This window comes from Lathyrus oleraceus, chromosome 5, assembly GCF_024323335.1.
Source record: "Lathyrus oleraceus cultivar Zhongwan6 chromosome 5, CAAS_Psat_ZW6_1.0, whole genome shotgun sequence".
NCBI classification, from domain to species: domain Eukaryota; kingdom Viridiplantae; phylum Streptophyta; class Magnoliopsida; order Fabales; family Fabaceae; genus Lathyrus; species Lathyrus oleraceus.
In genome coordinates, this window is record NC_066583.1 from 335,184,400 (window position 1) to 335,256,488 (window position 72,089).

The following is a 72,089-nucleotide window of genomic DNA, read 5'->3' on the forward strand; positions in this document are numbered from 1 at the left end:
AGCTCAAGAGCAACAACAACACAAAGCAAGGGCACCAATACTAGACATAGGAAGGAGGAAAAGAAGAATTTACGCATGAAAAAAATTGAAGATCAGAGCAAGAATCACCTGAAGAGGAAGAAGACATCTGAACGTTTTTCTTAGCATTAGCAAATTTGAAGAACCGCCATAGTTTCTCTAGTAGGTAAGCTTTCCTTCTTCTCATCTTTGATTTGCGTCAAAAGTAGTCACTATGATGTAGCTTTTCTACTAAGGATCCGAATCCCCAAGGTTTGAGATCCGTTTACCTCGCTTTTGCAGTTTAATTTGAGTTTTCTTTCTTAGGGTTCTTGAATAGTTTACTTTAATTTGGAGTCTTGTGTAGGAATTAAAAGAAATCATATTTAGATTGAGAGAGGGGGAGTAAGGACGAGTGGATTGAGGTAGGTTTGAAGACATTTGGACCTCTACCACCGCCAGAGGCGATTTCCAGTGCGACGAGGTTTGGCTTCGGTGATGTCTTTGTGAGAGGAGGCTTGAAACATGAAGAATAACATAAAGTGAAATTCTCTGATGCCTTTCCTCAACTCTTAGCCACACACTGGGCTTCTGAAGCTCACAGGCCCATAGACCTTCTTTTCACACCCTACGCCAACCTTGTACCCCTATCCTGAAAGCAACAACGAACATAATGGGCTTCCTATCGAGCCCAATGGTGTCGTGCCAACACCATTACTCCCATGCACCCCTGGACAACACTGCACCCCCTTGCCTCTATTTTTTTCATTTTTAATACTTTTTGTTTTACCATATTTTTTATATGCATTTTAATACATCTTAATTAGTACATATTTTTAATACCTATTTTTTACTTTTTTACTTTGTCATAAAAAAGACACTTTGAAAAACAAACAAAAATAATAATACACTTAGGTTTTAATTAGAATTTAAGTAGGATTAGTTTTCAGAATAATTTTCAATTAGACTTCTAGGAATTGATAAACATGTTAATATTAGATGTTTATTAGTAGTTAATAATCTAGTTTTTATTTTAAAAATTAATAGGCATGTTATCATTTTAATTTCTTTGTGATGTTAGTCTTTAAAAAAATCTATGTGCTTTTATATCCTGATCATATTCCTGATTGATGAGTTGATCAAGGTTTTATTTGATTAATTAATCACTTGACATTGATCTACTTCCCCTATCCAGTCAAGTGATCATAAGTTTCTTGATCACTTGATGGGATTAGACATCTATACCTGCACCATACTGGATCTCTTAAGACAAACTCAAGCTCAAGACATCATGCAAACCTTGGAGACTCTGGACATTAAGACTGGATCACTGCTTCATCATTCAAGCATAACAAAAAGATTCTTCTTTCAACACTTGTCAGTTATGATATGAATTATGCGCCACGAGTCTTAAGTAACGGAGAAGGGACGAGAGGGAGTATTCCTATCCTCATTCTGAATATCTTTGGATACGGGACACCTAACCTAGTTGTTCAAAGTATTCACCTCCTCTCATAAACTTTAGTGCAATTCAAATTGAATAACTATCAAGTCTTCTTCCCCACAGATAACACTTTAAGAATCAACATCAACAATACACTTCCCTTTGGACCAAACACTGCATTCTTTGGACTTTCATACATTCTTTGAGTTAATCACCACATGGTTAAATACTCATCTCTAATCAAAATCATTTCTTCATGCATGTTTGTATTGTTAGTCTCATTCTTAGACAAACCATTTCATATTTGCCTTGTTAGTCTCATGTTTAAGAAAACCCCTCATGCTCATGCATATCTGCCTTGTTAGTCCCATATTTAGGCAAACCCCTTTTCCTTTTACGTTTTCCCTATAAGCTCCATGCTTGGGTGAACCCGTTCTTCATGCATTCTCGTCTTGTTAGTCTCATTCTTAGACAAACCATTTCATATTTGCCTTATTAGTCTCATGCTTAGGCAAGCCCCTTCATGCATGTTTGCCTTGTTAGTCCTATACTTAGGGAAACACCCATTCTTGTAGGTCTTGATCCATGGATCTAGGCAAAATCCTACAATTATGCATTGGCTACACCACCTATTGGTTAACTCCATACTCTTTGATTCAGACACACCTACCATATGGATCCAACTAGCACACTTTTGGTCCAAACAATAGTTTTACAACTCTTTCCTCATTTCACAACTCTTTTACACTTCAAGCAACACTTTTTCAATTGAAGCAACTCATTTTTTTCTATTCAATCAACTCTTTCTTTTTCATTTATAACACAAACCTTTTCAAAACAATTTTCTTTCTTTTTCATAAAATAACTATTATAATCCATTCCTTAGCAGTCATACTAAAAGCTTAGAGCATCTGAATAAGGATCTGAATCAGCTAACGTCTACACTCTTCTAGGATACGATTATAACTGTTCCCTAAAATCAACTAACAAAACTGTATTTTCTACCATGAACTACAGAGCTCTGATTTTCTCATTGCACTATGAGGATACGTAGGCACGAGAGTTTGAAACCTTGGCGAGTACACTAACTAATAAACTTATTTTCCCTTTTATCATTCGTAAGTAACCTTTAGATGGTAACACCCATTCGCGCAAAGAACAATCAAAATGGTTTCCGTTGAGTACAATGGATGTGAGGGATTCTAATACCTTCCCCTTATATAATTGACTTCCTTACCCTTTTTCTCTTCCCCTTGGGTTTTATCGATATTTTCCCTTTCCTTCGGGAATAAGTAAAGTCCGGTGGTGACTTTGTTCTATCTTCGAGCGTGCGATACGATCAGGTATTTTTTGCGACGCGATAGTTACCTACAAAAGAGAGATGGAAGAGGCTAGAGACATCATCCAGACTAATCTCCATCTCACCAAATAGAAGATGAAAGGAGGATGTTTCTTTATGCCGTCGCTCAACAAAAGAAGGCAATAGTGGATCGTCGAGCATGGTAAGAGAACATTCCACCAACGGAAGTAGGTTGACATCAACATCAATTCCGTTTGATCCAAAAAATATGAGACTTTCACCAAAAAAATAAATTCCGCTTTCATTTTCTAATTTAAAATTATTTTTTGGATCATTATTAGTATTTTTCATGATTTAATTATTTTTGTGAAAAATTTTAATGGTTTAAAAATACTTTTAAGTTTCCAAAAATTATGAAATTTTTTCTTCAAGGTCCTTTGACCTTGTTTGACCTATGATAAATCTCATGGCCATTTATTTGGTGTTTTGATGAGGTTTTAGGATTTGGACCAACCATAATTTAATTTAATGGATTTTTTAATTGATTTTAATTGTTTAATTGAAAAATAAATTGTGTTGAGCTTTTGATATTGACTTGTTCAGTTTGACTTGTGTTGTTGGGCCTTGGTCAAGGTTGGTTTGACTTTGTTGAGTTAAAATCATTGGATTTAGGGGATTGATGAAATGCACATTTTTCTCCCAAAATGAATGAATGATTTTAATTTGATAAAAGTTCTCCTTTGACCAATTTGTGTTGATTCCATTTCCCCTCCCTCTTCATCTCCATCCCATTCTTTTCTCATTCATTTCATGGACCTATAATATCTCTATATCTTAAGGCTAGTAGATTGCAAAATCAACATAAGTATGTATGAGATTAGGTTCACCCCTTTTGCATTTTATTTTAAGTGTGGTATGTTTTAGGAGTATGGTTCATAATACCATATCTCTAACATGCATTAACACTAAAATTTCTATTGCCCGACCTCAAATAGTTGTGACTTCTACATAAATCCAATTACGATTGCTTAACATAATGTAAAATTTTGACACAAAGGCATAACATTCTAGTAAGTGAGATTGTAAGTCTCCCCTCTTTCATGGTATTATATGGAAACTTGGCCTTTTTTCCTTCCTTTGGAAGATGTATTGGTTCAAGGATCCATGATTGTGAATAGTGGGTTGAGTGTTCTCCAAAGAATGACTTAAACAAAATAAAACAAAATCAATACTAACCTCTAATCAACTAACAATTAACATTTAATTTCAAGCCATTTACTTTTATACACTTTAATTTTAAGTCTTTATTCATTTGTCATTATTCATACTATTTAACTTGTTTACTTTAATGCCATTTTCATTTTTCTGATTTGAGGCATATCTTTTGATTACATTGTGATTGTATATACTTATTTGTGTATTTTGTTTGTGGTCTTTTGACCTTAATATACATAATAACAACAAAAACTCTAAAAAAGACATTTGCATGGACTGTTGGATTTGATCTGACACATTGGACTTAGAATTAGGCAACACTCCCTATGCAAAAGGACTTGGCCAATGCCAAATTTCATAAAACCAAGTGCTTGTGAAGTGAACTTCATCTAAAGCAAATATTGAATATCCATTTGAGTTCATCTTCTACACGGTCTTACTGAAGCTCTTACTTTGAACTTGTGCTTAATGCCTATCTCTGATTTCATCTGATACATGGGAGATTATGAAGAAGATCACGGGGTTGACAAGCTTGGATGTGGATATCTTTATTTGATTCCTTACTCTTCATCTTGCTATTTGTGTATTGATATTGCTTGATTCTAAAGTCCAAGGGAAATTTGGGTTTCTATATGACATTCTTGTCTATTGGATTGCATCCCATTGGTCAGATCTTTTCAACCCTTAACTTTTAAATTTGTGCTTAGGATAAGTCTCTCCATATCCTCCCCACTTATTTAATTTCAAATCTCTTCCTCCTTTTAAAAATCTTCTTTGTTTTTTTTTTCTAAACTTAGACCATATTGTAAATTAGAAACTTTGGCCTTATGCTATTTCATTTTTAAAACTCTTTTCTTAATCAAATTTGTAAATGAACTTAACTATACTTGACTTAAAATTTAAAAAAAGACAAAAAAAACTAATACTCATTCAAACCTTTTTGGGCCTTTTTTGCCTTTGTTAAACTTAAATTTTTGTTAAAAGCAATACATTCACTTTGAAATTGATACCACGAACGACGAGGTTTTGATCCCTCATTTTATGTTGGTACGTAGGCACAACTCCGAAGGTCTTGTCAAACACAAAAATAATTAATGAATTCTTTTCTCATCCCTCCATTCTATTTTATTGCAAACATCATTTTATACAAATACACATATGCACACAAGAAAGGGCTCCCTAGGAGTACCTATGACACTTTGGGTGCTAACACCTTCCCTCTGTGTAACCAACCCCCTTACGTGTAATCTCTAGAATTTTATTAATTTTGATTTGAAAACTTCTATCTTTTGGGTTTTGTTCATACTTTTCCCTTTTCCCTTGGAAATAATAAAAGTGCGGTGGCGACTATGGTTTAATTTACGTTTAGCTTATCCATAGCTTAATGGTCATGAATTTACCGTTACCTTTTGGTTTAATGATCCATGCTTGTGAATAGAGGGTTGAGTGTTTTCCAAAGAATGACTTAAACAATTGAAAAGCAAAAGCAATACTAACTTCTAATAAACTAACATTTGACTAACTTTTAATTTCAAGTCATTTACTTTATGCATTTCAAATTCAAGTCTTTATCATTTGCCATTATTCATACCATTTAACTTGTTTATTTTAATGCCATTTTCACTTTTCTCACTTGAGCCATAACTTGTTATTATAATTTTTTGTGTATTTTGTTTTTGTTTGTAGTCTTTTGACCTTAATGAACATAATGACAACAAAAACCATAAAGAATGTTTGTGTGGGCTGTTGGATTTGATCTGAGACTTGGACTTAGAATTAGGCAATATTTCCTATGCAAAAAGGACTTGGTCATTGCCAACTTTTCTGAAGCCAGTCATTGTGAATTGAACTTTCATCTGAAGCAAGTATTGAGATCTCTTTTGAGTTCATCTGCAACATGGTCTTGATGCAATTGTTATTATGAACCTTTGACTAATGACTTATTTTGAGTCATTCAAAGGATTATTCCATCTGATACATGGGGAATATTATGAAGAAGATCATAAAGTTGCTAAGCTTGGATGTGGCTATCTTTATTTGATGCCTTCCTCTTCTTGCTATTTGTGTAGTGATATTGCTCGATTCTAAAAGTCCAAGGGAAAATTAGGTTTCTATATGACATTCTTGTCTATTGGATTGCATCCCATTGGTCAGATCTTTTTAACTCTTAACTTTTAAATTTTTTCCTAGGCTTAGTATCTTCATCTCCTCCCACTTCTTAAATTTCAAATATCTCACCCTTTTCAAAACCTTCTTTGCTTATGATTTCTAAACTTAGACTCTTTATTGCAAATTAGAAACTTTGGCTTTATGCCATTGGATTTTCAAACTCTTTTTCTTAATCAAATTTGTAAATGAACTTAATCATACTTGACTTAAAATTTCAAAAGACAAAAAGAATTAACACTCATTCAAACTCTTTTAGGCCCTTTTGTGCCTCTTTCAAACTTAAATTTTTGTTAAAAGCAATCCACTCACTTTGAAACTGATACCACAAACTACAAGGTTTTGATCCCTCATTTGATGTTGGTACGTAGGCATAAGTCCGAAGGTCTTGTCAAACACAAAAATATAATTAATGGATTCTTTTCTCATCCCCACACTGTATTTATTGCAAACAACATTTTATACCAAAACACATGTACACACAAAAGGGCTCCCTAGGAGTACCTAGGACACTTTGGGTGCTAACACATTCCCTCCGTGTAACCAACCCTCTTACCTGTAATCTCTGGCATTTTATTAGTTTTGATTTGAAAACTTCTTATCTTTGGGTTTCGTTCGTACTTTTCCCTTTTTCCTTGGAAACAATAAAAGCACGGTGGCGATTCTGGTTTTAATGACGTTAAGTTTATCCATAACTTAATGGTCATGAATTTACCAAGGGTGGCCGTGTCAGCTCACTGCTTAGCTTGACACGCCCATGGAGGAGTAACACGGCTGGGGAATAGCCTGACACGAGCCGTGTCAGCTGACACGACCGCCCAGGTCAGGCTTCTGTTTCTTTTCATATCCTCCTTCTGCCTAACACGGCCTGTGTCAGGTGACACGGGTGGCCGTGTCAGGCCTCCTGTACTGATGATTTTTCATTCCTTCGCTTGCCGGAATTCCACATGTCTCGCTCCGAGTTCCTCGGATCTTCCACCTGGACCTGTTGGACAAAACACAGATATCCTACGCATAAAATCACAAAAATATAAAATAAACATGACAATGAATTGAAATGCTAAAATATCATATGGGAATTAAAATTGACTTCAAAAGTACCAAAATGCTTGCACAGTGTCTCAAAATCCTTGTTTTCTTGTCGGATCAGTAACGAAAACTTAATGAAAATGGTGATTGATCATAACCCCAAACTTAGCTCATTGTTTTCCCTCAAGTAATTTTTTAGATGACACTTCTTGTCACTTCCCAAGAGTTTTATTCTTATCCTGGAACTGTTGAGATCTTTCGCTAACGCCTTCACTCTTCCTTTTATAATTCCTGCTTTTGCTTGTGTGTTTTCAGTCGTACTTCCACTTTGAGGTATCGTTTCACCTGTCAGCTTATATCACATTCTCACCAAGTCTCTCGGGCATAAAGTGTTTTCACTCATAATTTAGAATATGCAATACCGACTCATAAGTTTGAATAGTTTCTCCTTTCATATCGCCTACACACAACACACACTTTTTGAGGTATATAGGGTTGTAACGAGGCTTGGGTTATGGTGTGTGTAAGACCCTAATTCTGACCCTAAGATCCCTCATGGCATCATGTTATTGCACAAGTACATTGCCTCAAGGATCATAGCATGTTTGGCTCCTTAACCCTAGGGTTAGGACTTGTTTGAGTGATTTGAGATCACCAAGAGTGCTTGTATTGTATGTTATTGTTTTTCTTATTTGATTACTAACCAAAAGCACAAAAATATGTCACTAACTTTTTTTGTTTTGAAGCTCAAGTGATCCTGTGCCCCACAATGCTCCTAGGAGGCTCCTAAGCCCAATACAATGGCTAGAGGAAGATGAGAAAAAGCATGACAATGGTCCAAAAAGTTCCTAATAATAATACATGTCTCCCAAGTATCTCAATTTTCCAATTTGATCAAGATAAGCCAAAGGGCTTGAAGATTGTTTCCCAAGGAAACCCAAATTTCACTGTGCTTTGATTGTACCTTGCCCATGAAGCAATCTCAACCTCTGATCTAATTTAATCAAGGGAAGTTATTTCATTTATCATTTCATGCATTTATGAGCCTATTTTAGGCCCCTCAATCATTTGTTCATCAAGATTGGAAATTTGACCTTGAAAAGTTGACCAGTCAAGTCATGTGACTAAGCTGAGGTTCAATGAGCTATAACTCTTGAGGTGTTTGTAAAATGAAGATGACCCCAAAATGAAAATTGTTCCTAAGAACCATATGAATAACTTTCATGTTCATAAAAAATCCATTTGAAGCTTGGAATGTCATAATTCTTTCCAAAACATTATAGGTCATTTTGACTGAAACCATAATTTTGGGTCAACTTGCCAAAGGCATAACTTCCTTAATTTTCATGATTTCTAAGTGAGACCAAAGGAATTGGAATTATTGAGATGTCTAATTCAAATGTTATGTTGGACAAAACTTCATAATCCTAAAGGAAATACATGTGATATTGCAAAACATTATAGGTCATCTTGGACCTAACTCATTGAATTTGAAAAAGTACCCAACATCAAATACCCATACCGTTGTCATAGAAAATCCAAATGATGCAAACTTTGAGTCTATATTTACCAACTTGAAAAGATTTACAACTTTGATGTTGGAGAGTTTCTTATTTGAAGCTTGTATCATGAGGACAGAGGGGTTTAACCAAGCTTACTTTTGGGTTAATTTTTCAAAATGATTTGAATATGTTTTATACTTGAACTTTCCAATCCAGTTTCGATCAATTTGCACATGCCAAATGGTTTTGTTCCCAACATGACTTTTGTTCCTTATTTCAAGAGCTTTCCAACCATTACTCACATTAGTCATTTGGGTCTACCATTTTTTAGTTTCGAATTTCTTTTCATTTATGTGCATTTTTGATATTTTATGTTATAACTTGAAATGCAAGCATTCTTCATTCCATGTGCACGACCACATGCTTCCCACATGGCCTCAGCAAGCTCTTTCAGCCATTCATGGGCCTCTCACACGTCCATAAAGGCCCAAGCACTCAAACTTTCAAATCCCATGCACATGAGCAAAGTGTGATGATCAGATGCATTCAGCTATAAATACAGGCTTCCTCTCCTTCATTTCACAACCTTTTGGAGATCCCATATGTTGCAGAACTGAAACCACACCCTCACCAAAGGAATCATTCACCATTTTTTTCAGATTTTTCGAGCTTGAAATTCAGCAACATTAATTGAGTTTCAAAGCTAGATTCCTTAGCCAATCATCCTTCTTACATTCAGAGATAAAAAAGGAGCAAGAAGTTTGAAGAATTCGTGGCCAGAAGCTCATCATTTTGAAGGTATAAACTCAAACTGTTTCGATCTGAAACTCATAATTCAATGTAGTATTCTTGTGTTTTTGTGGTTCTCTGAAGTCCTCATACTTGAGGCAAGCTTTTGGTGCATTCAATTTGCCATTTCATGAACAATCCGTGTGGACACCATGATGTTCTCCTTCATCTTTCTCTCAATATAGGAAGAGTGAAGGGGAATCTAAGGGTACATTGATGATCTACATCACACGAGCTTCATTTCCATGCCCTTGTTTTCCATTTTTGTTGGGATTTATTTTTCTGCAACTCCTGGCCGGAATCTGTTGGTTGGCCGGAGAAGACGGTGCTTTCCACCGCCACCACCATGTGTGTTGCTCATGGCCCTTGGATCTCTCTCTCTCACGATCTAATCTCACGCGTCCGTTTTAATTACTTGTTTTAATGCATTATGTTGCGTTGTTGACTTGAGCCCATCGTGCATCATCAGATCCAAGTCGTGCAGTGTGCCACGTCAATTAATGAATTGGATCTGGTGGCTCAACATTTTTCATTTATTTCATTTTCATTTTATTTTCTTTTAATTCATTCTATTTTCAATAATTCATTAAAAATTCATATGAAGTCAGAAAAATATGAGACCAATTTTGAAATTTTTCTTGAAAAATCTAGTTTCATATTATGATTTTTAATTATTTTTGTGACTTCATTTGATATTTTTCATGAATTATTTAGTTTTTAATGATTTTAATTCATTTTAAAATGCCTTCTGACTTTTAAAAAGTACAAAAATATTTTCATAGCATCTATGGATCATGATAAGTCAATGAAAAATAGTCTCAACAATTTCTTGTTTGTTTTGAGATTATTTGAGATTTTAATTCATATTATGCTATTTTTGGTTGTTTTTTAATTGATTTTAATTACTTTCTGACTTTAAAAATTTGTGAGAAAATTAGTCAAAGTTTGTTTGACTATATTGAACCTATGAAAATTTAATTGGACTTTTTGAAGTTGCTATGAATTGAATTTGAGGTTCAACTTTGTTCGTTTATTTTTTATTTGTATTTTCTTTTAATTCAAAAAATACCAAAAAAATATTACTGACTTCTTGACTTGTTATATTGATTCTTCTTCTGTTTGGTGTTGATCAAGGTTGAATTGATTCAACTTTGATCAAATTCATTGGATCTTGTGGTTTGAAAATCCTTAAGGATCATCACCTAGAAAGATGAATGAATTTGGTTAAGGATGAGTTATCCCCTGATAAATTGGGATTGGTTGTTGACTTCTTACCCCCTCCCTTTCATCTTCATCCCTTTCTTCCCCTCAATGGCCAATGAGTTAAAGTCTTAAGGTTGGTCTTGACAAATGGAAGTTTAATCTTCTTTGATCCAAACCAAATTCAACTTGATCCATGATTAAGTGAGTTATTTTGTGTCAAAGATAGGTTACTTCTTGGTCAAACAAATAACCAAAAGTCAATACAAGTCCCTTCCCCTTTTGTTTGGCATGGCATGTTTATGGAGCTTGGCTTACTAGTCATGACCTCTAACTTGTGTTCTTTGCCTATATTCTTATTAACCGGCCTCAGATAGGTGTGGCTACTATATTAGTCCACTTACGTTTGCTTAACATAGTGCTACATTGTCTTATGACAAGCTAACATAACTCTACTAACTACTGTTTAATTTGAGCTTTTAAATTCTTGTCATTTACTTTTAATATCATTTATTTCTTGCTCATTATTCACCTTGATTTTCATTTTTGCTCACTTGAGCACATATTTTATGTTTATGTCATTTTTATTTTGCTCATTTGAGCCCATTATTGTATATAAATATATTGCTATTTTGTGTTGTTTGTGTTTGTTTTGATGTGAACCAAAATACAAAAGGAGAAAGGACTTAGAATTAGGATTTACCCATGCTTAAAGGAGTTCAAGAGCAACTAGGTCTCATGCCTTTAGAATGCAAAATATGTTGAAGAGCAACTAGGTCTCATGCCTTTAGAATGCTAAAACCCAAATATGACCTCAAAGGACTTCTCCTCAAATTTATTCTTTGTCCATTCCCTTTATTATGCCGTCGCTCAACAAAAGAAGGCAATAGTGGATTGTCGAGCATGGTAAGAGAAAATTCCACCAACGGAAGTAGGTTGACATCAACATCAATCTCCACGACCTCATATGAAATCTACACATCATATAATTTCTTCAACTTCGTCCCATGAGTGGGAACCTTTAGTGGGGTGTGGTCCTATACTAATTAAAGTATAAACCATCAGTTACTTTAAATTAATTTGTAATAAAAAAACAACTTAAAATTAAATATTTATATATATCCCTGTCGTAATCTAAAATATACATGATCATGATACCCAATGACCTAGGTAGGGTCGTTTAACCTTCTAGGAAACCCTTTAGTTATGTGTATAAACTGATTCGTATCAGTCTGAGTCGCCCCCTTCGTGTCAACTACAACAGGAAGCTCTGTATCAACCGGAGGAGGAACCTCCATATTAGTTTGAGGAGGAACCTCACTATCATCCTGAGAAGGAACCTCTACATCATCAGCAACGAAAACATCATGCTCGACATCAAGATCTATGGATTGTCCAACTATACCACCTCTATGCTGCAGATAGCAGGAGCTATTGGAAAAAAAATTATTTTATCATCAAAATTACAAATTAAAATTTTTTATTGTAACTTTTATTTTATTTTTAAATAATCAATTTATATTATTATATCATAAAATTAAAAATTAAATATTAATTTTAAATATGTGTATGGAAAAATTATGTAATGTGGTGCTACAATGAAATTGTCATGTCAGTGCCAACTAATCAAATCTAAAAGCGGGCAAAAAAAAAGAGAAAATGTTAAATAGAGAGAATTAAAAGGCTGAATTTTTTATAAGGAGACTAACAAATTCAAAAAGCAATATAGGGGAATGAAAAACATTTAAGCCAAAATATGATAATATTTATTATGGATCATCATAACTATTATAGTCTAGACTCGTACAACACCATTTCACTCGATCTACTCGATTACAACCACATGAGAAGCACAAGATACTTCAAATAAGGTTCAACGAGATAAGGCACGAGTTTGACACGTGAGCGATGTTGCCACGTCCTGAGGTAACCTTGGGGGTGAGCCATCTACCATATTCTTTGATGAAGTGGGATCATATTGATCATGAACGAGGAGATATCCTCAAGAGTCTTCACGACTCACAAAAGTATAGTATGCGCGTGGGGCTCAGTAAAACATTCTTGGGCGACGCCTTTTCAATTTTATTTTCTTACCTAACCTCCGTCTCACAATGGTGGCCATACACATTACATCCAGTTTGGAAAATCATGAAGCTCTAGATAATATGCCTGCCACTATGGATAAACTACACCACCAAAACGAAAACTTGCAAGAAATTGTTCAAACATCCAAAATCAATAATGACATGAAGATGTATTCTAAGTGGAAGTAGAGGTTGAGGATCCTAAATCTGTCAAAATCCGGGACACTTCAGTTCTAGATAATTTTAAGTCTCCCCATATGATGGAAATCAATTGGAAGAATAACCCTTAGGATCATGTTATAGCGTTTAAGACGCAAATTGAGATCTTAAAAGCGTGAGACTCACTTAAATGCAAGCTCCCCTCCCAAACTTGAAAGAGGGTACCTTAAGATGGACTATGAATCTTCTCAGATTTTCTTTAACTAGCTACCAAGATCTATCATGGAGGTTATCATCAATTTTTGATTAAAAAACACCAAAAGTGTTCACCCCAAGCCTCTTCAGCATGGGTCAAGGCCACTCCTAACACTTACGTGAGTACTTATCACATTTCAACGAAGCCACAAGCAAAATGGTAAACCATAACCAAGAGATGTTTGTAAGAGCCTTCTAAGATGAGCTACAAGCTAGACATTTTAATGGGTTCCTCGCGTAAAAACATATAGACTCAATGGAAGATATAATAGAGATGGTGAAATGATACATGAAGGGAGAGAGAAGAAACATATAGGAAAGAGACATATATGTAAGTTATATAATTAAATGGGGATCAAAAGCCTTAAGTCAATGCAATAATAATGATCCATAACCAATCAGAGGCGGAGGGGCCTTCAAACCTCCCTGAATGCATGTGGAAAATTACATGTCATTAAACACCATGCAAAAGAAAATATGGCAAGAATTATTTTACACCAAAACCATTACCGAACCCATGACCCCATATATGAGAGGTTACAGAAAACGAATCCAATAAATGATGAAAATACAAAAATTTAAAGGCCATCATAAAAATTATTTCCACCAACCTAAGAAAGAGATCGATCGCCTCATTCAGGAAGGGCATATCATGAAGTATATTCAAGGTGCGTCATCTATTTCCGAAATGATAACTTAACTTGTTTGGTGTGAAAGGCCTAAAATCCTCCAACTTAGAAGATATAAGAAACCAAAATAAAGAAGTGAAAGAGAACCTACACATCACACCCTTAATACTATAGCTAGTGGATTTAATGGATGAGGCAATTCGACATAACCAAGAGATAGATATGCTCACTAGGCGTCACACCCCGATTTTGACCCTGAATCACAATTAACACATTCATCATAGGCATTGCATCTTTGCATATCATAACATGCATTTCATACCGCATAATGCCTAGAATGTCAGTCAAAATAAATTTTCGGAGCTATAGGCAAACCGTTTGAATCAATTATCAAATGTGTGTCAAAAAAACGGGCAATTTTTTTTTTCAAAATCAAGCTTGCAGATATCAATTTTATTAATCAACGTTTCACGTAGTTTAATCTGATATGCTCGATTTATTTTCTGGCTAACTTTTCGGTCACATTTTGATCCGTCTGAGCGTTTTAACCGGTCGTTTTTTGTTTCAAAATTGATCAAAACCTGTATATTTTCGAGAAATTTATTTCGTGTTGATCACTTTAATACAGTCGGTTTAATTTTTTGAGTATTTTCGCACCCTATTTTTATTTATTTTTAGCCAAAATATAAAAAATATATATATAATTTATAAAGTAGTCATTCTGATTTTATTTAATTCTATAAAAAATATTTGAATTTCATATTTTATTTTATTTCAAACTCTTTTTAATTACAAACAATTTAAAGGTGCATTTTGAACTTAATTGATAAATTTGTAACCCTACTTGTTCACTATAAATACTATCTCATTGTTTGAAAGTGAGGGAGACGAATGACCCTAGGCCACAGTCGCGCCCAATCACAACTGAGATCCTCTCTCTCCATTTGAAATGAAAGGAGAAATGAAAGGAAAAGGAAAAAAGTTCCTTAAAAAAATAAGTTTAAGTAACATTAATGCACCATTGCTTTCTTCTACCCACCATTCATTTTTGTGAATCTTCTACCATAAACACTACCCTTGCTTCACGCATTTTTTTCTTCTTCTCCCTACCTCACAAAACAACTTATTGCATCTCTTTTTTATTTATCATTCTTCAACAACACAAAAGCTCACCAACACAAGCTACAACATCACCTCACCATGACAACACCATGTAAAACTACATAATCCTTAACATCATGATAATATAATCTTCTTCTTCATGTTACCTAGAATAAAACACGTTGTCTGAAACAAAAACCGTCATCCTTACCATGCTTCATCACAACCGAACCTCTCCGCCGGTGCTGCCATCAACAACTCCTACCACCATGCACATCCTTCGTTCGCAACGACATTGCTGCCACCATCGTTGTTTCCGAATCGATATATATCCCTTTAACTCCTTTTTGTGATGCATTGTTATCTACTAAATTCGTTTCCGGATCTGAGAAGGTGTTTGATTTATGTTTGCTGCATTTTGATCTTTAAGTTGTTTACTGAATTTTGTTTGTTGTACTTTGATCTTTAAGTTGTTTTTTAGATGAAAATTGTTTGTCATGAAAATGATGAAAGAGAGAGAGGCTTTGAGAACTAGAGTTATCTTTTATGAAAGCTATTTCTTCATGTAAAACAAAATGTGTTTTGGGGTCTTGTTTTAAAAGTTAGAAAAATATTAAGTTGTCATAACTAATTTTGAAAATTCAACTAAATTCATATCTTTCTTTTTATATATTTTACAAAAAAAAAAGAATAAAAAAGAGATATTTGGGGATGGGGATGGTTCCCCTGGTATGGAAGATCCCATTCCTTTGGATTTTTTTTTTAAATGTAAGGATAATCATGTTGTTAGATTATAGTTAGTTTTAGGCCCAATCGACACTGCTTCATATATCCCTAATGTCTAATATGCACCACTGTTTTTTTTTACTTCTTCTTACTTTTTAAATAATTTTTTATTATTTTTTATTATTTAAAGTAGTAGTTAATTATTGTTTTGTTTTATTTTAATTGTTTAATTATTTTTATTAGTTAAATACATTATTTGTTTAATTTTTGCATTGATTTTATTGTGTTGCGATTTCGGAAGTTTAAATTTAATTTGACTCTCGAATATTGTTTAGATGCATAGATTTTTCTTGCCTTCTTATAGAGTGATTCATACATGAGTCTAATCTAAGTTAGCTTTAGAGTTAAATTCAATTGCTTTCAATTTCGGTTGATTTCCAGTCTCGTGGTTTACTCTTAGGCCTTCTTACAATGTGCTTTTAAGCAATACCAACTTAATTTTCAATAATTTCAAATTTTTGTACATTAATCATTTTTAATTTAATTTCAAACCCTTTTCTTAAATAAAATTGAAAGAAAAAGACTACCTGGATGAAAGGTCCAGATGTAATCCCGAATGCTAGGCCAAAGTTGTAAGAGTTGGCAAGCCATAAGCGTTTGTCTTCCCTCTAAAATGCTTGTATATATTCACACTTCCTTTATTAATAAAATTGAAAGAAAAAGATTACCTGGGTGAAAGGTCCAGTTCTAATCCCGAATGCTAGACCCAAGTTGTAAGAGCTTGCACGCCATAAGTGTTTGTCTTCTTTTTAAAACACTTGTAAATATTCAATCTCTTTTCTTAATAAAATTTAAAGAAACATATTACCTGGGTGAAAGGTCCATATGTAATCCCGAGTATTAGACTCAAGTTATAAGAGCTTGTAAGTCATAAATACTCGTCTTTCAAACCCAAAAATACATCCAACCAATCAAACTCTTTTCTTCGCCGCTGTGCGGTCGTTAAAACCTTTTCATAAATGAAAGATATCTTGTCTTAAGATGATGCAAAACACTGCTTCGTCCATAATTGTTGAGTTGAGATACATGACGTTTCTCTGATGTTGATTTGTAAATCCATTTGATGTGATATATACGTCCACTCCTCATCTATTTTGGGTAAAACGATGCTTTTTATCGACTAATACAAGATAGCTTTTGCTAAAATCGACCAACAAACAAACATTTTCTACCCAGAACTACGTAAGATTTGAGTTCACTATCGAGATATGTAGGAGCAGGATTGTGAAATCTTGTTAGGCCCATTAATAAAAACTTAGGTTTAGTCTCATTCATTGCAAAAAATCGAAAAACATCTTCTCTGTTCTTTTGATCCTATTATTCTTTCCCTCATAATAACTCGATAAAGTCTAACATTTTAAGCTAACACTAACGCGTACAACTAACCTAATGGTTCTCGTTGAGTACAACGGACGTGATGGGTGTTAATACCTTCCCCTTGCATAACTGACTCCCGAACCCTGATTTGGTTGCGACGACCAATATCATTGTCGTACTTTATTGGGTTTTATCGATATTTCCCCTTTCCTTTTTTTAGGAATAAATAAAGTTCGGTGGAAAAATTTGTTTCGTCCATCATACGAGCGTGCGATTGCGCTTCGCTAAGTTGTGTTCTCATTTTTTCAAGGTGCGACAGATGGAGAATATGTTGGGGAAAAGACATTTTCCCCCTAAGTGATTCAATCCTAGTTAGGTCGTTTGTGTGCCATTGTTTGTTTACTTGTGTGGCTTTTCTTTATTATTTTTGCTATCTTTATTATTATATTGATATAATCTGTTGTATTGGTTCCATTATGCTTTGGTACTTGGATACTCTGATTACAAACCTTGTGGGAAAACATTTTTACCCAAGTCTCGAGTAAAAACATAAGATAGGACGAGGTTGAGTAGTGCGGGTCTGCAAGATGAATTTCTCGTTGGGTCAGTGCGAGAACCTCACTTAGAGTAGATACCTGGGAAGATGTTGTCACCCGACAAGTAAGTTGTCGTAAGCTTCGATATTTTCATTAGGATCTATGACTCTAAGGACCTTTTGTAGAACCTTAATCCTTTGTCCAACTAGGAATGATGTTTGCATAGTGTGGGTCCGTGAGATGAATTACTCGTTGGATCGATGCGAGAATCTCACTTAGAGTAGATTCTTTGGATGAAGTTGACGTCCAGAAAGTAATTTTCCGCAAGCTTCAAACAATCTTGTGGACCCATGACTCTAGGAATCATTGTACCCCTAATATCATACCCAGTGAGAACCTATTCTCGGAAAGCAATCAGATTCATCAATACCTTGGACTTTTGAACCTGTGTATTGGAAAAAAAAACAAATATACATGGCTTGTATTACATTCATTCATATTCCATTGCATTTACATCTCATTAGAATGCATGTCATTTTCCATACAAAATACAAAAAAAAAACTCATTCATCCTTTGTCCATGATCAACAAAGTGATTCCCGACACACGTTTAGAATAAAGAACCATGTCTTAGGAGATGATGGACGAGCTAAGGAAAAGTCAAGAAACATTGAAGGATGAAATCAATATTTTTAAGATCCAAATGGATGGGTTGTGGAAACCCTGCCAGCCTTATTGATAAAAGAGGGCCATCCCATACCCATTGTTGCAACAGAGAGAGCTACTGCTCCATATCCATCAGGTGTTACCCCAAGTCAAGGGCAATTCTATGTGTCAACTCCTCATCTACCGACATATGGCCCTCCCTTAGGATGTCACCATCAATATCCTATGGTTATTCCTCCTCAAAATCACCGAACTCTAGTTCGGAACAAAAATCAGAATTAGAACAAAGGGAATAAAGATCTCAACAACCTGATTCCGGTGCCATATAACAAGCTCTACCCATAGCTGATCCAGAATTCTTTGGTGACTCCTCGAGTTCTCACACCTATGTCACCATACCTGCCATGGTACAATCCAAATGCAACATGTGAATTCCATAAAGGGGAAGTGGGACATGACATGGATTCTTACTTAGCGCTGAAAGCCTTGGTACGAGAATTGATTAACAAAAAGAGATTAGTCTTTGAAAAAGACCACCCGAAGGTCAAGTGCGGATACCATACTGAAATAATGGGCACTCCATCGAGGAATGCAAGAGTTTTAAACTCAAGCTACAAAGATTGGTTGACATAAGGTCACCAACACTCAAGGAGGAAGGCTCAGGTACATATATCTTGATTTCTAGGCCATGTAATGAGAAAGGAAAAGGACTCCTGAAACCCGTTATAGTTTTATACCACAAGGAAGAGGTCAAAGATGTGGCTAATGAGATATTATCGTTTCCTGGTAAGAGCATTGAGATATCACCTTGGACTTCCAATGTCACGACCCATGCCAACGGAAGCAAAGGAGAAGTGAGTAATGAATCCAAGAGGGATGCGTCCAACAATGGTATTGAAGGAAAAGAATTTGAAGATCGTCGTGACAATGTCAAAAAGCTTGTTGATCCCAACCTTCAAGTGGCTGAAAAATGAGCAGTTAACAATGCCCAAAGTGCCATACCAACAACCACTACCTTTTGGTCTTCATTACCAACAATCCTAGTTTTCTCCTCATCCAAATCAACGAGCCCAAGGCCTGAGATATCAAAATCAGCATCAAAATAAGCCTAGGCCTCAAAATAACTTGGAAAGAAGAAATGTTCCTCGTCATCCAAATTTGCATGACATATAGCCAACTTCTACAACCTCTGATTCAAACCTCGTTGGTGGTTCCCAAGTCTCTCAAGCCAGTTCCACAACCTTACCCACCTGGGTAGGACCCAAATGTGCAATGTGGATATCATGTCGGATCAGAAGAGAATTCAACTGAAGACTGCAACGCTTTCAAAGCCAAAGTAAAACAGTTGATTGACAACAGGTACATAGTCTTTCAAGAAGGAAGCTTGGTGGTGAACATCAACCTATCGCCTGGATAAGTGTGAAGACCTCAAAGGGTGTCTTCCGAAGTTAACAGATAAAGTTTGAAGAAGTCAATTCCCTAAAGCTGGCAATCATTTGGCTGTTTCAGCATTTCTTTTGAAATTTCCTTGCATGTTGATTGTTAGTTGCTTTTAAGCATTGTTGTTTTCTTTGAATTGGTAAGATTAATGAAATGTTTATGCATCTTTTGAATTAATCCATTCGTATTCACTCATTTTTCATTTACGTTAAAAACAAAAATACTTATCTCATTCACTTTTGTTTATCAAACTGTTGTGTTAACAAAGATTGGAAGGAGGATGATGAAAACGAAACACCTGAAATTGTTGTGGTATGCTTTTGAAGAAAACCTTATCGTTGATGTAAGGCATTGTTTCAAATCCCCAAACACCGAAGAGAGAAGGAGTTAGTCCCTAGTCAACCACTTTGAGCCTTGAACTTAGTATTTTCTTTCTTAACTAAACCCCTTAATCTTAACCAGGGGCAGGGTAGTTTGTTCAGTTAATCTAACTTTGCATTTAAATTTCAAGAGGAAATATCCCACTTAAAGAGATCAACCATATGTTATGCTTCGCACATAATTTGAAGTGTCGAAGAAGTTGTGAAAAACCCAATATTATAGCGGTCGTTCCTCAATAATCAATGACATGACAATCACAAAAAAAATCGTCAAAAATAAAAAGCCTGCTAGGTTGAATACAATAAAAGACGACTTAGGCAAATATCAGGGCATCCAAATGGACCAAAGGCTTCAAAGAAGCAGTCCAAGCAAAATTAGGAATAAAAAAAATCGATCAAAAGAGGTCATTAAATCCTCAACAAAAACAAAATAAGGTGACTGTCATTTCAAGAAAATCTCATCTTGAATCCTCATTTTCACCTTCACACCTTCGAAGTCGAATGCGCGTATCGAATTAACTAAATGTAGGAATTGGAGATCATCAAGAAGAAGGGGTGGGTTAAAATTAAATTTGAGTCTTATATCATTTTGTTTAAAAAACCGTGAACCAAGCCACATTATAACCCTTAAAAGACCTAATTAAGGTAAGGTTTATTCTGAAAGCATACTACAACGAGGTTATGTTAACCTGACTCCAAACAATTTTTGTTAATCATTTGATCACACCAACTTGCGTACTGTGAATGACTAGATCATCATTGTGTTCTTATCAGTGACCCATTCATTGTATTTCACATGTTTATATCAAAAATTTTGATTTCAAATTTTTGGATAAGCACTGCATTAAAATTACCATTTTTGAATGAACAATCTTATTTGTAAGTCAACATTTAGCATTAAAGAAATTCCAACAATATACAATTGAAGAACTTGATAAAGTAAAAGAAGTCCAGTCAGGGGAAAATCACTTTGAGTATCAGTCAATTTGAGCCAATGACCCTAAGGGTCATCTAGTCAAGAGTAATTTTCTTCAAGACTCATACTGGGGCAAGCCACATCATAAGCTCATCAAGTCCAACTATCCAAAGACATTCAATCCTAAGTCTACCATTCTAGGTTTTGGTTAATCAGGGTCAGATCATTGCGATATTCAAACATTAGGGCAATCCATCTCGAGATCGTCTCATGTCAAGTTGTTTCAAACTCCCTTTCAAGGTGAACATTTTCAAAGACCCAGTAGACTGGGGCAAGATGAGCCACAAAGGGCAGACCCCTTTCATGCTTCCAAACTTGTCAAACAAATTCTGCCATACGTCAAAAACTATTGAGTTTAAGACAAGTGCCCGAAAATCATGCTAGCACGGTTCATAATCCTCCCAAAGGATCCCATTGGCTAAGTTGTGGCTGTCAAAGTTGATAGAATTCTCCTTTGACAACATCTATCACAAAATATTTGGTTGAGTTCTCGGTGCTGAGGAATCATGACCTCCATAAAAAGCCTTTACGAATTCCCAGTCCACTCAAGTGTCAGCATTTTCATATCATGATCATTCATATATCATGCATAAAAACAAATTCAAATCATGCATAGCCAAAATGTTCTTCGTGCCCATTTTTCACTGACCCTCGTCTTGTTGTTGAACCTATATCCTTTGACCTCTAATTCCAGTTTGTATTTGGTACCTGTAAACCATTATCCAGTTTTTGCAGTCATTTTCAAGTCCAACTCAATTGACACCTACAAAAAAATTCGTCCATAAGGTTCAATTCCTTTTTGGATTATCCGATGAATTTCTGGATTACTCCTTCGTTTATTGATGTATTTTCATAGCTTGCCTGATGTGTTTCCAGATGTTTCCCAACCTATCTGATGTATTCTCAAATATGTTTGTCTATATTCTGATGTATTTCCATAATATCACTTGTAATTCTGATGTATTTCCAGAATTCGTTTCTTTTACTCTCCAATGAATTCCCGGATATGTCATTTTTATTTTGACACACTTCCAGAACCTCTATGCCATTCCCTGGAATTATTTCAAGACTCATTGGTGTCTCCTAAAATTCAATTGTTACTAGGCATTATTCCAAGCTCAGTGTTCACTACAACTCATTTTAAACCCAATTTTCATTGGCATCACTGTCACTCTGTTCGTAAATACAATCGTGATTAGTATCTGAAGTTTGGTTGTTGCCAGCATCATTTCAAGTCTAGTTGTTGCTGGAAAACTCTGTTGTAGCCGGAATTGTTTTACTAATGACTTCTATCAAGTCCAATTGTTGTTGGCAAAATCCCATAAAAGCTGGTTGTAATCCATTGCTTACGGTGAAAGTCCAATGGTTGTTGGGAAAATTTGTTAAAAGCTAGTTATAATCCATTGCTTACGATCAAAGTCCAATTGTTGTTGGCACGTAAAGGGAGTTTGATTACCCTTTCTTTCCTGATGGTTCCGTGAAAGTCATGTATGACTCATCATCTTGAGGAATTCCCAGAAGCTTGGAGGTTTTTCGTGTTAGAAAACTCCAATGATGTTGGTTTTGTTTAATTTCTATGTAAGGAATCATTGTAGCCTTTTACGTGGATGATCTACTTATAAGAAGACTCCTGTTTATCTTTGTTTTGCATAAATTCCTTGTTAGGAATCTCCAAAATGTTTGATCGGATGAATTTCTTGTGAGAAATCTCCAAAACTGTCAGATGTATTCTAAAGTGCAAGTTCATGTATGAACCTGTTGATGAAAGTCGCATTGTAAGTTTTCCAATATTTTTAGGTCATGTATGAACCTGTTGTTGAAGTTTTCTTTAGGTTTTCTAGTGTTGTCGGGTCACGTATGAACCTGTTGTTAGAATCTCTGTGAAACCTTCAGAATTTTCAGGTCATGCATGAACCCGTGGATATACTTTCTTTGAATTTTCCAGTGTTATCGGGTCATGTATGAACCTGTTGATAAAACTCCCTTTATTTTTCCCCAAGTATTGTCAAGTCATGTCTGAACCCGTGAGTGAACTTTATTTAAATATCCTAATGTTGAGGTCATGTATGAACCTATTGATTAGATTTTCCTTGATTTTCTAGCATTGTCAGGTCATGTTTGAACCTGTTGCTGAAACACTTTGAATTTTCCAATGCTGTCAGGCCATGTATGAGCCTGTTGATGGAACTTTCTTTGTACATTTTTCAGTATTGTCAGGTCATGGTTGAACCTGTTGATGGAACCTTTTGATATCCCACAACATTGTCAGGTCATGTTTGAACCTGTTATTGAAACTCTTTGAATATTCCCATGGTCAGGTCATGTGTGAACCTATTGATGAAATTCTTTGATTTTTTTCAGTGTTGTTAGGTCATGTATGAACCTGTTGAATAAACTTTCCTTGATATTCAAGTTGTCATTAGGTCATGTATGAACCTGTTGTTCAAACCTTCTTTGTATGTTTCCTAATGCTGCCAGGTCCTGTTTGAACCTGTTAATTGAGCACTCTTTCAATATTCAAGTGTTGTCAAGTCGTGTTTGAACCTGTTGTTGATTTTTTTTTAATATTCCAGTGTTGTCAGGTCATGTATTAACCTGTTGTTAAAATCTTTTTGCATATTCCCCAGTTGTCTTTCCTCTAGTATGATTGTTATCCCTAGTGAATTTCTACCCTCATTTTTTATTTTCTGTGAGCCACCTTTATCATATGTCTACATCATTCCCCATATATATTTGCTTCATTCTACATCCATCATAAAGCATCATGCTAGGATTTATCTTATGTCTGATCATATCCCTAGCAGATCAAAATCAAAAAAGAGAGTCACACATCCATGCATATCATATCATGTCACATCATTTGCATTTTAGGATCAAAATCTGGTGCTTCTTAGTATTTAATCATCTTCTACTATGATTATATGAAGAGTGTCCAACTTCATATTCTCTAGTTGATGATACTTAAATAGGGGCAACTGTCACACCCTGATTTTGACCCTGAATTACAATTAACACATTCATCATAGTCATTGCATCTTTGCATATCATAACATGCATTTCATATCGCATAATGCCTAGAATGTCAAACAAAATAAAATTTTGGAACTACAGGCAAACCGTTTGAATCAATTATCAAATGTGTGTTAAAACAACGGACGAAAAAAAATTCAAAATCAAGCTTGTATACATCAATTTTATTAATCTACGTTTCACGTAGTTTAATCTGATATGCTTGATTTATTTTTCGGCTAATTTTTTGGTCATATTTTTATCCGTTTGAGTGTTATAACCGATCGTTTTTTGTTTCAAAATTTGATCAAAACCTGTATATTTTCGAGAAATTTATTTCGTGTTGATCACTTTAATGCAGTCAGTTTAATTTTTCGAGTATTTTCGCACCTTATTTTTTATTTATTTTAATTATTTTTTTAGCCAAAATATCAAAAATACATATAGAATTTATAAAATCGTCATTTTGATTTTATTTAATTCTATCAAAAATATTTGAATTTCTTATTTCATTTTATTTCAAACTCTTTTTAATTACTAAACTATTTAAAGGGGAATTTTGGACTTAATTGATAAATTTGTAACCCTACTTGTTCACTATAAATACTAACTCATTATTTGACAGTGAGGGAGACGAATGACCCTAGGCCACAACCCCACCCAATCACAACTGAGATCCTCTCTCTCCATTTGAAATGAAAGTAGAAATGAAAGGAAAAGGAAAAAAGTTCCTTAAAAAAACAAGCTTCAGTAACGTTAATGCACCATTGCTTTCTTCTACCCACCATTCATTTTTGTGAATCTTCTACCATAAACACTACCCTTGTTTCACATATTTTTTTCTTCTTCTCCCTACCTCACACAACAACTTATTGCATCTCTCTTTTCATCATTCTTCAACAACACAAAAGCTCACCAACACACCATTTCCTTGAAGCTACAACATCACCTCACCATGACAACACCATGTAAAACCACATAAGCCTTAACATCATGATAATTCTTCTTCATGTTACCTAGAATAAAACATGTTTTCTGAAATGAAATCCATCATCCTTACCATGCTTCATTACAACCGAACCTCTCTGTCGGTGCTGCCATCAACAACTCCGACCACCATTCACATCTTTCGTTTGCAACGACCTTGCTGCCACCATCGTTGTTTCCGAATCGGTATATCTCCCTTTAACTCCTTTTTGTGATGCATTGTTATCTACTAAATTTGTTTTCAGATCTGAGAAGGTGTTTGATTTATATTTTGGCTATTTGATCTTTAAGTTGTTTGCTGAATTTTGTTTGTTGTACTTTGATCTTTAAGTTGTTTTTTAGATGGAAATTATTTGTCATGAAAATGATGAAAGAGAGAGAGGCTTTGAGAACTAGAGTTATCTTTTATGGAAGCTATTTCTTCATGTAAAACAAAATGTATTTTAGGGTCTTGTTTTAAAAGTTAGAAAAATATTAAGTTGTCATAACTAGTTTTGAAAATTCAACGAAATTCATATCTTTCTTTTTATATATTTTACAAAAAATAGAATAAAAAAGAGATATTTGGGGATGGGGACGGTTCCCCTGGTATGACAGGTCCCATTCCTCTGGATTTTTTTTAAATGTAAGGATAATTATGTTGTTAGATTATAGTTAGTTTTAGGTCCAATCGACACTTTTTCATGAATCCTCAATGTCTAATATGCACCACTATTTTTTTTATTTCTTCTTATTTTTTAAATCATTTTTTATTATTTTTTATTATTTAAAATAGTAGTTAATTAGTTGTTTTTCTTATTTTAATTGTTTAATTGTTTTTATTAGTTAAATACATTATTTGTTTAATTGTTGCATTGATTTTATTGTGTTGCGATTTTGGATGTTTAAATTCAATCTGGCTTTCAATATCATTTAGATGCATAGATTTTTCTTGCCTTCTTATAGAGTGATTCATACATGAGTCTAATCTAAGTTAGGTTTAGAGTTAAATTCAATTACTTTCAATTTCGGTTGATTTCCAGTCTCGTGATTTACTCTTGAGCCTTCTTACAATGAGTTTTTAAACAATACCAACTTAATTTTCAATAATTTCAAACTTTTGCAAATAAATCATTTTAAATTAAATTTCAAACCATTTTCTTAAATAAAATTGAAATAAAAGTACTACCTGGATGAAAGTTCCAGATGTAGCCCCGAATGCTAGGCCTAAGTTGTAAGAGCTTGCAAGCCATAAGTGTTTGTCTTCCCTCTAAAATACTTGTCAATATTCAAACTTTCTTTCTTAATAAAATTGAAAGAAAAAGATTACCTGGGTGAAAGGTTCAGTTGCAATCCCGAATGCTGGGCTCAAGTTGTAAGAGCTTGCAAGCTATAAGTGTTTGTCTTGTTTCTAAAACACTTGTAAATATTCAAACTCTTTTCTTAATCAAATTGAAAGAAAAATATTACCTGGGTGAAAGGTCTAGATGTAATCCCGAGTGTTAGACTCAAGTTTTAAGAGCTTGTAAGTCATAAATACTCGTCTTTCAAGCCCAAAAATACATCCAACCAATCAAACTCTTTTCTTCGCCATTGTGTGATCTTTAAAACCTTTTCATAAACGAAATACATCTTGTCTTAAGATGATGCAAAGCAATGCTTCGTTCATAGTTGTTGAGTTGAGATAAGTGACGTTTCTCTGAATGTTGATTTGTACATCCACTCGATGTGATGTATACGTCCGCTCCTCATCTGTTTTGGGACAAACAATGTTTTTTTATCGATTAATACAAGATAGCTTTCACTAAAATCGACCAACAAACAAACATTTTCTACCCAGAATTACGTAAGCCTTGAGTTCTCTATTGAGATACGTAGGAGCAGGATTGCGAAATCTTGTCAGGCCCATTAATAAAAAACTTAGGTTTAGTCCCCTTCATTGCAAAAAATCCAAAATCATCTTCTCTTTTCTTTTGATCCTATTATTCTTTCCCTCATAATAAATCGAGAAAACCTAACATTTTAAGCTAACACTAACGCGTACAACTAACCTAATGGTTCCCGCTGAGTACAACGGACATGGGGGGTGTTAATACCTTCCCCTTGCGTAACCGACTCCCAAACCATGATTTGGTTGCGAAGACCAATATCATTGTCGTTCTTTATTTGGTTTTATCGATATCCCCCCTTTCCTTTTTTAGGAATAAATAAATTTCGGTGGCGACTCTATTTAGTCCATCATACAAGCGTACGACTGCGCTTCGCTAAGTCGTGTTCTCATTTTTCGAGGTGCGACACCAGGTAACACACTTTGTTGATCTATCCTCGAAACATATGTATTCTTCTTCTGAGGTCACAATGACCCCAGGATCATTAGTGTGCAAATATTCATATGGAACATAAATCAAGTCCTTATTAACCCAATAATTCATTGACGTCCTTTATTGGGAATCCCTTAAGCACATGCAGCTAGATCCTAAATATTTTCAACCCTTTAAATGTCCCCAAGTAGATTTTTTCGAAGAACATGTACAAATCCGAGGACGGATCTTCATCAATACGACTTTTAGAGTGGGTGAGAACATAAAGAAAATCAAATACATATATCTTGTGGTAAATTCTTTTTCATAGTACAACATTATTATTGGACGCCCTACATTCAAGGTCTTAGAGGCAGTCTTGTCCATGCTTTACCTTATCATGAAATACCCAGTTGGGAAGGAGTGGTGGAAGGAGGTTATGAGGTAGCTAGGAAATGCTATCAAGATATCCTTATAATAAAGAGGGCAACAATAATTAACAACCCCCTATCCAGACTATGCGACCACATGTTAACTTTTTGGACATGGAAATCAAGGAAAGAATACTTTGAGGATATATTGGTCCCTACTGGACATCTTAAAGAGACTCAGACCCTTAAGTTTCTAAGCTACAAGGCTAGGCTAATCCTTAACAGAGGAAGACAAGGATGGGTTTATTTGATTTCTTTAGAAAAATATGGATTTATTCGCTTGGAGTCCCTCAAATATGTGAGGAATAGATACCGATATCATCAATCACCACCTTTCCGTAAACACCGCCATCAAACCTGTAATACAAAACCTACGAGCGAAAAAATAAGAGAGGTGTTGTTGACAAGGAACTAAAAAACTAAAGGAGGCGAGGTTCATAAACGAGATTAAGTATTCTAAATGACTAACCAACAATGTGATCATTTAAAATTATTCAAGTAAATGGAGGATGTGCGCAAACTTCGCTGATCTCAATATGGCATGTCCCAATGATACATTTCCTTTGCCTAAAATAGACAGGTTGATTGGCATAGTTCCATGGTTCAAAATTCTCAGTGTCATGGATGCTTACTCGAGGTATGTCGCACCTCGAAAAATGAGAACACGACTTAAGCGAAGCGCAACGCACGCTCGCATGATGGACTGAACAGAGTCGTCATCGAACTTTATTTATTCCCAAATAAGTAAAGGGGAAATATCTATAAAACCTCTAAAAGAAAGGATAAGATATGGTCATCGCAACCAATATCAGGGTTCGGGAGTCGATTACGCAAGGGAAAGGTATTATCACCCCTCACTTCCGTTGTACTCAACGGGAACCGTTTAGTTAGTTTCAATTCAAATGTTAGCTTATGTTAGTTTATAATCTTCTACTTATTTGGGATAGAAAAAGAGAGAAGAGTTTTTTTTTTTTGAATTTTTATTAATGAGAAAAGGCCTAAAAAAGGTTTTTATTATTAGGGGGCAGGAAGGAACTAAACCTAAATTTTTTTATTAATGGGTCTGACAAAATTTCGCAATCCTGCTCCTACGTATATCCGGGTGTAGTAGAGAATTCAAGGCTTACGTAGTTCTGGGTAGAAAATATTTATTTATTGGTCGATTTTAGCGAAAGCTATATTATATTAATCGATGAAAAAACATCGTTTTACCCAAAATAGATGAGGAGCGGACGTATACCACACATCGAATGGATTTACAAATCAACATTCGGAAAAACGTCATTTATCTCAACTCAACAATTATGGACGAAGCATTGTTTCACATCATCTTAAGACAATATGTCTTTTGTTTATGAAAAGGTTTTTCAGATTAATTGCACGGAGGCGAGAAAAATAGTTTGATTGGTTTAATGTATTTTAAAATGAATGAAGAATGCTCGATAAGAACGAAATCTAAATCTTGGGATTAATCAATCAGGACTCCACCAGAATGCTAGATTCCAATAGTCCTTATTCATTCAGGATTATTTAATAAAATGTTTGATGGACAACAAATGCTTGATAAGAGTCAATTGTTCAAAGAGTTGCGCCAGAATGCTTGATTCCAACGGCCCTTATTTTGTCCAAGTTAACTAAAGTGTTTTAGTGACGAAAGAATAGAATGAACAGTTAACCCAAAACGCGAGGCTCAGAACCGATCATTCGAGGGTTCCCACCAGAATGCTAGATTCCAATGATCCTCTTCTTTCGAGTTATTTGAAAAAATATTTTAATATTTTAACTTAAATAATAAAGCGTTTGAATCGGGATAATAAACAAATTAATCAGATTAAAAAGTACAACTTGGGGTAGGATCAAAGTTTATGAAATTAGTCATAAGTATTTTATTCTATTAACTAATCAACATCATTACTAGATATTTATTTAATTATTTGTTTATAATATTCTAACAATAATAAATAAAACTACAAAGAAAATAATACTATTTAAAAATAATAATTGTATAATTATTCAAACATTTAGATAAAATAGCAAGAATTAAGTTGGAGACAAATAAAATTATATTCCTTTTATGTCTAGTAAAGTGAAGTGAGAAAATAAGACTAACTTAATATTAGGCACATTCATATTATTTTACTAAAAAAAGTTTGATAATAAAACAATTAAATACTCTTTTTTTTAAAACTAGTTAAAATAAAAATAACCAAAGAAAATAAATTAAACATAATTCTTTTTTCTTTTTAAAACCTTAATTAAAAGGAAAATAACAAAAGAAAATAAATCAAACCTATCTTTCTTTTTATTTTGTCTAGTTTAAAAATAATATTAATAAAAATAACTAAATTAACTTTAAAAAAAATGTTTTTATAACATAATTTAAAAATAATAAATAAATTCAAAAAAAACTGAAATAATTTTTATTAAGTGATTTTATAACATAATCCAATAATAATAATAACTTAATTAACTTTAAAAAAATATATTTTTATAACGTAATCTAAAAATAATAATAATAATAACTTTATTAATTTTTTTAAAATATTTTTATAACATAATCTAAAAATAAAATTATTAATAACTTTATTAACTTTTTTTTTACATTTTTATAACATAATCCAGAAATAATAATAATAATAAATGAATTAACTTATTTATTTTTTATGACATAATTTAATAATAAAAGCAAATAAATAGCAAACTTAATTTTTTATTTGAATGCATTATTCAAGAGAAAAATAAAATAAAATAATAAGTAATTAAATTACAGTTTGCATAATAAAATTACTCTAAGATTTTATGACATAGGTATTAACCAAATTCAGAATATTATAAATTAGATTTATTAAAAAAAATAAAGCTTACCAACCCTTTTTTAAGTGTATCTTTACTATATTAATAGAAATGCATTAAATTTATTACTTTTATGTAAACATAACATACTAATTTAAAAACTTAAACAAACTAATATTAAGTTAGATTAAAACTTTAGCCTAAAAGTTGAATAGAAAAGTTTGCTTGAGCCCAAATCAAATAATAATGAACATAAAAATAATAAATAAATGAGTGAAACTAAATGAGATTTCAGATTAAAAAGAGAAAACATGGAGAAAGGGAGGCGGTTGCCAACCTCCTTCCAAATCAAAGGCATGACCGACAACACATTAAATGACATTCACTAATCATGACCAAGCAACTGTTATTGGAAAGGAAAAAAGAAAGGGTATTGCTAACTTATGTCCATGGGGCACAAGTTAAGGTTAATACTATTATAAACTTTGTGTGGAATGAAACAAAATTTTAAGTTTCAAGAAATCAAATACACATATTTCAAAAAAATATTTCTATAAATATATCATTAACTTGTGCCCTTGGGGCACATGTTAGCATTAACCAAAAAGAAAATACAATTGACAGAAATCTCAATGCATTTAATAAAATCAATTAATAATAAATTAGAAATAAACTATTTCCAAAAGCAATTTTTTTCTTCCCAATACATTACTTCACTCTCTTTCCACGATAATTAGAAGGAAAATATCAGAGAGATTATTCACTCCAAACCTTATCTCTCTCTTATCGTCTTTTGCTCTCTGAACTTCTCCCTCAACAATCACCCTCGTCGAAGATGGGTGGTGGACGGTGGCGGCGACGCCGCCATCCTCTTTGGAGGCCAACAACTGGAAAAAAAAAACCTAAACCCTACATACAAACCCCCACCATTCTTTTGTGTTCTTTCCTGATCTAAGCTTCATTTCAGCAAAAAACCAACCTAAACATAGATCGAACGATCCCGAAAATTAAAATTCCTAAACCTATAACATAAAACCCTTCGTAATAGCCATTAATAGGGGTGTTCGCGGTGCGGTTTGGGCGGTTTTGGCGATAAAAATCATCCGAACCGCAAGAGAAAAAAGCATGTGGTTTGGTTTGGTTCGGTTGACTTTTAGAAATAAAATAAAACCAAACCAAACCAATGCGGTTTGGGTTGGTTCGGTTGGTTCGGTTTTTTATAATATTTTTATTGTGCCATACATACACCTATAGAGAACAACATAACTTTGTATTTAGTCATTCATACATGACTAAATAACATAAAAACTCATCATATTTAGACAAAAAAGTTTCATTCAATATACAAAAAATTAGATTAGACAAAAGTGGAATAAAAAACATATATAAATAGTAGCATAAAATAATATCGAAGACATTATAATAAAACATAAAAAACATATGAGATGAGAGATTAGAGAAGATGAAAAAAAGAACATAAGAGATGCGAGATTGAGAAGAAAGGTGCGATAAAAACATAATTAAAAGAGAAAATAGTAACATAAAAGATGAAAAAGAAAGAACATAAGATATGACTTATTAGAGTAGAATAGGCGAAACCTACATGGAAAAGAAGACGAGAAAAATGTGTGATACTACTATGAGAGATTTAAGAAGGTTGAAATTGAAACCCTAAGCATGAGTAAGAGAAAATCGTTTGTAATTGTAAGGTTAAGGCATACTAGGTTTGATGTTTTGGTTGGATGTGAGATAAGTAAAATTTGGGTTGTAACATAATGCGGTTTGGTTTGGTTTAGTTCGGTTTGCAAAATACAAACCGCAAACCAAACCAAACCGTGCGGTTTTATCAAAAAATGACCCAAACGAATCCGAACCAAATGCGGTTTTTTATGGTTTCGGTTTGGTTTGGTTTGGTTTTGAACACCCCTAGCCATTAATAATAAACCAAAACACATGACAAAAAACAACGAGGGACGAGTTCGAAGAAACCACACAGTAAAGCAAGAAGAAGAAAAAAAGTTAAGATCTCACAGCTTAAATATTAAAAATTCAAAAGAAGAACTACCTAGATGTTCAGGCACAACAACAATCGCTCCCTAGCCCTCTGCTCTCGATTTTGAAGGTTCTGCTTGGATTCTTATGATGGTTTATTTGAAATTTATCTTGGTTTGTTTAAAATTTTTGTATCAGGATGTTTGGAAAAAATTGTGTTTGGTAGTTTGAAAGCCTTTGTCTCAAGTTGTTTGAAAAAAGATGGATTGCTGAGATTTTGATGCTTTTTCTTCTCTGTTCAATCTGATTAGGTTTTCTTTTGTATGATGCCCCCTGGGTTTTTGTGTTCATCCCCTCTATATATTGTGAATTTTTCAGGGTTTATGCGTTTGTTATATGACACATACGTAGTGGAGTTATTCAACTTTTTTTTTTGCCAAGAAACGTTTTAACAGTTTGCTGAAAGATCTGTTATGCTGATGTTTTGATGTAACCTGTACATTTACTTTCTTATGCTTTAATCTTGGTTTGTACTTATTTTCTAAAATTATGCTATTTTGCTGCTTTTTTTCCAGTTTGAATAAGTCAAAAGATGGAAGAAAGATTCCATTCTATGAAGACAAATGCCAAGTCACAATCTTGCAAAAACAAAAGGGCCTACACTTTTGGGAATATTTTGGTTATTATTTTACTGATTAAATGTAAAAAAATGTAATTCATAATGTGTTAAGTTCTCTTAGTTATTGAACTTAATTATAGAACTTAGTGTAACAAAATGTTATTTCTCTTAAATTAGACCATGTATTTTAACTCATGAATATTACCTGATTATTTCCAAATAACATAAAACTTATACTTCAAAAGTGTCTATGTAATTCAAATCATGATTATTTTTTTTCAATTCAAATTTGTAATAATAAAACACATTACCTTTATTTCTAAACCATAAAAGAAAACAAGAATTAAAACAAAATAAAATCCTAATTTAATTGAATTTAAAATGCAATGAAAGTATAGTTAAAGAGCACTTAATGAAATTTCAGATGGATGCATGATAGAAATAATGCATGAAGAAAAATAACTATATGACTGACATGGTATATGTGTATGCATTAATGAATGAAATACAAAGTTCAAAAATGACTATAAGTAAAGGTGTTTGAAAGTCAAGCCTTTAACCAAAAAAATGATGTCCAAAAGAATCATGAATATCCAAGTCTAATATTGTAGAGACACCTAGGGTGACTTAGTCTTTGATTATCAAACTTATGTGTGGAAAGATCTTTATGACCAAATGTAATGGTCATGAGAAATGATGCATAGTAAAATGCTAGTGAATCAGAAGTACTAATGAATGGATACTAATGAATGAATGAAGATGACTGAAATGCATATGAATGATTTTAGGTGGTTGAAAAATTGAGGGTATGACAAGGTACAACCAAATCAAGATGAACCCGTTATAATCGCCCAAAATTTCCTTCATGACAAACACTTGCAATTATATTTATAAGATGATGCCATTTGGCCTCAAGAACGCTAATTTCTCCTACCAATGACTAATGGTCACAACGTTTGTAGAGAAAATAAGAGATAATTTGGAGGTATAAATAAATGACATGGTAGTAAATAAACCAAACAAGAAGAACCATTATGAGGATTTGGAAGACATCCTACCATATGGTAGGAGTTATAGCATTCAGATAAACCTTGCCAATGGCTCTTTTGAGGTATAAGTATAGGGAATTTCTTGGGCTTCATGTTATCTATAAGAGAATTCAAAGGCAGTCAAATAAATTCCAGAGCATAACTAACACGAGAAGTACCATAATATTCAAACAAGTTCAACAATTGATGGGGTGGATAGCCTTCATATCTCACTTCCTATCACGTGTAAGCAAAAAGGCCTTCAACTTCTTTGTCACACTAAAGGAGAGTGATATGTTTTAATGGAAAGAAGGATGTAAGGAGTTTTTCTCTCAAATTTGAAAACCTTTGGGAGACACCCCTCATGACATAATCATTCATTTACATTTGCCTTTTAGATAATCACCATTGATTCAAAGGTTGTTTCTCGAGTTTCTGAAAGATTATGATTTTGACTTAGTTACCATTTGGGTAAGGCTAACATTGTGGTTGGCGCTTTGAGCAGGAAATCCTTGCATATGTCAATGTTGATGGTTTGAGAACTAGAGTTGATCGAGAAATTTAGAGACATGAGTTTAGTATGTGAGGAAACCTCTAATAGTGTAAAGTCGGATATGTTGAAGCTGACAAGTGGCATCCTTGAAGAGATCATAGAGGGTCAGAAGATCGATGTGGGATTGGTTGACCAACTCATGTTAATCAACCAGAATAAGGGTGGTGAGTTCAGGATTGATGAGAACGGTGTGATAAGGTTTAGAGACATGATTTGTGTTCAAGATGTACCCGAGATTAAGAGAAGTATTCTTGAGAAGGGTCACAGAAGTGGATTGAGTATTCATCATGGTGCCACTAATATGTATTAGGACTTGAAGAAATTATTTTGGTGGCCATGAATGAAAAGGGAAGTAGTTAAATTTATCTATGCTTGTTTGACGTGTCAGAAGTCGAAGATTGAACATTAGAGACCGTCAAGACTGATGCAACCTTTGAGTATACCATAGTGGAAGTGGGATAGAATTTCCATGGATTTTGTAACTAGTTTACCGAAGATGAAAAATGGATGTGATTCTATTTTGGTGGTTGTGGATTGGATGACAAAATCAGCCCATTTCATACCAATTAGGACCAACTACAACTTACATAAGTTAACTGAGTTGTATATTAAGACGATCATTAGTCTGCATGGTATTTCGTCAAGCATTGTGTCGGATAGAGACTTGAGGTTCACGTCAAGATATTGGCAGAGTTTTCAAGAAGCCTTGGGTACTAAGCTAAAGTTGAGTTTTGCTTATCACCTGCAGACTGATGGGAAAATTGAGAGGACTGTCCAATCCTTGGAGGATCTGTTAAGGGCTTGTGTGCTAGAACAAGGAAGTGCTTGGGATAACTACTTTCCGCTAATGGAGTTCACTTACAATAATAGTTTCCATTCGAGTATTGGGATAGCCCCATTAGAGGCGTTGTATAATAGGAGGTGTAGAACACCCCTGTGCTGGTACGAATCTGGTGAGAGTGCAATAATTGAACCAGAGATTATGCAATAGACATCTGATAAGATTAAGCTGATTCAAGAGAAGATGAAGGCTTTACACAGTCGCTAGAAAAGTTACCATGATAAGAGGAGAAAGGAATTTGAGTTCCAAGAGAGGGATCATGTGTTTTTTAGGGTTACCTTGGTAACTGGTGTTGGTCGAGCTTTGAAGTCTCGGAAGCTCACGCCACATTTTTTTGGTCCTTACCAGATCTTGTAGAGGATAGGAGAGGTGGCCAATCAGATTTCCTTCCCACCGTCGCTTGCTAATATTCACGATGTGTTTCATGTGTCTCAGTTAAGGAGATACATTTCGGATCCATCTCATGTGATCTAAGTGGATGATATACAAGTGAGAGAGAACCTGACTGTGTATACATCTCCCATGCAGATAAAGGAATGGGAAGTGAAGCAGTTGTGTGGTAAGGAAATTTCCTTGGTGAAGGTAGTGGGGGGAAGAGTGACTGGTGGGAGCATAACTTGGGAGCTGAAAAGTCATATGAGAGAGTCATATTTGACTCTATTTCCTTCAGGTAATTTTCGAGGGGAAAATTTCTTCTAAGTGGGAGAGAGTTGTAACACCCCGAGTTCAAATATTTAATTAATTCGAATTATTTAAGATTTTATTCTAATTGATTGTCCTGTTAAATTGTTTATGATGTAGATGTGGGGTAAGTTTCCTTGAAATAGAGATATAGGGAAAATATAAGTTGGGAATTGGTGTTTAGAATCATTAAGAGTTTTAATAAATTTTAGAATAATATTTATATTTATTTAGTAATTAAAATAATGAGGAAAATTAGATGTCTAGAAGAAATGAGGGCAAGGTTGGGAATAAGAAGATATGGAGGATAGAATTGGGAATATAATGGTAAGTTGGATAGTATTATATGAAGAGTCTATTTTGGAAGGAAAGAAGTCTTGGAAAAAAATAGGGAATTGAGAACCTAGATAATCATAACGTGTTTTTGGGAGATGGATCAAAAGAGGCAAAGAGGAAGAGCAAAGACTTAAGATTCAAGAACTCTAGGGAATCAAAAGGGTCTTTTGCTGGAAATTAGGTAATGGGGAGATGTGCTTCTTTAGTGGGTGTTAGAACATGTGAGGTAGATGGAAGAACCCTTAACCTCCTTACAATTGGGTATTGTAGATCTAAATTTTGATGTTGTGTTATCACTTTTGATTGAATGATGAATTAGGGTGAAATTTGTATAGTATAAGAACGTATATGTTGTTTTAATATTGTTGATCTTGATATGCCATCGATTGATGCTTTGAAGGATTTTAGCCTTTATTGTGCTCTTGATTATTTAAAGATGATAATGTGTTGTAACATGACGTTGACGCTTGAAAACCATGTGTAAAATGATGAATTAGGAAGCTATAACCATAGAAAAATGAGTTATATTAATGGGTTTTTGTGGTAGAGTTTTTGGTTCATTTGAGAGTGTTTAGATGGTTAAAAGGATGATTCTTGGAAAATTTTGCAATATGTGTTAACCTATGAAGGTCATGTGTCGACCTATAAATGTCATGTGTCGACCTATGAAGGTCATGAGTCGACACATGCAAGCGGCACACGAGTCAGAACGTATAGGCTTTAAAAACACATCACATGTTCCGACATGTAAGTCGTATGTGTCGACACATAGGAAAATATTCTTCTATGTTTCGACCTATGGATCGTATGTGTCGACACATATACTACTTTTTCGCTTAAAAACTTACCTTTTTAGTACGAAAACTTTTCTAACGTATTTCAAAGGGATTATAGAATTACTAAGGCTAAGTTACACTCATAATAGTCAATTGTCAACCGTTGATAGGTTTATGATGATTTGTTTGGTTAATTAGTGAATTGTTACAATGAATGTGATGCTATGTTATTATTCTTAGGTAGAGTGATATGATTAAATGCCATGTATTGATGGTTACATAAAGAATAATGAGATACATGAATGATGAGATGTGTGTAGGGGATCCTTTGTGGTGAACCTTGATGTGTTAATGCATGTTATTTAAGAGTCATGCATCATGGTGTACGGACTTCGGTCCAGTTTTGGTGAGCCTCGATCCTATGGTGATAGATCGGGTATGAGTAACTAATTCCTATTAGGGGGATTAGTGAAGCGTTACCTAGGGTGATGATAGTAATTTTTGTGTGCTCCGGTTCCAAGAGGGAATCGATCCTATGGTGGGGATCATAAAGTGAGATGAACCTGAGTGTTCATATTTGGTACCATGTACATGTCAAGTCGGTGTTGAGTGCATTGCATAAGTATTGCATTATGTTGATTTGTTGATGATGTGTTATTGGATGAGAATACTTGGTGTGTTCGTGTTGATTGAGCATTGTGTATGTTGATGTTATGCAATAATTTACTTCCACTTGTTTTTCACCGTTGATTATGAAAGTATATTATCACCCTTTCTGTTTGAATGTTGCATTTACATGGGCATCATGCAGATACTCAGGAGTAGTTTTGCTGCAGTAAGTGGAAGGTAACTCTCAGAGTGGCTTCCTGTAGTTGTCGTTTCTTTTAGTAGGGTCTTGCTCTAGTCAATGTAACATCGAGCTGGGAACATTTTTTTATTTCTTTTGTCATTGTGTTTTCAACGAGGTTTCAATGGTGATGACATGAACATCATGATGTTTGTTATTGCATTATGAAGTTGAAGTTATGAGATTTTATACCTTAAATTAAAATTATAAATTGCTTGATTGATTATGCTGCAATGATACCCTAAGTGAAGGTAAGAAGGCAATGATAGGTGTTGTGTGATAAGGTTTGTAACCCGTGTTATAGAGCATGATTTATTTTTGATGTGTGTGACACCATTGTAGTCGTATTTTCAATTAAATTATGCGTTAAAATTATGTGCGGGGTTTATGGTGTTACAACATCTGCACCACCTCCAGAGAAGAATAATGTTGAAGCCTTAGCTAAAGCTAAAGGTAAACAGACTGTCAACGTTGATCATGGGAAGGATCCTCCAAAAGACGTGGATGAATTTCTCTGAATCATAAGAAAAAGTGACTACAAGGAGGTTGAACAGCTCAACCAGACACCATCAAAGATATCCATTATGTCTTTATTATTGTGTTCAGAAGCACATAGGGATGCTCTCATGAAATTCCTGGGGGAAACCCATGTTCCTCAGGAGATAACAGTAGATCAATTTAAAGGTATTATGGCCAACATTACAGCGGGAAGTTGTCTAGGATTTAGTGACAACGAGTTACCACCTTAAGGGAAAGCTCATAACAAGGCATTTCACATTTCCAATGAGTGCGTGGACACTGTTTTATCCATAATTTTGGTCGACACGGGGTCATCTTTGAACGTCTTACCCAAGAATTCTCTGGAAAAGCTAACAAGAAAAGGACTGATGATGAAGCCTGTCACTCTAGTGGTGAGAGCATTTGATGGCTCTAGAAGATCGGTTATTGGAGAAGTGGACCTCCTCGTCAAGATTGGTCCCTATACTTTCTTCATCACCTTTTATGTCATGGATATATACCCTACATATAGTTGTCTCTTAGGCTGACCTTGGATCCATTTAGTCAGGGAAACGTTTCTCAACTCTTCATCAGAAAATCAAGTTCATAGTCAATGACATGATAATCATTGTAGATAGGGAATAAGACATAGTTGTGAGCTAGTTATCATCATTCAAGTATGTTGAAGTGGATGGGGAAATTCATGAGACATTTTTCTAAACCTTTGAGATAATGAACATGATAATGACTTCTCTGTCAAAGGAACCCAAAAAGTCTGAACTTTCCATAACCTCCTGGAAGGAAGCAAATACGATAGTGGAAGTTGGTCACCCTTGTCATACCCAAAAATTTACCCTATCCTATACAACTTTCATCTAGTCCATGGCCCTATTCCACATGCATGCATTCATAATTTCATCACCATATTTGCATTAACATTCATAATCAAAGGCATATTACACGGACTCAAGGTATGGTGGTTATACTTGAGGAAAACTAGGGTTTTCTTGATGGCACTTCAAAGAGAAAAAAACCATAACATAGCAAAAATTCCAAATTTTGGTTCTGGTAACCGGTTACCCAAATTATGGTAACGGATACACCCTCTCTTAAACAGACATCCCAGGAAAAAAAAAATCATGTGTAACTGGTTACCAAAATCCTGGTAATTGGTTACACTTGCTTTCAGCAAACTTCCAAGGCCATTTTCAGTATGTGTAATCGGTTACACAAATCTTGGTAACCGGTTACACCTATACGAACAATAGTAGTAACTTTATTTTTTTTACACAAAGTGAATCCCTTTTTACTCACACCAACCCACATGCTTGCCCTAAAAATAGAACATTATTTCCTCCTCATTTTCACATGCTAGCATCCCCTAGAAATTCTGTCAAAGTCACTCAAGCTCTTTCCTTAAACCTAAACCCAAACTCACACAATCATCCTCTATCAAATAACCAACCACCACTTTCTTCCCATTTCATTTTCTTCTAATCATTCCATTTTCTGCACTCATAACTCATCCCTTTCCAACAAGTTTCAACCATAAGCCACCATTTTCCAAACCTTTTGCTTTATTTTCAAACTCAACACCACAACAACTTCGTTACTACATCACAAACTTGGTAATGATTTCAACTCAAGTTCATTAACATTTTAGTTTTATTTTTATGTTGAAATGGGTGTTTATTTATGGGTTGCATTTTTTTGAAAGGGGTTTGAATCAAGAGTGTGACAAGTCAGTTTGTTTGGTTTGTATTTTTGGGGAATTTTGTTCTTTAGTTTCTTTCATGTGCATGAGAAGATGAATAATGTTGTGTTCATGAAAACATATTATGTTTTATTTCTATTCGTTTTGAATTTTGTCATTTATTCTGTTTTTTATATTATTTGTATCAATGGTTGCATAAAAATGACAACTAGTTGGACATGGTGGAGTGGTTAAGACTAAGGTCTCCTAACCACCATGTCTCAGGTTCAAACCATTGCTACCATTTTTTCAATTTCCTTTCCAATTTATTTGCAATTAAATTTTTCTCATGTGTTTATTTTATTCTTTGGATTTGTTTATGCTTTTATTTTTTTCTCATTATGTTACATATTTTAGGAGAATAACTTTATGTTATTTCTCTAACATGTTTTGAGCACACAAATTGTGGCTTGACATAATACTAAATTGTCCCGATTCGATTATTCTAATCACTAACCACTAACTCTTTATTATTTTATGTGATTACTTGGTTGATAGATCTTCCATATTTTAAATCATTGATAGATGGATATTTCGGTCGATTCAATCTTCTTTGATTCAAGCATGTCAATAAATGATCATTGTATCATTTTTGACACTTTAAATTTATTATAGGTTATCCCTTAATGCGCCATATTTTGAGTCCTTTAACTTGTTGATAGAAAATCCCTAGGTGATCACCTTTTGTAACTTTGTCACTAAGTACTAACTTCTAAATTTTATATTATTGCACTTTATTTCTCGCCATTTAAATTCCCGTAATTTACTTTCCACAATTTACATTTTATTATCTATTTCACTCCAAGCATTTTACATTTATGTTCATCATCATCCACTTACCTCATACATCCTTTATTTTATGTCATTTTATTTCTTGTCATTTCTTTATCATTTTGCATAACTAAAAAGAACAAAACATGATAAAATAAAAAGACCAAAACGGTGTATCATTTGTGACCTAATGTTGTACTAAGAGGACATGTTAGAACCATTGCATTTGGACTTTGGATTATTGTATTTGACATATTGTTTGACTTGGAGTTTCTTTGGTGTTGTAATCTTTTATTTTAAGAATGACATTCATGGCACTATCCTAGGGAGACATGTTTTGAGTCCATTGTCCACTTGTTAGCTTAGGCCACTTTGCATACACAAGGCTTTCTCTTGGGCAACCTTACAACGAAACTCTTTATTGATCACATTATACCCTTTGTAATTTTCCATGTACCCCTCCCCCTTTTGGTTGTAGTTTTCTCTTCCTCTGTTTTCCTTTTAAACTCTTGGGAATTAGGTCGACCTCACCGTTTCAAAGCAATAAAGAATAAACCCTTGATTTGACGTCAAATTGCATTTTTCTCAATCAAATTCAAGACATAATAAATATACGAACAAAATTGTGCGCCACGAGCCTTAAGTTGTGGAGAATGAGTAAAAATGGAGCTTTTCTACCCTTACTCTAAGTACTTTGAACATAAGACGCTTGAATTGGTTGTCTGAAATATTCACCTCTATCCATACTCTTTAGTGTAATTCTAATAAAAAACAATCTCTTTTTAAAAAAAACAGCATCAACTCATCAAACTCATTTTTGTGCCTTTGGCCATCACCCCTGAAACCTTTTTTCAAGGTAAAAACAACCAACAAACAATAATTTTCTACTCCGAACTACAGCGCTCTGATTCTTTATTTAACGATAATGATACATAGGCACAAGGGCCTCAATCCTTGGCGAACTCAATAATGAAAACTAACCATTTCCCTCTTTTAGAAAAGTAAAATTTACGATAAACACCCATTTCACGTAGATAACTTAGATGGTTCCCATCGATTATGATGGATGTGAGGGGTGCTAATACCTTTCACTTGCATAACCGACCTCTGAACCCTAGTTTTGGTTGTGAGACCAATTTTCTTTTTATTTAGAGGATTATAGCGATATTTTCCCTTTCCTCTTTTGGAATAAATAAAATCCGGTGGCGACTCTTCTTTGTGCTTTTCATTAAAGCATGGGCATTTCTTGCGTAGCAACAACTGAAGACTTTGCTGGGGATAACGGTTTCCCTAAGCAAGTCAAGCATAGGCTAGGTTGTTTTTTCGCGTATGTGGGTGTTTATCTTTTTGTTTTATCTTTCTATCTATTTGCTTTCTTTATTTTTGTTGACATTATCTTATCTGTTACATGGCCCTTTGAGGATGAGGTACAAAATGAATACTATTGATTGCAAGAAAAAACTTGTGGAAAAGACTCTCTACCCGATTCTAGCGAGTAAGCTTGAGATAGGAGAGGTTGAGTAGTATGGGCCATCAAGAAGCTTTTCTCGTAAGGATCGACTCGAGAACCTTTCTTAAAGTATATTCTTTTGAGGATATTGATGATCGTCAAGATTTTGGCGTAAGCCTCAGTATTTTCATTGAGATCCTTGACTCTAAGGACCTTTGTAGAACCCTAAACTTTTGGCCAATTAGGAACAATGGTCGTGTAGTGCGGGTCCTCGAGAAGCTTTTCTCGCGAGGGTCGGCATGAAGACCTCACTCATAATAGATTTCTTTTATGGGGTTGACGCCTGACAAGTAAAATTGACATAAGTGGTAAACAATCAAGGGAAACTGTGACTTTGAGGCCTTTGTCTAGAACCCCATATGTCAATGGTCGCGTAGTCCGGGTCACTTGATGAAGTTGTCGATCGACATGCTTTTTCCATAAGCGGAAAATAGTCATATGAATCCATGACCATGGGGTCCATGTTTCTAAAGAACCTTAGATCATACCCAGTGAGACCCCTGGTTTGAAAAGCAATCAATATGATCCTCCGTCCTTACCTCGAATTTACGAACCCATGCTTGAGTATTGTTCAATCCGCACATAAACATAAACACAAAAACAAAGCTCTTAGTATCTTGTGTTCACTATAGTAATACGCACGAACATTTACCAAAGTAATCATGAATCCTCCTCCTAGGAAAAGCACATTCTAGTTCCGATACAAGGAACCTCAAATTTGATAGTCTCAAAGCCTTGAGTTTTAAGGTGACGCCTATCAAGCACAACAAGTTCCATGCAGATTATGGGAATATTATGGACCTATTGACAGAAAAAATGGACTTTGCAGCTCTCACCACCTTGGCTCAGTATTATGATATACCTCTATGATGTTTCACTTTTCCCCATTTTTAAATAGCTCAAACCTTAGAAGAGTTTGAGAGGATTTTGGATTGGCCTATCGAAGATCATAATCCTTTCACGAAGATGGTAGAAGACTTTACTATGTCCAAGTTAGCCTCATTGTTGGGCCTTAATGCAAACGAAATGATGGCCAATTGGGCACCTAAGGGTGTTGTCAAAGGGTTCACAAGGAAGTAGTTGGAAGTTTGTTAAAAGCCTCAGTGTTGGGTCTTAATGCAAATTAAGTGGTGGCCAATTGGGCACCTAAGGGTGTTGTCAAAGGGTTTACAAGGAAGTACTTGGAAGACCGTGCTTAAAAGTTTGTTAAAGAAGAGAAGTGGGAATCCTGTGGTGCAGTCTTGGAACTTTTGATTCATGGAATGGTCTTATTTCCAAACATTAACAATTTCATAGATCATTTGGCAGTAGATATTTTCTTGGCTAGTAACCCAGTGCCTTTCTTGTTAGCAGTTTTCTACCACACTTTCCATACTCGTCATGATAAGAAAAATGGGACTTTCCTTTGTTGCGCTCCACTTTTGCACCTATGGATGAAAACCCACATGCTTCAAAATGGTCCCTTTGTCTCTAAAGGTATCACTTGGCCTCAGAGGTTTGCTTCTCTCTCTGTCGATTTTGTCCCGTGTTATTAAAGAGGTAACTTCAGCATGCAATTGTTAGTCCTCCGAAGATAAAGACCTTGTGCCATTCATCATCAATGATGTTGATCCATTCAATCTAGCTGTAAGGGAAGTGAGAAAAGCTTGGATGGATATCTTCATAATTAGTCAAGAATGGGGAAAGAAGAATGTCATAGCCAAAGAACCATACATCTAGTGGGTAAGGGAAAAAACTCAATTAGTTAAGATACCTTTCCTCTTCGAGTCCTCATCCTTCCCTCTAGTGCCATAACTTGATCCAATCTTACGAGAAGATATTGATAAGCTTACCAATAAGATCAACGAGCTCGAATTGAAGAACACTCAGCTGCGAGTTCATCTCAACCGTGCCAAGCAAAGAAATTGAGACTTGGAAGACAAGGGTAAGCAAATCAAGAAAAGTTTGAGAACAACAAAAAGAGGCTAAGGGATGTTAAAGGAAATAAAGCATGGGTCGGTGGTGCTCTGTTAGGAACTAATTCTAAGGTTAACATTGTAGCGGTAAATTCGTGACCATCAAGCTAAGAATAAACTTGACGTCAGTAAAACCAGAGTCGCCACCACGCTTTTATTATTTCCAAAGGAAAAGGGAAATGTACGAAAAAAACCCAAAGGTAAGAAGTTTTCAAATCAAAACTAATAAAATTCCAGAGATTATAGGTAAGGGGGTTGGTTACACAGAGGGAAGGTGTTAGCACCCAAAGTGTCCTAGGTACTCCTAGGGAGCCCTTTTTTACGTGTGCATATGTTTTTGGTATAAAAGATGTTTGATAAAACAGAGTGTGGGGATGAGAAAATAATTCATTGATTATATTTTTGTGTTTGACAAGACCTTCGGTCTTATGCCTACATACCAACTAAAAATGAGGGATCAAAACCTCATAGTTCATGGTCAAAATTTCAAATGAGTTGGTGAATTGATTTTAACAAAAGTTTAAGTGAAAAGGCACAAAAAGGCCAAAGGTTTGAATGAGGTTGTTAATTCTTTTTGTATTTTGAAATTTGAGTAAATATGGTTAAGTTTATTTACAAGTTTGATTTAAGAAAAGTTTGAAAATTCAATGGCATAAGGCCAAAGTTTCTAATTGTTATACAATGTCTAAGTTTGAAATCACAAGCAAAGAAAGGTTTTCGAAAAGAGGGAGAGATTTTGAAATTTAAGAAGTGGGAGGAGATGAAGAGGTTATCTTAAGCAAAAATTAAAAGTTTAAGAGTTGAAAAGATCTGACCAATGAGATGCAATCCAACAGACAAGAATGTCATATAGAAACCCATTTTTCTTTGGACTTTAATCAAGCAATAAGCAATAAGCAATGGGAAATATCTAGATATCATGAAGATCAAGGCATCAAATAAAGATAGACACATCCAAGAAAGCACTCCAATAGATAGCAGTCTTCATTGTCTTCCAATGTATCGGATGAAGTATTCCTTGATCAACTCAGAACAAAACATCAAACGTAGGCAATAACAAAAGTAACAATTAAGCACATAGACAAAGTAGAAAATGAATCAAAGAGATCCAAAGTCTTGCATCAGATGAAAATCACTTGTCAAGAATAGCATGGTCTCAAATGTTGGCATTTGCAAGGTCCTTTGGCATATGGAATGTTGCCTAATCCTAAGTCCAAAGCTCAGATCAAGTCCTAATAGTCCATCAAATGTTTTTTAGGGTTTTTGTTGTTATTAGGTGTTTTAAGATCCTAAGACCACAAACAAAATCAAAATACACAAACAATATATACAATCACAAGATATGGCTCAAATGAGCAAAGTGAAAAAGGACTTAAACATAAACAAGTTATATGAAATGTAAATGGCAACGGATGATAAATGACTGAAATTTAAATTGCTTCAAGTAAATGACTTGAAAGTAAAAGCATAATGAATAAGAGTTAGTCATTGGTTAGTCAAATGTTAGTGTTGAGTTTTAATTGATTAAGTCATTCTTTAGAGAATATTCAACCATTCATTCACAAGTATGGATCCTTAAACCAAGACATCTTCCATGAGAAGGGCTCCAACTAGGATAATTCAACAAGTATGCCACTAGCTCCCATGAAATGAAAAAAAGGTCAAGTCTCCACACAATTCCATGAAGAATGGGAGACTTACAATCTCATTTACTAGAATGCTATGCCTTGAGGGTCAAATTTAGCTCTATCTTAAGCAATCGTAATTGGACTTATATAGAAGTCACAACTATCTGAGGTCGGGCAATAAAATATAGGTGTTAATGCATGTTAGAGCTTTGGTACAAAGAGCCAAACTCCTAAAACATACCACACACTAAAAAAGGGAGGGACCTATCTTAGTCATACTTGTATTGATTCATCTGATACAAGGTCATTGATGAATTAATTAACCTTTAGACATTAGAGATTTCATTGGTCAAATGGGGGAATGGGAAAGAATAGGGATGAAGATGAAGAGATAGGGGAAGATAGAAGCACAAATTAATCATGAGAGAAATTTCATCAAATCAAAACCATCCATTCATTTTGGGAGATCAAATGTACATTTCATCAATCCCCTAAATCCAATGGTTTTGATCCAATAAAAGTCAAATCAACCATGACCAAGGCCCAAACAGAAAACCAAACATCACAAGACCATAAAATGGCTCAACAATATTTTTAAACATTTAATCAATTAAAAATCACATTAAAAATAAATTAAAATACATTTTAATTTGGTCAAAACCTAAAATCCCTTCAAAACACAAAATAAATGGCCAAGGGATTTATCCTATGTCAAACAAGGTCAAGGGACCTTAGACAAAAAAATCATGATTTTTCAAAGGTCGGAAGTATTTTTAAACAATTAAAAATATACATAAAACACGTAATTCTTGAAAAATACCAAAATCAATCCAAAAAATAATTTTAATTCAGAATATAGAAGAGAAAAATATTTAAAGATTTTTGGTGAAATTCCCATTTTTTTTTGGATTAAAAATGGATTTATTATGAGTTAAACAAAATAACACATTTAAATGAAAAATCAGAAAATATGGAAAATTTGGGGCTATCAGATCTCCCTCATTAATTGAGGTGGCATATCTGATGGTCAAGCGCGCACGTTTTACAAACACCTCAGTCAACTGCGCCACACACATGGTAATCAAAAGCAAGGGCCATGATTAGAACATTTTAAATGGATCAAAAGGTTGAGAGAGTGCCAACGCACCACCGGAGCCCTAGCTACGGTCTTCTTCTCTGGTGGACCTCACTGGACTGGTCCACCGCAAACCTTCACCAAAATGAAAAACAAGGACATGGTTTTAAAGAAAAAATTCTCGGGAGCTCGAATTTGGCCGCAAGTTTCTCCAATTCCAAGTATATTGAAAGATACAGGGATTTGGATTTTGAGGATCATGAACTGAGTTGCTTCGATTTGACCTCAAAGCAACTTAATCTTCTTGCCTACATAGGTAGGACTTCAGCAAACCAACAATCAATCAAAATGGATGAGAAATGAGGGAGAATTGAAGAAGAGAAGTTTCTAAAATCTCACCTTCGGGGAGCTTCAAATCAGCTTGATCTTGCTTCCGATTTGGCTTGGCTTTACTCTAGAAACTTGCAGGAGATGATATTGATGATTAAAAAGCTTGGACTATTGGAGTTTCAATTCCAAAACAGAATGAGAACTGAAACTCCATTTCTTAAGAAATCTTCAAGATTATCCTTTCAACGAGGTTTGGGGAAGAAGGGGGTCGAAGATTGGGCAAGAGGATCCTCATTCTGATCACCAAGGTCATTATAGCCATGTTCATTGCTTTTCACACACTTCCAATCTTTGTCCAAAAATAGAAATCTAAAGTGCATGCTTACATGGGCGTGTAATAGGCTCATGAGATGATGTAATCAGGTCCAAAAATGATCATGAATGAAGCTGAAAGTCTAACATGAGGCCATGCATTTGTAGTTGAGAAATGATCATGTGATTCATCCAAATGGAACCATGAAGAGTAACCATGAGCAAGTCATTCAAATATTCTCCAAATGAGGTAATCTTGGACTTTTTGGAAAGGCGACATCAAGGGGAACAACTTTCATGTTGAACATTTTCTATTTGAAGCTTGAATCATGATGAATTTTGAGGTGGAAGTTTGAGAAATCAAACATCATTGAAATTTTTCTAAGTACCAAGTCAAATATCCACTTCTTCCACCTTGAATAACTTTTTATATGAGCTTGAAATGGTAAAAGTTCCTTCATCAATGTTGTATCTCTTTCAATCCTGCATTTTAGAAGTTGAGGAATATTGCTTGTTCAATGGTAATGGCCCAAAATGACCTTTAATGTTTCCTCTTGGCACATGCCCTTGTAAGTTGAATTTGAAGTTTCTCAAAGAATAAAAGTTGGAGAGGACATATTGAAATTGATCATGAAACTTGGATGGCCTTCATATCATAAACATTTAGCAAGTTATGGTCCTTGGAAGTTGACCTCCTAACTAGGGTTCAGACAAAATGACCTATAATGTTTCACCATAAAAAAATCACTTTCCAAGCAAAAATAGCTCTTGATATCAACATGAAAGTTGTTTGTAATGTCATATGGAGTAATTTTTCTCTTCGAATCATTTTCATATGAAACAAATTGTAGGAGATAGGGTCTAGGGAACCCCAGTTTTGACCAGTTGACTTTCTCTGGTCAACCATTTTGATCCAACTTCCAAACTTGAAGTTCTATTGATCTTTGGGACTTATGGAGGATCATATATGCATAAGATAATGTAATATAAAGTATACCTTGAAATATTTGATAAAATGTTAAACAAAATTCCTGAGGAAGTCACACAAGATACCTAGATGAATTAGGGATTCCAAGGCAAACAAGCTTCAAACTCTTGATGATTTCTTGATCAAAATAATAAGTGAAGAAAATAGGGATCCATATATGATATCTAGACCCAATTTTAACCCTTTATTTATTGATCTCTTTGCATTGAGGGTCTCAAACCCTAGATGTGAACTTGATGAGGCATGGGTGGAAACACACACTACCTACAAAAGAAGTAAATCTATACATAAACATATTTTTGGAATTTTGGTTAGTAAGTAATGGAAAACAAGGTATGATATAGTCAAATGTGCTTGGTGATCTCTCCCAATGCAAACCTAATGAATGAGGGGTAAGGAGGATGTCAAGGTGTGATCCCAAAGCCAATGCATGTGATGAGATAGCATGAGGGATCTTAGGTTCAAAATTGGGGTCTTACAAACATCCAAAATAATGATTTGGATCAGGCTTGGTGCACTGTCAAAGATCTAGAGAAGACTGTTGAATTGTCTAACGCAATGAATAAAGCAACCAGAGAAGATTATGAGGCTCAAATCCTAGAACTAAGGAACACTATCAAGGAATGCAAAGATCATTTATCCTGTGAAAAGATAAATAAGAAGAAGATATATCGAAGGTATTTGCACGAGCAATTCCAACTAGGAAGGGCTTGTGAACAAGTCAAGAATCTTAAGAATGAGATTTATGATCAAGCTTACCAAGAGTTGAAGAACAACTGCAAGTATTGTGAAGACAAGTGCTTAAGGGGAGCAACTCTTATGGCTCAGACAGATGGTATCATAAAGAATCTAAAAACTCTCTACACCGATTGGAAAAACAAATATGTAAATATGGTTGTGCTGACAAACTTTACCCTCAAAGACTTCCCCGAGAAGCTAAAAGAGGCAGATCTGATCATGTGCCCGAAAAATACCCCCCAAGAAGTCTTTAACTTTGTGAAGTTTTACAAGAAGACTATGGCAGAACTCATCACCGACATTGAGGCACTCTGCAAGACTCAAGGGGTCACTTTTAGGGTTGATTTGTAATTTACATTACTTCTAATTCAAGAAGTTTGTCTTTTCCATTTCCTTGTACTTGTTTGTTTCCCAAAAGAATGAATGAATGAGGTTTTTTGTGTTTCCACCTTTTGTGTGCTTGTATTTTTTATTACAATACCAAATGTCTAAACGTTCCTTGCAATAAATAACACAACAACTAAGAGCTTTGCCCATAAAAAAGCATCCATGCATGATTCTGCATAACATAAAGCAAAACAAACAAAAAAACTTACCACTTGGCATTTTTCCATCCAGAACTTGCAAACTAGCTTCTTGACATCAACATTGCACCCGAAGAGATCAAAGATCACTCATGGACCAGCTATAACATAATCAAGTTATCTTGAGGGAAGAGATGTCCAACATGCATTCTCAGATGGGGAAAATGATAGAGTCAATACAAGTTGTGGCTAAAGGACAAGAGGCCATTACTAGAGGTTAGGAGGAAATGTGTCAAGCCAACCTACAAGCTGCTACTACCAACACGCATATTCCTACACCTGCCACTCCTACCGTACAAACCCCCATGGGCACACCTATGGGCAATTACCCACCTGTGGGAGAAGGTCCAGTAAACCCAAATGTTATACCTGCTTTCAGTCCTCCCGTCATTGAGGTTGATAATCAAGACGATGCTTTCTTTGTTTTAAGGGATAAGTCGGTCTTCGACGCTTTTGGGCTAGCAAATGTTGAGATGGAAAATAAGGTATGTGCCATAACAGAAAAGATGAGGGCAATGGAGGGGTCCAATACTTTTGGGTTGGATGCTGCTGAAATGTGCCTAGTACCAGACATCCAAATACATGCTAAGTTCAAAGTTTCAGACTTCGAAAAGTACAAGGGAATCAGTTGTTCTAGATGATGAGAAGCTACTTATGCACTTCTTACAAGTTAGTCTCAGTGGGCTTCATTGGAATGGTACATGCAGTTGGAGAATACGTTTATTCGAACCTGGATGAAGCTAGCTGAAGCATTCCTCAAACATTATCAGTACAATATGGACATGGCTTCAAACTGTACTCAGCTCCAAAATCTCACTCATAAATCTTATGAAACTTTTAAGAAGTACGCTCAATGTTTGAGGGAGTTAGCTGCAAGAGTGAAACCTCCTCTGCTGGAGCGGGAACTCGTGGATATATTTATGGGAAATCTTTAAGGGTCGTACTTAGATAGGATTTTAGGGAGTACTCCTCTAATTTTTCAGACCTAGTTCTTGTCGGTGAAAGAATTGAGAATATGATTAAGATGGGAAATACAAAAAAGGTATAAGAGAAGATTTGACCTTGTCCCAATGTCGTAAGGTCGTTTGCTTCCTTATTTGTGTCGTACCCCAAATTTTGACCACTATTTCTTTCTTGTTATTGACTAAGAATCTAGGTCATTGACATGCTCATGACCCTTTATAAGGCATCTAGTCAACCCCAATGACCTAAAAAGTCAAAGGGGGCCATTTTAATATTTTAGTCTCTCTTAAGGATTTGTTTTAATTCAGGGATGTTGCTTGGAACGTAATAATTTGGGGAGTTATGCTAGAGGGATATTACTATTGGTAACTAGGATATTTTGTCTTACTAAAACACATTAGTAAAAACTAATAATTAGGGGGATTATTTATTTTACTAGTATGGATAGAATATATTATAATAATGTCATTAGTTAAATGGGGATATGTTAATATTAGTATTATTTTTATATTAATATTAAGTTATATTCTTATTATTTAGAAATAGATTAATATTGGAATTACTTAGGGTTAAATTAATTTTTTATTAATCAAATTATTATTTATTGATATATTATTTAATTAGGGTCATAATGGGGTTATTAGAGCATAATATTAGTATTAATATTATTACTAATATTAATATTATCATGAAATTATTATTAAGATTATTATTATATACTTGCTAATGCTATTTAGTTTCAAATGAATGGAATGACCTAGTTGGTTTCAAAAAGAAGTATAAGGAGTTACAAAAGGAAATGTCATGAGTTTGAATCTCATATTTCTTATTTTTAGTGTTTTTTTCCTTTTATTTATTTTTCTTTACTTCTAACTTTTCTATTTTATTTTCAAATCATAAAAAATCACAATAGATTTTTTTATCATTTAATTAATAGTTTTCGTATTTGTTATTAATTCCTTTTTTTAAATATATATTTTTTATGCATAAAATATCAAAAAATCAAAATCTTTTATCATTATTAGATTATTAGATTGTTTTCATTTATTTAAATATTTTTTTATTCTTTATTTATCTAAATTCACAAAGTCATTAATTCATCCAGATTCATTAGTTTGAGCTCTAAGAAATATGTACAATCAGGTTAAGTGAAAAATTTCCTAAACAGTTCAATTTCATTTAATTTTATAACCTAATTTATCTATAAATAACGCCTATGTTCTACACTTTTTCTCATCCACAGTTTACAAAAATCATATATCCTAAAGTTATTGTTCTTCACATCGAAGAACAACAACTCTAAAACCCTGATTTAAGCCTCAACCCTCCCTGCGATCCAATTTCCAGCAAGCAATCTCGCAATCAAAGAAACCCTGATTTAAGCCTCAACCCTCCCTGCGATCCAATTTCCAGCAAGCAATCCCGCAATCAGAGAAAAGAGAAGAGGAGTTATAAGGAATTCGAGGCAAAAAGAGAAAGAAAGAGGAACTGCACCTTTGCGCAAAACCAAGGAAATCATCCTCCTTGTAGGTTGGTACTTCATTCATGTTTATATCTTTACAATAAAATTTGGTTGTTGTTGTTGTGCCTTGTTGTCTTAGTTTATTCATATAATGCTTATGATAATAACTTATTTAAAAACACATAATCATGTTCTAAATAAATCCAAAAAAAAATCATATAACAACTTTTTAATAACATGAAGCACTTTGTAAAAATTTATTTTATTTTTCCTTTCAATTTTTTAATGTCACGAAGCAAATCATTTAAAAATAATTTTTTCTTTTAAATCAATTTTTTTAACTAATATCATGAAACAAAAAATCAAATTAACCTTTTTAACTAATATCACAAATAACCTTTCTTTAACAAATACCTTGAATTAAAATAAATTTTTAAACATGAATTAAAGTTTTTTAACGAAATCATAATATATTCAAATCTAAAAAACTATTACCTTGGTTAAGTTTCAAATCCAAACCTCATATTTTCTTTCAAGTTAAACCCAAACCATATTTTAAATAATCTAAAAGACAATTTTAAACCTTTAAACAAATATCACAAACATTCTTAACAAATATTATAAAATCTATATCATAATTTTTTTTTAAACTAACAACATCCTGTTTCAAAACTACGAAATTTTTCAATAAAATATATAGCCAGATTATACTAATAAAACTAAAAAAATTAATTTTTAGTTATTTATGATTTATATTAAGAAAAAATTGGGAGTTCTTTAGTTCCTAACTAATAATAAGATAAAATAAATATCTTATTTCCAAATAATAATTATAATCAATATTGAACGAAAATACAAAAAAAAAGTATGTAATAAGGGTTGAGATTATGATTAATTCTATAATTAAGCATATTGAAATTAATGATTAATTTTTAAATTGGTTAATATAAATAATATATAAAAATGAGTTAATTATGGGATATTAGTCAATTAGGATTAGTTTATGGGATAATGTTTGGGACCAAAAAAAATTGGGATAAGGGATATAACCCTTGGATTTATATAATTATCCTTTTAATTTAATTTCTTAAATAAACTAATAATTATATTTTTGTCAATAATTAATTGGGATAAATTTAGGGATAATGAGATAAAATTATGGAATAAAACCCTAGAATTTTAAGGGATGAAAATTTATGGGATAATTATGGGATAATTTTTGGGACAATAAATATGGATAAATTTTTGGGATTTTAGGGATAAAAAATTAGGGATAAGGGACATAATTCTTGGGTTTATATAATTATCATTTTAATTTATTTTCTTAAATAAACTAATAATTATATTTTTGTAAATAATTAATTGGGATAATTTGAGGGATAATATGATATAAAATTATGGGATAAAATTCTAGGGTTTTAAAGGATAAAAATTTATGGGATAACAATGGGATGATTTAGGGATAACTTTGAGATAATTTTGGAGATAATAAATAGAGATAACTTTTAGGATTTTAGGGATAAGAGATATAAACCTTGGATTGATATAATTACCTTTTTAATTTATTTTCTTAAATAGACTAATAACTATATTTTTAAAAATAATTAATTGGGATAATTTTAGGTATTATATGATATAAAGTTATGAGATAATTACTCTTTTATATAATTACCCTTTTAATTTATTTTTTTAAATAAATTAATAATTATATTTTTACAAATAATTAAATGGGATAAAAATTTGTAATTATTTTAAGAGACAAAAACAAGGGTTAAATCAAGGGACAAATATCAGGGATAAGAGACATGGTCTTTGAGATTATATAATTAAACTTTTAATATGATTGTTAAAATAACTATATATATAATATCACTATGGGTTTACTTTCTTAAATTAAAATAGTTATATTTTTTTTCAATCAATCAAAAGGGGTATGTCATATAAATATATAATATAATGAGGATAATCTTGAGATAAATCTCTAAGAAACTTTTAGGGTTTAAGGGATAAAAAAAATTAGCGATAAGGGATATAATATTTGAGTTTATATAATTACCTTTTAATTTATTTTCTGAAATAAATTAATAATTATATTTTTGCAAATAATCAATTGGGATAAAATCAATCTAAACTCACCTCAAACTATAAGTCCTCTGTCCTAGTGCATTGAGATATTTTTCAAAATTAATTACTTCTCCGCCCCCGATGCGTGAGAACTTTCAAAGGATAAAAATAATCAACCAACCAACAGTTTTTAAGACGAACTACGAGGCTCTGATCCTTTAATAAATTTGGGGGTACATAGACATAGAGTTGTAAGACTCTAGCGAGTATAACAATAAATAACAATTTTTAGGGCTTCCCTTATTAAAAATATAAAACATTTTTGTAAATAAATAAATAATTAAACAATTAATAAACATTAAAGCAGACATTCCTTAGAAACACCCTAACCCTAGAATTAAAGGAGGATCCCATTGAGTACAATGGAGGTAAGGGGTGCATAACACCTTTCCTTTACTTAATCGACTCTCGAACCTAGCATCTCACCCTTAGTTTATAGGTTTTATCATTATTTCCCTATTCCTTAGGAGCAGATAAATGATGATGATGAATCTGTAATTTTCCAGCCGCGACAATTTGTTACACTGATCTTTGGTGCAGCTAAGAGAGCTAGGACACCTCCATCAATCCTCCCTCCTGGTTATAACGTGAATGCTCGGTGTGAGTTCCATTTTGGGGCACCAGATCATTCTGTTGAAAACTGTAACACCCCGATAAAAATAAGATAATTATTTAATTTAAGTTAATATTATATTTATTAATTTAATTAAATAATTGGAATTATTGGATTATTATTATTATTATTATTGGAATAATAATTATTGGAAAATATATATAAGTTGGAAATAAGGAAAAAGAGTTCCATTTTGGTAAAAAGAGTTTTCACGTGAAAACAGAGAAGCGGCTGAAAAGAGGAAAAGGGCAAAGAGGCAGAGCAAGAGGAAGAAGGTTGGAGAAGAGAAAAGCTTAAAGCTTAAAGATTCGCCCGATTAACTCAGGTAAGGGGGGTTTATCGTCGTTTAATGGGTATTATGGGTTAACATGTAATGGGTAGTGATAAACCGTTGAATTGACCCTAATTGGGATGTTGGATGCTGAAAAATTGTGATGAATAAACTGTGTTAAGCCGTAGTTGAATCTGTAATTGGATGGGTAGTGATTTTCCGAACGTATAGCTTTTTACGGAATCGGAATCGGAGGTCCGGAAGTCCTCCAACGGCGGAAAATGCGGAGAATTCTGCATTCTGCTTCGTGTTAGCGCAGGAACAGCTTTCTGTCTTGCGTTAACCGGTTAACCCAGGGTGTTAACCGGTTAACACTGTTATGAATTGTGAAAATTTGCTGTTTTGTCTGCGTTAACCGGTTAACCCAGGGTGTTAACCGGTTAACACTGTTGTGATTTCTGAGATATTGCTGTTCTGTCTGCGTTAACCGGTTAACCCAGGGCGTTAACCGGTTAACACTGTTAAAATTGGCCAGGAAGCGTGTTCTGTCCTGCGTTAACCGGTTAACCCAGGGCGTTAACCGGTTAACACTGTTGGAAATTGGAAAAATTGATATTTAATGTTGTGAACATAATTGGTGATTGGCCTATATCGGTGTGTAATATAGTAGGGATTATTTCCCGTTGTTTTGAGTAGGATAGGTATTAGTAGAGTGTGCTAATACTGTGACTGAATTATTTGGCATGACATAATATGATTATGTGATAAATATGCTGATGATGTGTGAAAATATGCATAATGTTGTGAATGTATATATTATGTATGTAATTGTGGATGGACTGTTTTATGGCTTAGAGTGTGAGCATATGTCCATTGTGGATTGTTGTTGATGTTGCATGCTAGGTGATTTGGCATAGCATAATGTGGCCTTTATGGTGATAGCTAATTCCCATGGTGAGGAATTAGTGATGTTAGTCATTTTGGACTGTTGTTGATGTTTGCATGCTAGGTGATTAGCGTGCATAGCATGGCCCTTGGGGTGGTAGCTAATTCCCATGGTGAGGAATTAGTGATGTGAGTCACTAGGTCTCAAATGAGTGGGACTAGTGAGCTTGGTAGCCGTACCTGGATTTGGTCGGTGAAGTTGAACTATATGTTCACGAATAGTCGGTACCGCATGCATGGAGTCTCATTGCATAATGTATGTATTGTGTATAATATGAATGGATGTGTTCCAATATTATACGTGTGTTTTGATGTTGATGTTGAGTATGATTATGAGTATGAGTTGATGTTGCCGTTACTGAATGTGTGATGTAATTAGGGTGATTAATGTGTTATTTACTTAGCATTACATGATATTTTATAATGCTTTTTAGATCGATTGAGGAACTCACCCTTACAACTATTTTTCAGGTAACGAGCAGTGATTGAGTAGGAGCTAGTGCTTGAAGTCTAGTGTAGTTCCTTAGTGGGTCATGCTCTGGTAGATGTAACATCGGGATGGGATGTTTTAAATGTTTTATTGTTGGTTGTGAACCAGTTTACATGTAATATGCTACATGTTTGCATGATTGATTTGATTTCTATCCGCTGCGAATTATGCAATGTTTATTTTGATTAAATAAAGAGCATGACAGTTATTTTGGTGAATGGTGTGAAGTGATTGTGTGACACCCTTAATTGCATATTTACTCTGATTGATATATGTTGTTATTTTAATTAAATATTTGGGGTATTTTAGAAGGGTGTTATATTAGTGGTATCAGAGCATAGTCGGTCGAGTCGAGTCGTAATTATTCTGTTTCCCTGTACGGGATAGGTGTTGTGTAATCCTATCAGTACTTATTGTTTAGTTTGTTGGGTTTTCAGAATAGAGATGGCTGGAAGAGGTAGAGACGATGTTGCGATTGCTGAGGCTCTGGGTATGCTAGCTGGAGTACTTGGGGGAAATCCGAATGTTGTGGGAATGGGAGCTGCTCGTCAACTGAGTGAGTTCCAGAAGAACAATCCTCCAATGTTCAAGGGAGCATACGATCCAGATGGCGCTCAGAAGTGGTTAAAGGAGATCGAGAGGATCTTCCGAGTGACTGAGTGTGCCGATAACCAGAAGGTCAGGTTCGGTACGCATATGCTGTCAGAAGAAGCAGATGATTGGTGGGTTGCTACCCGCACTGAGTTGGAATCTGCTGGGAATGCTGAGATCACTTGGGCTGTGTTCAGAGAGAGATTCCTGAGGAAGTATTTTCCAGAGGATGTTAGAGGAAAGAAAGAGATAGAGTTCTTAGAATTGAAGCAGGGCAACCGGTCTGTTACTGAGTATGCTGCTAAGTTCACAGAACTGTCGAAGTATTACACTCCCTATGATGAGGCTACTGGGGAATTCTCGAAATGTGTGAAGTTTGAGAACGGGTTACGTCCCGAGATCAAGCAGGCTATTGGATATCAACGGATTAGAGTGTTTTCTGATTTGGTTGACTGTTGCAGGATTTTTGAACAGGATACCAAAGCCAGAGCGGAGAGCTATCAGCAGAGGGTTGATAGGAAAGGCAAGAATCAGAATGATCGTGGGAAACCGTATGCAGCTGGCAAAGGTTTCCAGAGACAGAGTGGGATGAAGAGGCCTAGTGGGGGAGACTCCAGTGCCCCTGCTAAGTGTTACAGATGTGGTCAGGCTGGACATCGTTTCCATGAGTGTACCAGTGCTGAGAAGAAGTGTTTCAAGTGTGGCAAAGGTGGTCACTTGGCTGCAGAGTGCCGGTTGAAGACTATGACTTGTTTCAACTGTGGAGAGGTGGGTCATATTAGCCCACAGTGTCCTAAGCCGAAGAAAGAGAACCAGTCGGGAGGCAAGGTCTTTGCTTTATCGGGTTCTGAGACTTTTGCAGATGATCGTTTGATCCGAGGTACGTGTTATATTAATGGCTTTCCTCTTGTAGCTATTATTGACACAGGTGCGACTCATTCCTTTATATCTTTGGATTGTGCTGTGAAACTTAAGTTAGAGATATCTGAGATGCATGGAAGTATGGTGATTGATACTCCTGCGAAGGGTTCAGTGACTACTACTTCAGTTTGTTTAAATTGTCCTTTGAGTATTTTTGGTAGAGACTTTGGGATGGACCTAGTGTGTCTTCCACTTGTGCAGATTGATGTTATTCTGGGTATGAACTGGTTGGTGTTTAACCGAGTCTATATCAATTGTTTTGATAAGACTGTGATCTTTCCTGAGATTGAGGAAGGGAAGAGTTTGTTTCTATCTGCAAGGCAGGTGAATGAAGCAGTAGCAGATGGGGCAGAGTTGTTTATGTTGTTAGCGACTTTGGAGGCTAAAGATAAACTGGTGATTTGCGATTTAGCCGTGGTGTGTGATTTTCCTGATGTGTTTCCTGAAGAAGTGAATGAATTACCGCCAGAGCGTGAAGTTGAGTTCTCGATTGATTTGGTACCTGGCACTAGGCCGGTGTCGATGGCTCCGTACCGTATGTCTGCTGTTGAGTTAGCTGAATTGAAGAGTCAGCTGGAAGATCTGTTGGATAAGAAATTTATTCGTCCGAGTGTGTCACCGTGGGGTGCACTAGTGTTATTGGTTAAGAAGAAAGAAGGTACTATGAGGTTGTGTGTGGACTACAGGCAACTGAATAAAGTGACGATCAAGAATCGGTATCCTTTGCCGAGGATTGATGATTTGATGGATCAGTTGGTTGGTGCGAGTGTGTTCAGCAAAATAGATTTGAGATCGGGTTATCATCAGATACGTGTGAAAACTGAGGATATTCAGAAGACTGCTTTCAGAACAAGGTATGGACATTATGAGTATTCTGTAATGCCTTTTGGTGTGACTAATGCGCCTGGAGTATTTATGGAGTATATGAATAGGATTTTCCATTCGTACCTAGATCAGTTTGTTGTGGTGTTTATTGATGATATTTTGGTGTATTCGAAATCTGAAGAAGAGCATGCTGAGCATTTGAGAGTGGTTTTAGGAGTTCTACGAGAAAAGAAGTTGTTTGCTAAACTGTCAAAGTGTGAATTTTGGTTAGAAGAGGTTAGTTTTCTTGGTCATGTGATTTCAAGAGATGGTGTTGTTGTTGATCCTTCTAAGATAGAAGCGGTATCTAAGTGGGAAGCTCCGAAGTCAGTTTCTGAGATAAGGAGTTTTCTTGGTTTGGCTGGTTATTATAGGAAGTTCATCGAGGGATTTTCTAAGTTGGCGTTACCGTTGACGATGTTGACTAGAAAGGGGCAAGCGTTTGTTTGGGACTCAAAATGTGAAGAAGGTTTCCAAGAGTTAAAGAGAAGGTTGACTACTGCTCCTATTCTGATATTACCGAGTCCGTCAGAACTATTTGAGGTTTACTGTGATGCTTCATTGTTGGGTTTGGGTGGTGTGTTGATGCAGAATAAGCAGGTTATAGCTTATGCTTCGAGACAGCTGAGGGTTTATGAGAGGAACTATCCGACACACGATTTAGAGTTGGCAGCCGTGGTATTTGTTCTGAAGTTATGGAGGCATTACTTGTACGGGTCAAGATTTGAGGTTTTCAGTGACCATAAAAGTTTAAAGTATTTGTTTGATCAGAAAGAGCTGAATATGAGACAGAGGAGATGGTTAGAGTTTCTGAAGGATTATGACTTTGGTTTGAATTACCATCCGGGTAAAGCAAACATAGTGGCTGATGCATTGAGTCGGAAATCATTGCATATGTCTATGTTAATGGTTAAGGAATTGGATTTAATTGAGCAGTTTAGAGACTTGAATTTGGTGTGTGAGAGTACTCACAATAGTGTTAAACTGGGAATGTTGAAGTTAACGAGTGGTATTCTGGATGAGATTAGAGAGGGTCAGAAATCCGATGTGCTTTTTGTGGACAAGTTGACTCTAGTGAATCAAGGTCAAGGTGGTGAATTCAGAGTTGATGAGAATGGTGTTTTGAAATTTGGTAATCGGGTGTGTATTCCGGATGTTACCGAGCTTAAGAAGAGTATTCTTGAGGAAGGACATCGTAGTGGCCTGAGTATTCATCCTGGGGCTACGAAGATGTATCATGATTTGAAAAAGTTATTTTGGTGGCCGGGAATGAAAAGAGAAATTGCGAGTTTTGTTTATTCTTGTTTGACTTGTCAGAAGTCAAAGGTTGAGCATCAGAAGCCGTCTGGGCTAATGCAACCGTTGGCTATTCTAGAGTGGAAGTGGGATAGTATCAGTATGGATTTTGTTTCTGGTTTACCGAGGACAAGTAAGAATTTTGAAGCTATTTGGGTGATTGTAGACAGATTGACGAAATCGGCTCATTTCATTCCGATCAGAATGGATTATCCGTTAGAGAGATTAGCCGAGTTGTATATTGAGAAGATTGTAAGTTTGCATGGTATTCCGTCGAGTATTGTTTCGGACAGAGATCCTAGATTTACATCGAAGTTCTGGGAAGGTTTGCAGAGGGCTTTGGGAACTAAGCTGAGATTGAGTTCTGCATATCATCCGCAGACTGATGGTCAGACTGAGAGGACGATTCAGTCACTGGAGGATCTTTTGAGAGCTTGTGTTTTGGAAAAGGAGGTGCTTGGGATTGTTATTTGCCTTTGATTGAGTTTACCTACAACAATAGTTTTCATTCGAGCATTGGTATGGCACCGTTTGAAGCTTTGTATGGTAGGAGATGTCGGACACCTTTATGTTGGTATGAGTCCGGTGAGAGTGCTGTGGTTGGACCGGAGATTGTTCAACAAACTACGGAAAAGATTAAGATGATTCAGGAGAAGATGAGAATTGCTCAGAGTCGTCAGAAGAGTTATCACGACAAGAGGAGAAAGTCACTTGAGTTTCAATAGGGAGATCATGTGTTTCTTCGTGTTACTCCGATAACTGGTGTTGGTCGAGCTTTGAAGTCGAAGAAGTTGACACCTCGATTTATTGGTCGTTATCAGATTTCGGAGAGGATAGGGGAGGTAGCCTATCGTATCGCTTTACCGCCGTCACTTGCGAATTTGCATGAGGTTTTTCATGTGTCTCAGTTGAGGGGGTACATTCCTGATCCGTCGCATGTAGTCCAAATAGATGATGTACAGGTGAGAGATAACCTGACTGTTGAAACATCACCTATGAGGATCGAGGATCGAGAATTGAAGCAGTTGCGGGGTAAAGAGATTGCTTTGGTAAAGGTAGCTTGGGGAGGACCAGCAGGTGGCAATGTGACTTGGGAACTTGAGAGTCAGATGAAGGAGTCTTATCCGGAGTTATTCGCTTGAGGTATGTTTTCGAGGACGAAAACTCTTTTAGTGGGGGAGAGTTATAACACCCCGATAAAAATAAGATAATTATTTAATTTAAGTTAATATTATATTTATTAATTTAATTAAATAATTGGAATTATTGGATTATTATTATTATTATTATTGGAATAATAATTATTGGAAAATATATATAAGTTGGAAATAAGGAAAAAGAGTTCCATTTTGGTAAAAAGAGTTTTCACGTGAAAACAGAGAAGCGGCTGAAAAGAGGAAAAGGGCAAAGAGGCAGAGCAAGAGGAAGAAGGTTGGAGAAGAGAAAAGCTTGAAGCTTAAAGATTCGCCGGATTAACTCAGGTAAGGGGGGTTTATCGTCGTTTAATGGGTATTATGGGTTAACATGTAATGGGTAGTGATAAACCGTTGAATTGACCCTAATTGGGATGTTGGATGCTGAAAAATTGTGATGAATAAACTGTGTTAAGCCGTAATTGAATCTGTAATTGGATGGGTAGTGATTTTCCGAACGTATAGCTTTTTACGGAATCGGAATCGGAGGTCCGGAAGTCCTCCAACGGCGGAAAATGCGGAGAATTCTGCATTCTGCTTCGTGTTAGCGCAGGAACAGCTTTCTGTCTTGCGTTAACCGGTTAACCCAGGGTGTTAACCGGTTAACACTGTTATGAATTGTGAAAATTTGCTGTTTTGTCTGCGTTAACCGGTTAACCCAGGGTGTTAACCGGTTAACAATGTTGTGAACATAATTGGTGATTGGCCTATATCGGTGTGTAATATAGTAGGGATTATTTCCCGTTGTTTTGAGTAGGATAGGTATTAGTAGAGTGTGCTAATACTGTGACTGAATTATTTGGCATGACATAATATGATTATGTGATAAATATGCTGATGATGTGTGAAAATATGCATAATGTTGTGAATGTATATATTATGTATGTAATTGTGGATGGACTGTTTTATGGCTTAGAGTGTGAGCATATGTCCATTGTGGATTGTTGTTGATGTTGCATGCTAGGTGATTTGGCATAGCATAATATGGCCTTTATGGTGGTAGCTAATTCCCATGGTGAGGAATTAGTGATGTTAGTCATTTTGGACTGTTGTTGATGTTTGCATGCTAGGTGATTAGCGTGCATAGCATGGTCCTTGGGGTGGTAGCTAATTCCCATGGTGAGGAATTAGTGATGTGAGTCACTAGGTCTCAAATGAGTGGGACTAGTGAGCTTGGTAGCCGTACCTGGATTTGGTCGGTGAAGTTGAACTATATGTTCACGAATAGTCGGTACCGCATGCATGGAGTCTCATTGCATAATGTATGTATTGTGTATAATATGAATGGATGTGTTCCAATATTATACGTGTGTTTTGATGTTGATGTTGAGTATGATTATGAGTATGAGTTGATGTTGCCGTTACTGAATGTGTGATGTAATTAGGGTGATTAATGTGTTATTTACTTAGCATTACATGATATTTTATAATGCTTTTTAGATCGATTGAGGAACTCACCCTTACAACTATTTTTCAGGTAACGAGCAGTGATTGAGTAGGAGCTAGTGCTTGAAGTCTAGTGTAGTTCCTTAGTGGGTCATGCTCTGGTAGATGTAACATCGGGATGGGATGTTTTAAATGTTTTATTGTTGGTTGTGAACCAGTTTACATGTAATATGCTACATGTTTGCATGATTGATTTGATTTCTATCCGCTGCGAATTATGCAATGTTTATTTTGATTAAATAAAGAGCATGACAGTTATTTTGGTGAATGGTGTGAAGTGATTGTGTGACACCCTTAATTGCATATTTACTCTGATTGATATATGTTGTTATTTTAATTAAATATTTGGGGTATTTTAGAAGGGTGTTACAAAAACTGCAAGGCACTAAAGTATAAGGTGCAAGAACTAATCGAGTCCAAGGCCATCACGTTCACTACGAATGGTCCAAATGTGAATAACAATCCTATGCCTCCATATAACAAACCTACAGTAAACATGGTAAAAGAAGTTGAAGGAAGGAAGCTGGTGTCCAAGGTGGACGATTTGAAAACTCATTTGTTTGATGTTAAGAAATAATTACTGATGAATAAGTTGTCTCCCAATTGTGACACTACTTGTGAGTGTTGTTTGATGAATCCACAAACTTGCGAAGTCTTGAGAGCTGGTGTGCAAAAACCGATGGATCAATGGGTTGTATTATTAGAGCATCTGTCTACGATTGAAGAAGTTGCAACTTTGGAAATTCCTTATGATCAAACTCAGCCACTGGAAATCCCTTATGACTTGACTGCAATGGCAATATCAGTTAACCTGATCACTCCTCTAACAATCAGTGTGCCTACTCCTTTCTCGTATGAAAATACAAAGGAAGTTCTATGGAACTATGACTCTGCGGTTTATGTACATGGACGAAAGATAGAGGTTGAATCTTTGGGGTCCAAAGAGTCAAGTGTCAATATTGTTGGGACAGGGAGAGTAACTCAAAGTGGCCGAATATTTTCACTAGTACCTCCCACAAATGACAATGGTGGAACTTCAAACTAAGACAAAGGAAAGTAAGTTGAGAGCAATGAACAAGGGCATGATTCTACTCAATGAGTAACTCCAGTTAGTGAAGTAGAAAAATTCATGCGCATCATCAAGAAGAGTGATTATAAAGTTGTTGATCAGCTCAACCAAACACCATCCAATATCTCGATGTTTTCCTTGTTGATGTGCTCTGAAGCTCATAGGGATGCGCTAGTAAAATTCTTGAGATCAACTCATGTTCCCCAAGAAATTTCAATTTGCCAATTTGAAGGAGTTGTAGGTAACATTGCCTCTAGTATCGGCTTGGGATTCAGTGATGATGAGCTCCCACCTGAGGGAAGAAACCATAACAAAGATTTTTACATCTCCATTGATTGTGTGGACACAATTTTATCCAGAGTTCTGGTGGATACAGGTTCATCTTTGAATGTTCTGCCAAAGAGTTCTTTATCGAAGCTGACCATCAAAGGATTAAAAATGAATCCCGGTGAACTAATAGTGAGAGCTTTTGACGGCTCTAGGAGAATAATAATTGGAGAAGCAGACCTCCCTATTAAGATTAGACCGCATACGTTCTTCATCGCCTTCTATGTGATAGACATTTATCCAGCTTACAATTGTCTTTTGGGACGACCCTGGATTCATTTGGCTGGAGCAGTCACTTTGACTCTCCATAAAAGGCTTAAGTTTCTAATCAATAACAAGATAGTGGTCGTAGAAGGCGAGGAAGACATTATGGTGAGCCACTTAGCATCATTCTGATATGTCGAGGTAGGAGAGGAGATACATGAGACTCCCTTTCAAGCCTTTGAAGTGGTAAGCATGGTGATGGTTCCTCCTGCAAGAGAAGCCAATTTTTTTGAACTTCCCATGGTCTCATGGAAGGACAAAAATACAGTGATCGAGGATGGAAACCTTGAAGGTTGGGGTAGAGTGCTTGAACTTCCAGTGAACAAGGATCATTCTGGTTTGGGATACCATTCCCAACAATCAACTCTGAAGAAGACAATGACAAATGCAACCGAGGGACAGGTGCTCCCACTGCCATACATTTTCACCAGTGTTGGCACCTTGTTGATAGTCAGATTAGTGTGGTGGAAAAGGAGGACAATGTCGCTGACATGATATATTTTGTGTATCAGAAGATTGAAGGCCAATAGCTCACTAATTGGACATCTGTAGAAGTGCCTGAAGTTACAAGGATTGAAGAGTAATTTCCTTTTGTTTTTTCTTTGAAAAAGAACCATGCCCTACCCAAGGCATAAGGAACAACTTGTAGGGTCCCCTATTTTCAAATCAGTTTGTTAATGAAATCATCATTTTGCATTCAAATTGTGTTCCTTATTTTTCATTTATTTTTTATTTATTTCAAAAAAATGGAAATGTTTTCTTTTTTTCTTTTCTAATTTTTCTTCATTTTTTCTCCACTCTTATAAAAATAAAAGCATGAATCATGAATCATGCAGATTCACCTCAATTTCCATTGATAACAATACTGTTATGGTCCCCAATGACTTTGACAATCACACCTATCACACCGATAAAGACTATGAAGAAGATTGTGAACTCCCCGAGGAGCTAGCCAGACTACTACGGCATGAATCAAAAGTCATCCAACCACACTAGGAATCAGTAGAAGTTATTAGCCTTGGGACATAAGAGGATGCAAAATAAGTCATAATAGGCACTGTCGTAGAAGATGAAGTGAAGAAAATGTTGATCAAGCTCTTGCAACAGTATATGGATGTGTTTGCATGGTCTTATCAAGACATGCCTGGACTTGACACAGATATTGTATTGCACAAACTACCCCTCAAGGAATATTATCCTCCAATAAAGCAAAAGCTGAGAAGAACTCGACTCGACATGGCAATGAAAATCAAGGAAGATGTTCAAAATCAGCTTGATGCAGGCTTTTTGGAAATAGAAAACTACCGCCAATGGATTGCAAACATTGTACCGGTACCCAAGAAGGATGAAAAAGTGAAAATGTATGTCAATTATAGAGACTTGAATAGAGTAAGCCCAAAGGAAAACTTCCCATTGCATCACATTGATGTATTAATAGACAATACGACTCAGTTATCTATGTTCTCTTTCATGGATGGCTTCTTCGACTACAACCAGATCAAAATGGCCCCGGACGACATGGAAAAGACTACCTTTATCACTCCGTAGGGAACCTTTTGCTACAAGGTTATGCCTTTTGATTTAAAGAATGTTGGCGCAACATATCAACATGTGATGGTGACTCTCTTTCATGATATGACTCATAAAGAGATTGAAGTCTATGTTGAATGTTGATGATATGATTGCAAAATACCAAACTAAAGAGGAACATCTAGTTAATTTGAAAAACTTTTTACACGGCTAAGGAAGTTCATATTTAGGTTAAACCCAAACAAATTCACTTTTGGGGTAAGATCTGACAAGTTACTAGAATTTATCGCCAACCAGCGAGGAATTGAAGTCGATTCTGAAAAGGTGAAATCCATACAAGATATGCCATCACCAAGAACTGAAAAGGAGGTCCGTGGATTCATAGGGAGATTGAACTACATTACCTGATTTATATCTCACCTCAAAGCCACATGCGAGCCAATATTCAAGTTGCTTCATAAAGACCAGGTGGTCGTGTGTAATGATAATTTCCAAAAGGCATTTGAAAAGATCAAAGAATACTTGCAAGAACCACCGATCTTGATGCCTCATATGCCAGAAATGTAACACCCCGATTAAAAATAAGATAATTATTTAATTTAAGTTAATATTATATTTATTAATTTAATTAAATAATTGGAATTATTGGATTATTATTATTATTATTGGAATAATAATTATTGGAAAATATATATAAGTTGGAAATAAGAAAAAGAGTTCCATTTGGTAAAGAAAGGGTTTTTACGTGAAAAGCAGAGAAGCGGCTGAAAAGGGAGAAAAGGGCAAAGAGGCAGAGCAAGAGGAAGAAGGTTGGAGAAGAGAAGAGCTTGAGGCTTAAAGATTGCCGGATTAACTCAGGTAAGGGGGGTTTATCGTCGTTTAATGGGTATTATGGGTTAACATGTAATGGGTAGTGATAAACCGTTGAATTGACCCTAATTGGGATGTTGAATGCTGAAAAATTGTGTTGGATAAGTTGTGTTAAAGCTGTAATTGAATCTGTATTTGTGTGAGTTGTGATTTCTCGAACGTATAGCTTTTTACGGAATCGAAATCGGAGGTCCGGAAGTCCTCCAACGGCGGAAAATGCGGAGAATTCTGCATTCTGCTTCGTGTTAGCGCAGGAACAACTTTCTGTCTTGCGTTAACCGGTTAACCCAGGGTGTTAACCGGTTAACACTGTTATGAATTGTGAAAAATTGTTGTTTTGTCTGCGTTAACCGGTTAACCCAGGGCGTTAACCGGTTAACACTGTTGTGAGTTGTGAAAATATTGTTGTTCTGTCTGCGTTAACCGGTTAACCTAGGGCGTTAACCGGTTAACACTGTTAAAATTGGCCAGGAAGCGTGTTTTGTCCTGCGTTAACCGGTTAACCCAGGGCGTTAACCGGTTAACACTGTTGGAAATTGGAAAAATTGATATTTTAATGTTGTGAACATAATTGGTGATTGGCCTATATCGGTGTGTGATATAGTAGGGATTAGTTCCCGTTGTTTTGAGTAGGATAGGTATTAGTAGAGTGTGCTAATACTGTGATTGAATTATTTGGCATGACATGATATGATTATGTGATAAATATGCTGATGATGTGTGAAAATATGTATAATGTTGTGAATGTATATATTATGTATGTAATTGTGGATGGACTGTTTTATGGCTTAGAGTGTGAGCATAGGTCCATTGTGGATTGTTGTTGATGATGTTGCATTGCTAGGTGAATTAGCGTGCATATTGTGGCCTTTATGGTGGTAGCTAATTCCCATGGTGAGGAATTAGTGAGTAAATCATTGTGGATTGTTGTTGATGTTTGCATGCTAGGTGATTAGCGTGCATAGCATAGCCCTTGGGGTGGTAGCTAATTCCCATGGTGAGGAATTAGTGAGTGAGTCACTAGGTCTCAAATGAGTGGAACTAGTGGGCTTGGTAGCCGTATCTGGATTTGATCGGTGAGGTTGAACTATATGTTCACGAATAGTCGGTACCGCATGCATGGAGTCTCATTGCATAATGTATGTATGGCGTATAATATGAATGGATGTATTCCAATATTATACGTGTGTTTGTGTTGGCATTGAGTATGAGTATGAATTGTGTTGGTATTGAGTATGATATTTGAGTTGATGTACCGTTACTGAATGTGTGGTATGATTAGGGTGATTAATGCGTTATTTACTTAGCATTACATGATATTTTATAATACTTTTTATATCGATTGAGGAACTCACCCTTACAACTATTTTTCAGGTAACGAGCAGTGATTGAGTAGAAGCTAGTGCTTGGATTCTAGTGTAGTCTCCTTAGTGGGTCATGCTCTGATAGATGTAACATCGGGACGGGATGTTTTACCTTGTTGAATAATTTTACATGTAATGTGTTACATGTTTTGCATGATTGATTTGATTTCTATCCGCTGCGTATTGTGCAAATACTTTATGTTTTGAATTAATAAAAGAGCATGACAGTTATTATGGTGAATGGTGTGAATTGATTGTGTGACACCCTTAATTGCATAATTACTCTGATTGATATATTGCTATTTTAATTAAATAATTGGGGTATTTTAGAAGGGTGTTACATTAGTGCTATCAGAGCATAGTCGGTCGAGTCGAGTCATAATTATTCTGTTTTCCCTGTACGGGATAGGTGTTGTGTAACCCTATCAGTACTTATTGTTTTATCTTGTTGGATTAACTCAGAATAGAGATGGCTGGAAGAGGTAGAGATGATGCTGCGATTGCTGAGACTCTGGGTATGCTAGCTGGAGTACTTGGAGGGAATCCGAATGTTGTGGGAATGGGAGCTGCTCGTCAACTGAGTGAGTTCCAGAAGAACAATCCTCCAATGTTCAAGGGAGCATACGATCCAGATGGCGCTCAGAAGTGGTTAAAGGAGATCGAGAGGATCTTCCGAGTGACTGAGTGTGCCGATAATCAGAAGGTCAGATTCGGTACGCATATGCTGTCAGAGGAAGCAGATGATTGGTGGGTTGCTACCCGCACTAAGTTGGAATCTGCTGGGAATGCTGAGATCACTTGGGCTGTGTTCAGAGAGAGATTCCTGAGGAAGTATTTTCCAGAGGATGTTAGAGGAAAGAAAGAGATAGAGTTCTTGGAATTGAAGCAGGAGGGTTGATAGGAAAGGCAAGAATCAGAATGATCGTGGAAAACCGTATGCAGCTGGCAAAGGTTTCCAGAGACAGATGGGATGAAGAGGCCTAGTGGGGGAGACTCCAGTGCCCCTGCTAAGTGTTTCAGATGTAGTCAGGCTGGACATCGTATCCATGAGTGTACCAGTAATGAGAAGAAGTGTTTTAAGTGTGGAAAAGGTGGGCACTTGGCTGCAGAGTGCCGGTTGAAGACTGTGACTTGTTTCAACTGTGGAGAAGTGGGTCATATCAGTCGACAGTGTCCTAAGCCGAAGAGAGAGAACCAGTCGGGAGGCAAGGTCTTTGCTTTATCGGGTTCTGAGACTTCTGCAGATGATCGTTTGATCCGAGGTACGTGTTATATTAATGGCTTTCCTCTTGTAGCTATTATTGACACAGGTGCTACTCATTCCTTTATATCTTTGGATTATGCTGTGAAACTTAAGTTAGAGATATCTGAGATGCATGGAAGTATGGTGATTGATACTCCTGCGAAGGGTTCAGTGACTACTACTTCAGTTTGTTTAAATTGTCCTTTGAGTATTTTTGGTAGAGACTTTGGGATGGACCTAGTGTGTCTTCCACTAGTGCAGGTTGACGTTATTCTGGGTATGAACTGGTTGGTGTTTAACCGAGTCTATATCAATTGTTTTGATAAGACTGTGATCTTTCCTAAGATTGAGGAAGGAAAGAGTTGGTTTCTATCAGCGAGGCAGGTGAATGAGGTAGTAGCAGATGGGGCAGAATTGTTTATGCTGTTAGCGACTTTGGAGGCTAAAGATAAACTGGTGATTTGCGATCTAGCTGTGGTGTGTGACTTTCCTGATGTGTTTCCGGAAGAAGTGAATGAATTACCGCCAGAGCGTGAAGTTGAGTTCTCGATTGATTTGGTACCTGGTACTAGGCCGGTGTCAATGGCTCCGTACCGTATGTCTGCTGTTGAGTTAACTGAATTGAAGAGTCAGTTGGAAGATCTGTTGGATAAGAAATTTATTCGTCCGAGTGTGTCACCGTGGGGTGCACCAGTGTTATTGGTTAAGAAGAAAGAAGGTACTATGAGGTTGTGTGTGGACTACAGGCAACTGAATAAAGTGACGATCAAGAATCGGTATCCTTTGCCGAGGATTGATGATTTGATGGATCAGTTGGTTGGTGCTAGTGTGTTCAGCAAAATAGATTTGAGGTCGGGATATCATCAGATACGTGTGAAAACTGAGGATATTCAGAAGACTGCTTTCAGAACAAGGTATGGACATTATGAGTATTCTGTAATGCCTTTTGGTGTAACTAATGCGCCTGGAGTATTTATGGAGTATATGAATAGGATTTTCCATCCGTACCTAGATCAGTTTGTTGTGGTGTTTATTGACGATATTTTGGTGTATTCGAAATCGGAAGAAGAGCATGCTGAGCATTTGAGAATGGTTTTAGGAGTTCTACGAGAAAAGAAGTTATTTGCTAAACTGTCAAAGTGTGAATTTTGGTTAGAAGAGGTTAGTTTTCTTGGTCATGTGATTTCAAGAGATGGTGTTGCTGTTGATCCTTCTAAGATAGAAGCGGTATCTAAGTGGGAAGCTCCGAAGTCAGTTTCTGAGATAAGGAGTTTTCTTGGACTTGCAGGATATTATAGGAAGTTCATTGAGGGATTTTCTAAGTTGGCGTTACCGTTGACGATGTTGACTAGGAAGGGGCAAGCGTTTGTTTGGGACTCAAAATGTGAAGAAGGTTTCCAAGAGTTAAAGAGAAGGTTGACTACTGCTCCTATTCTGATATTACCGAGTTCGTCGGAATCATTTGAGGTTTACTGTGATGCTTCATTGTTGGGTTTGGGTGGTGTGTTGATGCAGAATAAGCAGGTTATAGCTTATGCTTCGAGACAACTGAGGGTTCATGAGAGGAACTATCCGACACACAATTTAGAGTTGGCAGCTGTGGTATTTGTTCTGAAGTTATGGAGACATTACTTGTACGGGTCAAGATTTGAGGTTTTCAGTGACCATAAAAGTTTAAAGTATTTGTTTGATCAGAAAGAGCTGAATATGAGACAGAGGAGATGGTTAGAGTTTCTGAAGGATTATGACTTTGGTTTGAATTACCATCCGGGTAAAGCAAACGTAGTGGCTGATGCATTGAGTCGGAAATCATTGCATATGTCTATGTTAATGGTTAAGGAATTGGATTTAATTGAGCAGTTTAGAGACTTGAGTTTGGTGTGTGAGAGTACTCACAATAGTGTTAAATTGGGAATGTTGAAGTTAACGAGTGGTATTCTGGATGAGATTAGGAGGGT